Source organism: Suncus etruscus, chromosome X (genome assembly GCF_024139225.1).
Source record: "Suncus etruscus isolate mSunEtr1 chromosome X, mSunEtr1.pri.cur, whole genome shotgun sequence".
Taxonomy (NCBI): domain Eukaryota; kingdom Metazoa; phylum Chordata; class Mammalia; order Eulipotyphla; family Soricidae; genus Suncus; species Suncus etruscus.
Window position 1 is genome coordinate 108,623,247 of NC_064868.1, and position 72,089 is coordinate 108,695,335.

A 72,089-nucleotide genomic window follows, 5' to 3' on the forward strand; every position below is an offset into this window, starting at 1 on the left:
ATTTATATAGCTAAGCACAATTTATTTAAAAATTAACACGTTGGGGTTAGTAGATGTAGCGCTAGAGGTAAGGTATCTATGTGACTTGTAAGCACTAGTCTAGGACAGACCGCGGTTCGATCCCCCCGAGTCCCGTATGGTCCCACCCAAGCCAAGAGCAATTTCTGAGTGCATAACCAGGAGTAATCCCTGGGCATCAAACAAGTGTGCCCCCCAAAAAAAAACAAACAAAAATGAACATGAGCACTGAGGATTATTTAATAAAAAGTATCCTCAGTGTTGCAATATGTGCAATATTTATGCAATATTCTGCTTTATTAGAAACTGCATCAGATGGACATTGAGTGAATAGTTTCTCCCACTCAGCGGGGGGCTCTTGTATCCTGGGTGCTATTTCTTTTGAGGTTCAGAAGCTTCTCAGTTTAATATATTCCCATCTGTTAATCTCTGCTTTCACTTGCTTGGGGAGTGCAGTTTCCTCTTTGAAGATGCCTTTAGTCTCAATGTCCTGGAGTGTTTTACCTACGTGTTGTTCTAGGTATCTTATGGTATCAGGTCTGATATTAAGGCCTTTAATCCATTTGGTTTTTACCTTTGTACATGATGTTAGCTGGGGGTCTAAGTTCGCTTTTTTGCAAGTGGCTAGCCAGTTGTGCCAACACCACTTGTTGTAGTGGCTTTCTTTGCTCCACTTAGGTTTTCTTGCTCCTTTATCAAAAAATAGGTAACTGTATGTATGGGAAACATTCTCTGAGTACTCAAGCCTATTCCACTGATATGAGGGACTGTCTTTATTCCAATACCATGCTGTTTTGATAACTATTGATTTGTAGTACAGTTTAAAGTTGAGGAAAGTAATTCCTCCCATATTCTTTTTCCCGATGATTGCTTTAGCTATTCTAGGGTGTTTATTGTTCCAAATCAATTTCAATAGTGCCTGATCCAGTTCTTTAAAGAATGTCATGGGTATCTTTAGAGAAATCGGATTAAATCTGTACAATGCTTTGGGGAGTATTGCCATTTTAATGATGTTAATCCTTCCAATCCATGAGCAGGGTATGTGCTTCCATTTCCGTGTGCCCTCTCTTATTTCTTGGCCAGAGTTTTATAGTTTTCTTTGTATAGGTCCTTCACATTTTTAGTCAAGTTGATTCCAAGATATTTGAGTTTGTGTGACTCTATTGTGAATGGGGTTATTTTCTTAATGTCCATTTCTTTCTTATTACTATTGGTGTATAGAAAGGCCATTGATTTTTGTGTGTTAATTTTGTACCCTGCCACCTTGCTATATGGGGCTAATCTCCAAATATACAAAGCATTGACAGAAATTTTCAAGGAAAAAAACCCATCTAATCCCATCAAAAATGGGGAGAAGAAATGGACAGACACTTTGACAAAGAAGAAATACAAATCGCCAAAAGACACATGAAAAAATGCTCCACATCACTAATCATCAGGGAGATGAAAATCAAAACAACTATGAGGTACCACCTCACACCCCAGAGACTGGCATACATCACAAAGAATGAGAATAAGCAGTGTTAGCGGAAATGTGGAGTGAAAGGAACTCTTATCCACTGCTGGTGGGAATGCTGTCTAGTTCAACCTTTATAAAAAGCAATATGGAGATTCCTCCAAAAACTGGAAATCGAGCTCCCATACAACACAGCTATACCACTCCTAGGAATATACCCTAGGAACACAAAAATACAATACCAAAAATCCCTTTCTTACACCTATAAGCATTGCAGCACTATTTACCATAGCAAGACTCTGGAAACAGCCAAGATACCCTTCAACAGATGAATGGCTAAAGAAAGTGTGGTACATATACACAATGGAATATTATGCAGCTGTCAGGAGAGATGAAGTCATGAAATTTTCCTATACATGGATGTACATGGAATCTATTATGCTAAGTGAAATAAGTCAAAGAGAGAGAGAAAGACACAGAATGGTCTCACTCATCTATGTGTTTTAAGAAAAATGAAAGACATTCTTGCAATAACAACTTTCAGACACGAAAGGAAAAGAGCTGGAAGTAACAGCTCACCTCATGAAGCTCACCACAAACAAGGATGAGTTTAATTAGAGAAATAACTACGTTTTGAACTATCCTAATTATGAGAATGTACGAGGAAAATAGAAAGCCTGTCTAGCGTACAGGCGGGGGTTGGGTGGGGAGGAGGGAGATTTGGGACATTGGTGATGGGAATGTTGCACTGGTGATGGGTGGTGTTATTTACATGACTGAAACCCAAACACAATCATGTATGTAATAAAGTTGTTTAAATAAAAAAATAAAATATTATATTTATATAAAAAAGAAACCTCATCAAAGTGACCCAAGATTATTGTTTTCTTATATTAGTGATTAGAAATTAAGATAATTCAGGGACAATATTAGATTATCAAAAAGAAGATTTTATTGAACTTATAAGCTATGAAACAGAAATTAATCTATAATCAGTCATTAAAATTAATTAAAAGAATTAAAAATTAGTATTAGAATGTATGTAAGCAAGTTAACAACTTCACACTTAAAGATAACATGTATAAAGAGATCAATATTAATTTTTTAAATTATCTGACTGACACTAATATATAAGTTAGCTGGCAGCAAGATGAAATTTAAAACTAAGAAATTTTATGTTAAAGTGGTTAGAAAAATGGTTTGAATGTAACAGTGAAAACTAAACATTACATTTAGCTCAGTCTCCATGCTCAATAATATAAGTGATGCAGAAAAAGAAAATAACACCCCTTGAAAGAATTGAATGTAGGATATATGACATTTATCTTAAAAAGGAGAGTCACGATTAAATACAAGCAAATAAATATAAATTGTTCAAGTATTTTCAGTTTCAGAACTATTCCTGTTTTTGAATGGCCACATATTTTTTGTGACTCCTTTGTGCATCTTAGTAAATTTAGCCATGCTTTTGACTTTGGTAACCTAATGTTTTAGTTAATCTACATCCAGAAATGAGCTAGGTCATGGGGAAAAATGAGGATATTAGGAATATATTCCACTAGAATTTATGAATTTTGGGCCCAGAAAGAAAATACCATGGGTAGACTTGCACGCTGTCCACCCAGATTTTATTCCCAATGCTCTATATTTCCACTCAGCCCTGCTACTGAACACACAGAGTGGCAACTGAACACACAATCAGGATATTATCCAAGACACAATATTTTTACCTATTTGATATTTAGAGTAAAATCAATTTCATCTTAATTGCTTCTTCACTGAAAATAAATATATTTAGCAGAATGTAATCTTAATTACATCTATAGATTGTATCATTCTCAATGTGTAACTATATATTCCTTATGGAGAAGAGACACAGATAATTTGAACTGTATAGATACAGTACATTTTATGTGTTATGACATAAAATGGATTCAACTAAATATCCTCTATTGTATTTCATCTACTTTAACACATTTTCTTTTGCCTGATATAACTACAATGCTCTCACAACTAGCCTATCTCTATTCAGACTTCTCTCTCTCCTTTACAAACAAATTCCTGTATTGAAAACATTTTTAAATATAATTTTAATTTTGATCATAGTGGCTTACATATTGTTGACGGTAATATTTTAGGTACATATTTGCATAAAATCAGGGGGGATTCCCATCACCAATTTGTCCTCCCTACACCTCCGTTTTTGTCCTACGTCCCATATCCTCTTCCCTCACCCCCAGGGCTGCTAGAATATGTGGTCCCCTCTGTACCTAACCTACTTCTTAGTAGTCTTGCACCTGTTTGGTCTTGGTGCCTCCCTTATTTCCTCCTCTAACTGGGAGGCAGGACTAGCTAGCTCAAGTTATGTGGTTTTGCCGGAAAAAGAGAAAATAAATAAACTGGGGTAAGAGTCTAATACCCTGAAAATGGGCGGAATCCTTCTAGAGGCTCTCATCATCGATTTGAGAGATGAAGGAGAAAAAGAAGGTGAAACACTCCACCAGTACAAAAAGAAGTGTCAAATATCCAGTGAGGACTCCAACAATAACGATAAGCACCAGAAAAAAAAACAAACAAAAACAAAACAAAACAAAACAAAACAAAAAACGCCATGGTCTTGAGATAAGAAACATGGCATAGCACATAAAGAAAGAAAAGAAAAGAAGAGAAAAAAAAATAAGTATAACTGGGGACAACAACTTCAATAACCACACTCAAACAAAGTAATCGACCAAAAATAGATAGGTAAATAAAAATAATAATAATAATAAATTAAGATAAAAAATAATATATAAAAAATAAACAATGTTTTGTGCTTTTTGCTTTTTTTTTTCCCTCCTGCCCTGGCACAGTAAATATTGGGGTCATTCGAAAAGGAATTCACTTGGCCTAAGAGATATGGGGTTTCTCCGTCCTGGGAGTATATTGTCATGGGATTAACTATAGACTCTGTTCAGGATCATTTACTCTCCAGGTGGTGCTTTTGCGGTGTTTGGAAGACTTCTGCTCCGTCCTGGGTGATAAAATCAGACCTCTGTATCTAGAGATCTCAGTATCTGCACAGGTCCAGGGGTGGGACTTATGATGAAGTCAGTCTTTTTGGTTCTAGAAGTTCTGTTCCCTCAGTGTCGTTTTAATCCATCTTCTGTGGTTGGTGGTCTTGGTCTTTGCACTGAACCTAGGATGGCACCTAGGATAGCGTCTTTCTTTGTGTTCCCAGAAGCCCCATTCCGTTACAATGGTCTCTGCCAGACCTTTGGAACTGGGTATCATGGTTATTGTGCAGGCCATAGTTCAAACCCTAGACTAGGGCTTTATTATTGGTCCCAAGATATATACAGTCTGGTCATGGTTCTAGCAGCCAGTCATCTGTAAATCGCGATCATGGTTTTTGGACCTACCAACGGGTGACAAGTTTTCTGATTTTGTCTTATCGTTAGCTGGTAAGGTAGGATAACCTGCTCTTAGGTCAAGTTGTTCCCATTTTCCTCGTTGTCAGGATATCATATTAGAGCTGGCACTTGTTGGTGACCCTGCAGTATTAAGACTGTCTCGGATGGGATTTGTTTCCTGCAGCTGTTGTGAAGAACTGTGCCAGGAAACATTTTTTGTTTCCCCTTCACAGTGGTTTAACATAATCTCAGAACCAAGTAGCATAGTTATGATCATTCTCTAAAGAGAGGATTTTATACCATGAACCTTAGGAGTCTGTTTTTTGCCATTTTAATGCATTTTCCAATGGAGGTTAAACAATCTTTTCTCTTTGTACCAATTCTATTTATGGAGTGTCTGGGAAATGACAACATGAGAGGTTTATGCCCCTAAGTGAAATTTCTGAGTCTTCAATACTTGTACTTGTATGGTACTAGTTGATAAGTCCCTTTATACTAAAAATTCTTTTAAATAAAATCTTTGAATTAAAATCACCAAGATAAAGAACAGCATCTAATATCTTCTAATCAAAAGTGATTGAAAGGATTGAAAGACCTGACCATAGTTCTGAGCTTAATATGGGCCCCATTTTAAGTTATACCAGAATGAAGAACACTTGAAATGGTGTTCAGATTGTTTTTATTGGCAAGTCTAAGTTTCTTACCCCACGATTCAAAGTCAAACGCGAAAAATAAATCAAAACAAAATAAACAACAAACAAACAAAAAAACAAAATCAAACATTGAAATCCTGCTGTTTGTCATTGACACCACTGGATCTTTTGCTTATCCTCCTTATAAACCCACAATAAAAGTGCCATGTTTTATGTCACAATTATATTTTTATAACTGACTATTTCTTAGGCATTTCTTTGAAGTTTGTAATGGAAAATTAACAGAAGTTTGAGGGATAGTACAGAGGGCAAGATACATACCTTGATTTTGGCTGACCCAGCTTGAATCTCTGGCACAGCGTATGGTTTCCAACCACATCAAAAGTCACCAGAAGACTTAAGTTCAGAGCCAGGAATAAGCTCTGGGCACAGCTGAGTCAGTCCCAAATGCCCCTCCTCAATACTTTAGTACAAAACTACATATAATTTGAAGTTATACTTATTTATTTGGCAGTTAAAGAAGGTAGTAATAGATCCCTGGTGTCCTCATATATCATCATGATCAAGACCTCAAGCTGGTTCTTTACTAGTTTTTATCACTCAAATCCATACTGCTTACATCTATCTCAAAGGCTTTCCTGGTCTTTTGCTGATTAGGTCCCTTTGACCAATGGGCCTGCCCATGATGTTTGTGGCATGCTTTCTTTCCCTTTCTGGTGTTTCCTGACTTTCGTTCCACCAACTTCTTGGGCTCTGTCATCTGTCTGGGCATGAACGTAGGGTTCAAGAGAGGTTGCCGTCAATCCAGGTCAAAGATAAGTGTAAAGAGACAGTCAACTATATGTGTTCCCATTCTTAACTCTCCTTATTCCCATCCCTTAACCATGTACCTGTACTATGTGACTGACTATTGAAGATATTTATTCTGTTAACCAGCGTATTTTAACATATGGCTCATATTAGTTATTTGTAAATAGTTTTTGAATGAATTAAACAAACTTGAAAAGTGAGTCTTGCTCTAGTTTCACGTCTCATCTCTGTTTAATTCACTGTAATTTAATTTGGCATAAATTTTAAGCTTTAATCCCACTATTATTTTACAAGGAGAAATTCATTTTGGAGGGTAATTTCAAATGTAATAGAGTGATAAATCAAGAGAGAAAAGGATTCTACTTTTAATCCACTTTGAAGTCATTCTGTTTACTTGATGCCTAAGGAGGATCAAGGAAATTAAATTTGTTTTGAAAAAATTACAAAACTAATTACAAGTGATATGGAAATTCAATCTATTCTTTTATAATGACACTTATAAGTCTTCTATTAAACACAAATTTGGCTAATATGGCTATGTCTGGCACTGTTAGGATAACATGAAATTTGAGAATTGCTTTACTTAAGTAGTTTAAAATTTATTACTTAATCCGAAGGGATTGGAGTTGTTTTACTACGATGTTGAAAACAATTTCCTAATTTATACAGAACAGTTGTAGCACACACAACAATTACATTTAATATATTTTATACTCTCATCTTGTTAAATGATGTTCTTTGTTCCCCAGTCAAGCATTTATTGTTGCAGGAGATCAGAAAGGTAGAGATCAGGAAACTTTTTTCTTCCCTTCTGTCTCCAATACTCATAACACAGTTAGCAAGTTTTCTTTGTGTCAGAAATTTCCTCAGATCCATTTGAGTACAAATGTTATGCTAATATATATCATTTGGCCTGGTTATAATATTAATTTTGTAGTTGAAAACTTTACTGAAAAATAAGTTTCCTATGAGCACTTTTTTAGGTATTGAAAATATTAATATTATCTATGAATATCAGTATTAGTAGAAGTACTAATGGTAGTAGTATCAGTAAATGTCATCTTCATAATTGTTTTGTTTGATAAAGGGATTTAATATCTTATTACTTTGGTCTGTTTAATGGAACTGTGACAAAATATGATGATTTATCTATGGTAAATTAATCTGCATTTTGTAAATAGAAATCTATAGCTAGTTTCCAGGTAACTTTAATTAAATAACATTTAAAATCAAAACAGAGCCATGAATTGGAGTCCTTTAATACAGTACAAGTATATATTTTTATATTTGTTCCTAGATACCACTATGTACATTTAAATTTGATTCAGTACCTTTCGCATGAAGTGCCAGAGCAAAAATGATACAAGCATTTTAATATTTACTTGACATAATCCAATGAATGATAAGAAAGGAACAGATAGAATCCTAAAAGCCATGTCTCCATAAAATAAATATGCACGTACTGCCATATGGAAAAAATCATGCTCAGTAGTATGACTCAGTAAAAAAATAAAAAAGGCAGACTTGTATAATGTCCTCTTTTACAATCACTCATAAGAAAATGTCTATTTGTACCAGAGAGCTAGTACAAGGCATGTGACTAGTCCCAGTTTTATCACTGGCACCATATATGGCAACAGGAGTTATATTCTAGCAGAAAACCAGGAGTGAAAACCAAATAAGAAAAGAAATTATTTAAAGTAAAATAAAGTTGCAATTTATGTTCAATTCATTTTTATGTACATATGGTTTTTATAGAATAATAGATAAAAAGTGTTGAACAATGTATCCAAATAGACATTATTTCCAAAGAGGACATAAAAATATTCATCTTGCACATTAAAAAATATTCAACATTATTAACAATTGCAAAAATCAAAACCATAGTAATATATCACTTCATGCCTGCTAGAATGACTTATCTTTGTTTTATTTTTTGGCTACACTGGGTGGTGCTCAGAGATAACTCCTGGCTCTTCACTCAGAAGCTACTCCTGGTGGTCTCAGGGGACCGTGAGGGATTCCAGGGATTGAACATGGGTCGTCTGCTCTACTATTACTCCAGGTCCAGAGAATGACTAAGAAGAGAGGAAACAACAGATACTGATATGAATATTATGAAGAGTAATCTTCATACAATTTTGCCTGAGATGTAAATTAAACCTATCACTAAAGAAAACAATATGTATGCTCCTCAAATGATTAAAAATAAATCCTATCATGTTATCCATTAATACCACTTCTGTGTATATTTGCAAAGGAAGTGCATCATGATTGTGATAAGATACATACACTATTATGATTATCGCAGAATTGTTCATAATAGTTCATATCTAGAAACTATTCAAGGTATACAGTGTATTTGTGGGAAAATAGGTAAGGTATTAGCACATAATAAAACATTGATAATGGATAAACAGAGATTATTCCCTCCTTTGTGGTGGCATAGATGGGCCTTGAGTACTTCTACTAAGCTAGAAAAATCATTCATAGATGAATACTATACAGTATTTAGCACTTATATGTAGAGTTTAGAAAGTCAAACTTGTGTAAAATGATAAATTTTTGGATCCACTAAATTTTAACTTTCTTGGCCATCTACATTATATGCTCTGTGGGTGGAAAAATGTTCCCTTAAAAGTTTTTATTGGGAGATTGGTTAATAATGAAATCGACCGTATATAAATTAAAAGAATAAAAAAACTGAATTGTATTTATGAGTTACAAATATATAATACGCAAAATCATGTTGGGCAATTTATCTAAAAATGGTCTAGATCCTGGGGCTTCAAAAGATAATTCCCAGGAATGAGAACATCAGAAGTTTGGTACCTAAGTAATTGTCATGCCCTGCAAATAGTTTCTTTAGATATAAGTTTCAGCATTTTTGTTTTTGGTGCTCAGTTTATCCATCTACACTTAAGGGAGAGGTAAATGTTTTTCAGTTTTAGCTTGGGTCTTTATAGTCCTAGCTTAAAATAATCGATATGTCAGAATCTACACAGAGATTATCTTATTGTTATTTCTGTCTTTTGTATATTAATTTTATTAAATTACTGTTATTTGCAAAGTTATATAATTGATTTTTAGACATACAACATTCCAGTATAAATCCTCATATGAGTGTAAAGTTCCCTTCAATATTTCCAGGTTCCGTTCCATACATACCTCCTCCCCTTGACTGCCTGTCATGTGGCAGGCATCTTTTTTTTTCTTTTATTTTTTTAAATTTATTTAAACACCTTAATTACATACATGATTGTGTTTGGGTTTCAGTCATGTAAAGAATACCACCCATCACCAGTGCAACATTCCCATCACCAATGTCCCAAGTCTCCCTTCTCCCCACCCGACCCCCGCCTGTACTCTAGACAGGCTCTCCATTTTCCTCATATATTCTCGTTATTAGGACAGTTCAAAATGTAGTTATTTCCCTAACTAAACTCATCACTCTTTGTGGTGAGCTTCCTGAGGTGAGCTGGAACTTCCAGCTCTTTTCTCTTTTGTGTCTGAAAATTATTATTACAATGGTGTCTTTCATTTTTCTTAAAACCCATAGATGAGTGAGACCATTCTGCGTTTTTCTCTCTCTCTCTGACTTATTTCACTCAGCATAATAGATTCCGTGTACATCCATGTATAGGAAAATTTCATGACTTCATCTCTCCTGACAGCTGCATAATATTCCATTGTGTATATGTACCACAGTTTCTTTAGCCATTCGTCTGTTGAAGGGCATCAATGGCAGGCATCTTTTTAAGGTTTGCTGTTCAGACTGGGATATCATGATTTCAGAGTTGTTAACTTTGTGGTTTGGATATTTATTTCTCTTTTTTTTTATCATCACCTATGTACCTGAAACTTTTCGATTCTGTCCCCAATTATTTCACTTGTCTTTCTTCCCCTCCACATTGTTTATTTCCTTCTCCTCCCTATACTATGAGGCCAAGGGTGAGCTAGGCAGTTCCTTGTTAAACCATTGATATTATTCCAAATTCCACATGATAAGTCATATCATCCATCTTCTTTTGGCTTACTTCATTTAACACTATGTTTTCTAATTCCATCCATGCTACAATGAATTGCATTATTACATCACTCCTTATAGGTTTGTAGTATTCCATTATATAACTCTATTTTGATGGAGTTTTAGAAATTTTTTGTTAATTTTTGTGAGTACTTACATATCCTTTAACCCTTTTATCTTATGCAATGAGTGCAAATATTTTCTCCACTAAGCTGTCTTCAAGTTTTTAGCCTGTGTTTCTTTTGCCATACAAAATCTTTTTAGTTTTATGTAGTCACATTTGTTTAGTTTTTATTTTGTATCCTTTGACTTTGGCATTATATTTTTGAACACTCCTTGAGTTATTGAAGCATTTTTGTCTATATTTTCTCAATGTACTTTAGAGAGTCATATATGGTCTCAAAGTCTTTGATTCACTTTGAGTTGATTTTGTCTTAGATGTAAGATATAGAGAGATATTTCAATATATTACACATTATTTTTCAATTCCCTAAACTATTGGTTGAAGAATCTGTATATTTTCCTATCATGCTCTCAGCTCCTTTGTCAAAAATTTCTGAGAGTATATATATGGATTTGTTTTTGGATATTCTATTCTATCCCTTTAATCAGAGTGTGATTGTACCAATGCCATGCTTTTCTGATCACTCTGAGTTTGTAGAACAGCTTAAAGTTAGGCATCAAAATGACTCTTAGTTTCTTAGTTTTCAGTATGGCTTTACCTTTTAGAAGTATTTTAAAATTCTACTCAAAACTTATAATTCAAAGTTCTACATCCTTTGAAGAATGTTGTATGAAGTTGGCTAGTGATGTCATTGAATCTATATAGTATTTTAGGTAGGGTGATCGTTTTGAAAATATTGATTTTTCTAATCCACATATATAAAATAATTTTCCATTCCTTAAGGATTTTATTAAGTATTTTAAAATTTTCATGGCATTTTTATTTTATCTCTTTTGTTTGCTTAGTTCTAAATCTTTGATGCTTTTGAACACTATTTTAAATGTGTTGAACTCTGATATTTCTTTCTGATTTCTATAAAGAATTGCAATTTTTTAGCATTGACTGTGTAGTTGGTCACTATTTTGTATTTGTTTATTATTTCTATAAACTTCCTTGTGAACTCAGTGTCTTCGATCTATATCATCAGTTCATATACAAATGGAGATAATTTTACTTCCTCTTTTTCAATTTGGACCTCCTTCATTTCCTTTTATTCCTGATTTATTTTCCTGGAATTTCTAATATGTCACTGAATATGGGTAGAGACAAAGGATATCTTTGCCTTGTGTCTTATGTCATGGGAAATTATTTCTGTTATTCACCATTAAGAATCTTATTGGCTATCAATGTTTTATATATAGCTGCTACTATTTCAAGGAAGATTTCTTCCACCCATATTTTACTGAGGACTTTTTTGTATCCTGTATGGGTATTGCATAGTTTCAAAAACTTTCTTTGCATCTATTTATATGGTTACATTTATCTTTATTTTTATGATGTGATGTATAAATGTTAATTGATTTTCATATATTGAAGTATTCCTACATCTTTGGAATGAATCTTACTTGACCATGGTGTATTTTTTTATGTGCTGTTGAATTCTTTTTGCAAAGTTTTGTTGAAGTTTTTGCACAGATGAATGTTCAGCAAGAATATTAGTCTGAAATTTTGTTGTTTTTCTGTAGTAACTGTCAGTTTTGGGTATCTGTGTAATATTTGTTTCAAAGAAATTGTTTGAAAGCATTCCTATTTGTTTAGTATTTCTTTTAGAAATTTATGGATCAATTTCAATAAATCTTTGAAGGTCTGGTAACTATCACCTATAAACCTATCTGGGCCAGGGCTTTTATTCTTCCCGTGATTATTTGTTACTGCTTCAATTTCCTTGCTTAGATTGGTCTCTTCAGGCATTCTACTTTCTCCTCAGTCAGGCTTTGGATATTATATATTTCTAGGTATCTGTCAATTTTTCTAACTTAACAGCATAAAGTTGTTCATAGTAAGCTCTTACATGTCTTGAGTTTCTGGGGTTATTTTGTAATTTTTTGTGTTTTGTTTTGGTTGGTCCAATTAAATTGATCACTTTATCTTTATTTCTCATGATCCTTATCAAAACTTTGCCCATCATGTATATTATTTTAGATAACCAGTTTCTTGTTTTATTGTTTTTGTATTGCTTTCTTGGTTTCTATATCATTAATTTATGCTTTAATTTTTATTATTTTTTCTTTTACTAGTGTTTGAGTTCATATGTTGTTGATTCTCCAGATAATTAAGGTGTGAGTTTAAGTTTTTGATTTTATCTTTTTCTTCTCTCCTTATACAGGCCTGTACTATATGAGTTCCCCCCTAAATTCTGGTTTTGCTGAGCCTTGTAGATTTGTATCTTGTTTCTTCATATCATTAGTCTCTAGGAATATTTTTCTTTCTTGATTTCCTCTTTGTTCCAGCTGTTATTAGTCAACATGCTACTCATTTTTCAGGAGTTAGAATTTCTTCACATTACCTTATTATAATTATCTTCATGGCATTCTGGTCCAATAGGATGTTTGGTATGTGAATTTATGTAAATGGACTTATGTCTTAAAATGTTATCTATCCTGGAGAATGTTCCATATGTATTAGAGAAGAATGTGTATTAATCTTTTTTTATGAAAGGCACTACATAAATCAGTTATTTTGAGCTCTTTTAATTCTCATCTAGAGACTTATAGCTTTACTGGCATTCTTTCTAGTGGATCTATCCAGTGATGAGATTGGCATATTAAAATATTCCTATTATATATGAATCCCTTATTATATTTCCATTCATGTGCTTCTCTAGGTTTATGAACAAAAACCTTACAAACATTGTTTATTCGATATTTGTTGCTTATATTGATCATAGCTATTACTTATAATTTTACTGTTCACTTGAACAATGAGTAGTATCCATGCTTGCCTCTGTAAGCAACAAATGAATTTATTTTGTTTCCTGATCCACCCAGATATTCTGTTCATATTGATGGAGAATTCAGTCCATCAAGATCTAGTGATATCATTTATAGTAAGGGCTTTGTCATTTTACTATGTAGTGTTGTTAAACTTTTACAAGTGCCTTCTTGGTTTATGTGACCTTTCAGTACTTTATTCAGAGCTAATTTGGTTACTGCAAATGTGGTCAAGCTACATTTTTTCTGAGAACGATTTTTTTCTGCCCCTCCCATCTACTGAGAGCATTACAGGGTAGTGAAGTCTAGGTTGACAGCATCTTTCATTCAGTAATTTGGATATGTCATAACCATGTTTTTCTTACCTTAAACCTTATATAGATCTTAGATGGTATTATGATGTTTTTTCTTTATATTTGATGTATTTCTTTCCTTTACTTCTTTAAGAAGTTAACCTCTCTTTTACTATTGAATTTTGATTAATTTGTGTCTTGTTATTGTTCACTTTGAGTCTACTTTGTTTGGTATTCCTGGCTTCTTTAACTTATGCAGCTGCCTCCATACTATTGTATCTCCCACAACCATTCTTCCTCTTTCTGCTTTTCCTCATTTTCTGGTCTTCCTATTACTTGGAGTTTTTTCTCTTATTGTTTCTTTTAAAGTACCTTATGTTGTCTTCCATCCTTTTTTTCTCTTATTTTTGAATTTCCTTATCAATGCTGGGTTATATTTTATCTTCAAGCTTGTCTGTTGCTAGTATATTCTTTAACTCTTTCAATTTCATTTACATGAAATCTTTCTTCCACAGAAATAGTTCCTCTTTGAGCTGGTTGAAATTCTTTTTTACTGTTTGTTTAATTTCCTTTGCTAGTGCTCCCCTAAATTTGTTGCCAGAGTAATAAATGTTGATTTTTAGAACCTCATATTACCATACCCAAGCATTTTGAAGGGTTCATGTACTTGCCTTGATTTCTCTCTTAATTTGTGACTGCTTTGGAACTTCATAGTTTCCACCACTTTTCTTCAAGTTGTGCAGGTGTTAATGGTAGAGTTTTAGATATCCAGTTAATTGAAAAATGATGTGTTGAATTGTTTATACCAAAGGGCTACATGAGCTTCTAAGGTTATTTTCTTTACCATGTGGTATTATTAAAGTATACTGGAAAATGGGAAACTAGTTGCTAAACTGAGTTAACTAAGATTTAAATCTGTATACTGTATCAGAATTGGAACTGTCACTTTCTGCCTGCCCTTGAATTGGATACATATGTAAAAATTCTGGGGTGTGGATGTATTGCAAGGTTTTGGGTTCAGAGGGTACAAGGGCATCAGTTAAGTCCAATTCTTGTCAAGGTGTCATGGTGGAGAGGTGCAGAATATGGAACTGGGTTCTCCAGTTGTCTATGGGTGTAAATCCAGTCCCACATTGATAACCTGAGTTCATAGGGTAGAGGGTTATTCGATTTGGACAGTTCCTGCCTTTGTGGCAGGGTGGGGTGGTGAAGAAGATAGGGCAGGATTTCCTAGATTAGCAGGTGTGCCTCTACTGGTGGGCTTCAGGGATTATTTCTATGAATATTATGTAGCAGCAATTTTCAGAAAAGCTTGCTTTACATAAATTTTGAGTTGCAGACTTAATGTTGTAGTCTTTCTACAGAGAGATCCAATTCTTTGGAGAAGAAATGATTATTTTTGCTAACTTATTTGGAAGAATTTTTAATGTCTACCTATAACCCTCCTTAAATAGATTTATTAACTGCTGGCTGTTATTATAACTACAATATGCTCATTCATTATTCAGTTCAATGTATAAGATTCATCCACACTCACATTTTTTTCTCAGCATGATACTTCTTTCTCTACATCATGTTTCCATGTAGAACTCGTCTCTGATTTGTCTTTGTTTCTAAGTTATACAATACTACATAATATACTGATAAGAAACCTACGTAATAAATATTTCTAATGTATCTTTTGTTTTATAAAGCAAACGTAATTTATTTTTAGAAAAGAAAATGAATGGGCAGATGCACAGCTGTTGCAATGAAAACTGGAGGAAAAAATGTTCTCTGCATTTAGATTCACGGCAGAAATTCCTGTTTTAGCTAAAATATGCATCCTTAGCTAAATAAATGGTAATCTGTGTTTGGAATTATGAATATGCAAATAAATTTCTTAATGAATAAAAATAATAAAACACATAGAATTAGAGCCCTAAATTAACTGTCTTCTCCCTCAGTATTCCATTCTTTTGCAAATAAAAATATAACAAATTTTAAACTTCTACCATATATAATTTATAGAAGAACTGTATGAAATAAATAATGACTTGGCCAATATTCTTGTATTTTCTGCTACCCAATTCATCTGTTTACTCAAAAGATGAGTTATATTGCATGATGTCCCAGAGAGAGTCAATTCTTTTATGCAACTTACTATCCTGCATCCTGTAAGCATTTAATGTGTTAATAATAAAGAACAGGTTTTTTCTGTAAAGGGGAACCGCATTATTGTATTAAATAATAATACCCAACAATTATCCTATTATTGAAATTTTATTGAGAAACTTCAATTTTTATCTGGCTCCACTAAGTTTTAATAACATTCTAGAGTATCAAATAATATCAGTAATATATTATTTAGTGTCAGTGAGTTTCCAATAGATTACTTTCAATAATCAGGGATGAGATAAAAATAATATAAACATTTAAGAATATGAAAAATCATACTTCAGTATAAAGAACTAAGAATTTAAAATTTAAAGAGTTTTTTAAAATTTGAGGTGTGAGCTTCAATTAAATATTTTAGTTAAATTATTTTTAATGTTTTTATTTTGTATAATGTGTGGGACATACCTGGTAATACTCAGGGCCTACTGCTGACACTCTGCTCAGGAGTGAACTGTCATGGTGCTAGGAAGACCATAAACAATATTAAGGATCAAATTGGTGTGCTACATGCAAAAATACTACCTTACTCTTGCATTATTTCATCACCAGTCTAAATTTCAGGATCTTGTTGTAGCTTTATTTATTGGGCAGTGGCACATCTGATATTGTCCAGGAGTACTTACAATTTCTATGTTTACTGACTGCTCATAGTAGTGGTTGGGGATTGAACCATGGCCTCATTGAACTATCTATCACTCCTTCAGTTAAATATTTTGACGTTTTAGAACAGTACAGTGTTTCAATAAGGTCATTGCCTCAATAATGTAGATATCACATTTAAAAAAAAATAAAAAAAATGAAACTTTTAGAATATGTTTGCTCGGGAAGGACATGCCTCTACGTGCTCTTTGCTTGTCCAAATCACAGACCAGAGTGGTGTCTCAGGAACAACACCCTCCCTCTTGACTATTTCTAAAACATAAAAGGGACACGTGTACCTCCTTTGTATATCTCAGATGTATTCTCTTAACATCTATAACTCTTTTCGAACATCCTCGTATAGTGGCAATTCTTCCCACTGCTTTTGTTATTTGATTGTTGGATTTTCCCCCTTTGAGATCTGTTTTATAAGCAATACTGGTAGAAGAGTATCTCTGTATAGCTATCATGTTTGAACCAAGTTACGGGGAATGTTGGACTTTATTCGTCGGCTCCCAGATGCACCAACAATACCTTTTGGCATTGCTTCTCTTTTGCATAGGCACATTAAAATGGGAAAATAATACATATGCAAACAAGTTCTTATCTAATAGAAATGGGAACACAAATTTGGTAATGCAATTAGGCACTGCCAGGTATGACCCCAAAATTAAAAACAAATGAATGTCACTAAAAATTACAAAAAATAATGATAACATGAAATAAATTAATAAGTTCAAGACAAGTGAGGAAATAAATATATCAAACTTATTAGTATTTTGTAAAGCTATGTGGTTGATCCTATCATATTTGTAGGGTACAGAAATGATTTTAAGAAAAAAATTCAGATCATGGAGCTCTATTATAGTGGGTAGGGCATTTGTCTTGCACATGGTCAGCCAGATTTTAATTGCCAGTATTTAAAATAGTCCCCTGAGTTCCCCATAAATAATCATTTCTTTCTTTCTTTTATCTTTTTTTTTTGGTTTCTGGGCCACACTTGGTAATGCTCAAGGGTTACTCGTGGCTATGCACAGAGAAATTGCTCCTGGTTTAGGGGACCATATGGGATGGTCTGTCCTGGGTCAACCTCATACAAGGCAAATGCCCTACTGCTGTGCTATTGATCCAGCCCCCATAAATCATTTGAGTGTAGATCTAGGAGTAACCCCTCAGCATCACCATGCCCCAAAATAAAAAATACATACATATTATTTTGGGGGGGTTTGGGCCACACCCACTGACTCTCAGGGATTACTCTTGGCTATGCGCTCAGAAATCGCTCCTGGCTTGAGGGACCCTATGGGAGTCCGGAGGATCAAACCACCATCTGTCCTAGGGTACCGCAGACAAGGCAGTTGCCTTACCACTTGTGCCACACTCTGGCCCATAAATATTTTTAATTTAATTTACTTTATTTAAAGAGTATGTATCAAATACTTGACATAGCTGGCCATAATATGTTTCCATGTAACTGGAAGAGAATGTTGAGATAGATGATTATAACATATTTGTTTCTAGATTAAGTGGGAGAAAAATTATTAAAAAAGAAATGAAAAATAAGAGAAAAAGTTGTACAGACACAAGCTTATTTGTGAAAATCATTACATCTCCAATAGGTTAAGTCATTATCAGAACGTTTAGTTTTTTCTCCTTGCTTGTTGGCCATTCCAGTACTTCTTTTGTTTCTGAACATTAGGTGGCTTCAATTTAGGTGGCCTAAATTGATGTGTTCCTACAGTGATGACATTATTAAGCAAAAATAGAATTGTCATGTAGCCACATGGTCCAGGAATGCCAAGCACTATTTCTGACACTGCATCTTTTGTATAGTGCCTTTTTGGCTACCAGATTCCAGAAAGATGAAAAGGAGAAGGAAAGGTGCCCACACTCACTCCAAAAATGTACTGGTGATATCAAACCAAATACCAACATATCTGGAGCTTTGGCCAAATCGGTGACTCTGCAGAGAGTCTTAAAGGAGTGATTAACCAGAGACGTTGGCAAAGCGGTTGTTTTAGATAATGATGCAATAGGCATGGCTTCAGCAGGGTCAGGAATTCACCCACCCTCTCTCTAAGATTGTCAGCTTTCAGCTGAATGGCCAGTGTACTCATAAAATTTCCCAACTTCGTTTGCATGGCTTTTGAGAACTGAATGAGTCTATGGAGCTGGCTGAACATGAAAAGATTTTAAGTAAAGTGCCTAACATATATGTTAATGACAGCTTGTATGTTTTCCATAAGATTATTAATGATTATTCTTGTCCATCTCTATGCATATTGGTACTAGAATTGATCATATAAAACTCTCTATATGTAATTCTATATGTCAAAATTAATATATAATTGAAATTATGTATTTAAGTATGCTGTAGACAAAAATGATTGTGTAAACATAACCAAAATTTATTTATGCTACAAACATAATTTATAATACAAATAAAATATGCAAATTTATTCTAAAATTTTATGGCAAAATGTCAGATTTTTAGAATTTTTAGAATCACAATTACTAAGAGAGAGAGCAGCTGTATAAAAGAATATTTGCAATATTCATCGAAATGGCACTAAACAAAAACTATGGCAGTTTTTGGTATATTGAATGATGTAATCTATTGATGATTTTCCGTAACTTAGATGTGACTATTTTTAATAAACTGCTTTGTTCTTGATTTTTATTGTTTTTAGGAATGTATCAAATGGCAGTCATAGGATATCTGAGAAGTCTGAGGGTTTTTTTCCCCTTTATGCTTGTTTTTAAGAATTGCCTAACTATGGGAATATGCATAAGTGTGACAAAGTTGATAGACTTACAAAAGTAATTTCTGTGTAGTTTATTAAGGAAAGCAAGTTTATGATTAATGAATGCTTTTTATGATCCCATGCCACACAGGTTCTCAGACATTAAACATATATTCATTCAGTGAAGCTAGTAATTTACAAAAGGTAGATGTAAAGGATTTGGGAACAGATATAAGGAACATAAATAATTGGAGAATAACTGACATTGTCTCTGCTACCAAAATATAAATTGGAGTATGCTATGAATATTATACTGTAAACTGCATCCCAGTGAGAAAATATCTATAGAAGATTATATCCCCAGTATAGCTATAATAGAGACTTAACACCTTGATAACATGTGCTTTATTTTAAGGATATTTGTATGAAGACAAACAGAAAATTATACTGATAGTGGTAGGGTGGGGAAGAACTTCACAATTTATATAACTCACATAAAATGGCAATGATAATGATAGTGGAAGGCTGGAATAGATAGATTATGTATATTTAAAACATAGATATTGTGAATACACATTACATTGATATAATCAACTAAATTTTAGATCAATATTTTTATAAAATATTTAATTGGTAATGAAAGGTATTTTTCCTACTTATTAAAGTAAATATTCATACAGACAAAATTATTGACCAGTGCCTTATTTTATCTCTTAAAGCTTTGTACATTATCAAAAACATATTTATAGATATTATCATCTTAATCAACACTATATATCTGAAAAATAATTACTGTATTTGTTCCAATACAAATTTTTAAACAATTTTGTTTGTTTAGGAACAAAACACTCAATTACTTAAGGCTTAATGCTGGTTCAGTGCTCAAAAATCATTCCAGAACTGCTTGGGGCACCATATCTAGCACTTACAACTTTGATTTTGAAACAACCCAAATTTTCAAACAATGAAAAATAGATAAGGAAGTTATGGCACACTATTCAGTAATGAGGGATGAGGAAATCATGCATTTCACTACAACTTGGCTGGAACAACTTGGCTTGAATATCAAGTTAAGTAAATCAGGAAGAAAATAGCAAAATAATACTGTATGTTCTCACTTATCTGAGGCATATAACATAAGAAGACAAGGAAAAGAAAGATATCAAAGTTAACCAAACCCTTACTCCTACATTGCAGAAACAAAAATGTCAAGGAAGGTAAGGAATAGAAGGGGAAAACATGTTTGTATGTAGTTATTGAGAAGTCTTGTTCATGTTGATGGTGTTGTAGAAGAAAGATTTCTATGTACAACAAAACTACTAGAACTAACACTACTATAGCCATGGAACACAAAGCAAAATGTGTCGACGAGGCAAGTTAGAAGAGGGTACCAAATTGGAAGAGGAACATTGGTGTAGAAATATTGACAATGGTGGTGGGAGTGGAATTTGAAAACCATATGCCTGAAACTCAATTATTAACAGCTTGTAAATCAACGTGCCTAAATAAATAATAAATAAACAAACAAAAATAAAAATACCTCATCATGTTATTTCAGTAGTATGTTCAGTGATACAACTCTATTAGCATGAAAACAACAATAAACAAATGGGAATGCATGAGACTAAAGACTTTTTGCATTTTTTCACAAGATCATTAGCCTCCCCAAATCCTCTTAACAAACTTATTTTTCAATGTAATTATCACAGATTGGGTCATATGTTTACAATAGTTAACTCTACATGCACAGAGTTAACTTACAAAAACTCAAATATCCAAGACCCTTGACTAATATTATTATGTTATCTCTAGTCAGGTTTTTTTTCTTATGAATTTTGGCCATCTGTTTTCTTTTGCTGGAGAAGTTGTTTATCTCTTCTTCCAGACTTTAATGGTGATATTTGTCTTTCACTATGATGCCTGAATAAAAATTGAAGAATGAAATGCTCATGCCTCTTACTGTCATCATAATATATATCAAATCTACAATAAGATATCACCTCACAATAGAGAAACTGAATTATATCAAAGAGAAGAAATAACCACTTCTGATAGGTATGTGAGGATAAAACACACTTACCCATTGGCTAGAACATAAATTGACTCCATATGTAGAAAGGATATGGAGGTTCCTAAGAAAGTAAGAACAGAACTATAAAACAATTCAGTAATTCCACTTTAAGACATAGATTAGAAGAACACAAAAATGGTAGTTGATTATGTTTATACATACACACTAACACAGGCATTTCTATGTTGATGAATTGAGATTTATAGTAACCAAGATCTTAAAACAACTAGGACACTCAAGAAGACATGAGTATGCTAAAACTATACGGTATAGATCACAAAGAACTTTACTCAGCTATAATAAAGATGAAATCTTCATAGTTTTTTCCCAAAATAGGAATGGAGCTGGAAGGTATTAAGCTAAGTAGAATGAATCAGGAGGCAAATATAACTTTTAATTTTTTTTGAAAAAGGATGACATGCTTTATTAAAAGTGCTGATTTTATTTGCAGATAAGAGAACATCAGGTTTACAAGTTACACCTTGGACACAGCCTTGGTTAATCCTGAAGTAGTGCTAAATTCAATTCAACTGTGCCAGAGTGCTGATCTTAGTATACTTAAATGTGGTATATTTGTTCATGATATTCTTGTGCTCTGTAAGTTCACTGTTCACCATTATCAGATTCTTAGTCAGAAGCTGAATAACAACAAGGAATTTTTTTGGTATATGGCAGTGTTCGTGTCCATTATCGAGAATTTTCAGTGCTAAATAAAAAAGATCCAGCAGGAATTTGATATAGAGAAAAATATACCATTTCATAGTCCAATATAGTTGGTTTCATCATATATTTGGCTGTAGTATGTTGCTCAACATCAATCTATCAAATATTGGTGCTCTTTGAAGGACGCATAGAGGGAAGTGCAGAAGGAGGCCTAAACCAAAAATTAAATCTCTTAGAACCTTCATTTCCATATTCCTAATTTGGTGTTGGAGTAAGTACTGTCAGTCACAAAGTCAGTGTCGCCAATTACTGGAGGGTACATTTTCATATTGGCTTGCAGTAGACATGGCAGTAAGGTCAATCAGCTGAAGCATCTTCTTGGGCAATTATTTTATATGAAATGAGTGATATTGGAAAGAAACAGTCATAAGCATGTTTTATTGTATCAACCAAAATTTCATTTGTAATTGAGTAGCCAGCCCATTAATATGGCTCTCATTTTTCAGCAACTTCTCTATTCTAGAGATATTTGGTTCTTCCTCTAGTTGTCTCAGATAAGCAGAGTTGTCCTTCACATATCTACTACAAAGCTTTGGATCAGCTCCCTAGTCTGCACCCACAAAGCTCACTGCAAGAATCACGTCACAGATAAACACTTGTGCAAGGGCACATCCTGATGTTTCCATTGGAATTGGAGAGTGTCAACGAAAATAAGCTCAGGCAAAAGCTTTTCTTCCTTAACAGGCTCTGGCTCTATTGGAGCTTGGCCTCAGGCTTCAGCACCTGCTCCAGCATGGCTGCCTTTTTCAGAGGTTTGGAAAGCTTTTTTGAAATAACTTTTCCAGCAGTTAAAAACTTGGCTTCCTTCTTCAGATGCATATTGGCCTGTGGCTGTTCTCCAATTTTGTTACTTATGGCTGCAAGCACTGTTCTCAGTCCCATCCTGGGTATAAAGGCTATGGCCCAGACCATGGACACCCTCTTAGCACCTGCAATACTAATCTTTGTCTTTATTTTAAGCACTTGACAACCCAGAGTGCCATGATGTCATCTTCATCAGGTGCAGCTTTAAAAGGGAAATAGAAGAAAGAGAAATCTGGAGCACTAGGTGACCTCCAGATGCCAGCTTCAAGCCAGATCAACAGCCGTTGCCAGCTCATTCCCCAGAAACATGCCACATAACTAGATGTTTCTAAAGTGCTTGCTGTGTGCTATTAGTTGGAGGAAAGGAATAGACAATTTACAATGCAAAAATTCTGAGACTATGACAAAAGAAAAGGTTAAATGTCAGAAAGGGTCCTGTGGACATTGGTGGAGGAATATTGGCACAATGATACAGAGATGGTATAGTAAAATTTTATTAATAAGTCACAGAAAACATTGCAATCTTTTCACATAAGGTTTTTCTAATATATAGAAAACATTAAATTAATAATATGTAAATGATAAATATATAGAAATACATTAAAAGAGAAAAACAGAGACATACCTGCTCTTAAGAGTGTCAGAGAAAGTAGAAATATAGTTGAATTACTTTCCTTATACTCTAATGGGGCAAAATAGGGAACGAGTAGAAAATAAATGGTGATTTATTATTTCAAAGGTAATTCCTTTAAAATAAACTTGTTTTATTTTGCAAACTCTGCACCATTTTTGAGTATTTATTTCTTGGGACTATTTGCACTTGGAACTGGGAACTAAGGAATGGAAGTAGCAGAATCTTCTAATCTCTAGAGGACAGTAGTGCAGAAAACAGAAAGTAGAATATTCAAGAAAGACCCAGTAAATGGAGCAATATTAGTTGGAATTTTCTTTCTCCAAAACAGCCCAACATCAAATTACATAATAAATATTCCAATCATAATAAATATACAAAGAAAAATTCAAAGACAATAAAGCAAACTTCACAAGTATAGGACAAATTCAGTGAAAGTAGGAAAAAGGATTTCTTATTGCAGAGGCCCAACTTGAACAACAGAGACTGAGCAGAACCCTTAGATTCATAATACTTGGGCTTGGGGACTGAATGAAAACAGGGAGCATCTGTTACAGAAGACTGAACACAACAACAATGATGGAACAGAACCTTTAAAACCGTAAAGACTCTAACCTAGATCCTGTTCTAGGACCTGCACAAATGCCAAGACTGCTTGCTACAGTGGCCTCATTGTCTTACTCACAACTGAGAGGAAAGTTTCCTGGCACCACATACAAAGCCCTTGGGATGAGGTAATGAGTATCTATGAAGCCAGGGGTTGATTCCATGATGGTATTCTTCAAGGGTAGAGAAACCCTGAATCTCTTAGGCCACGGGAATTCCCATTCTCCCCCAATGCATACTGTACCTATGCAAAAAAAATAAATAAGTGGAGGGAACGCCAAACCCTGCCAATACAGCACCCTTCTTTTTCTTGTTTTGTTTTGATTTGTTAGTTTTTGACTTTATTTTCTTCTCTCTTTCCTCCATTTTTCTCTTCCCTTTTCACTCCTGTGGTTATTGTTTGGTGATTTTTTTTCTTATTAGCCGGGTGCATTTTTTCTTTTTCTCTTTCTTTTTTGGTAGCTGAGGCCAAATATTTTTCTTTTATCTTCTTCCTTTATTCTCTTATCCTTTTTTTTTAATTTTTATTGTGACCAAAGTGTATTACAAATCTTTCACTGCATCATTTATGGTACATAGTGACAATGAATGAGGGGCATTCCCACCACCAGTGCTGTCCTCCCTCCGCCCCTATTCCCAGTATGCATCCCATATCTCCCTCCTCTACCCCGCAGTATGCTAGTGCAACTGGTCTCCACTTTACAGCTTGTTGTAGATTGAGCATCCATTCCACCGTCATTGGAGATAAAAAAAAGGATAAGAAAAAGGGGAGAAAAAAAATTGGTGACAACTACCAAAAAAAAAGGAAGGAGAAAAGAAAAAAAAAGAAAAATGGGAAAAAAAATGGACCCGACAAATAAAAATAAAAATAAATCTCTAAATAATAACCACAAGCATGAAAAAGAAAGAGAAAAGTGGAAGAACAAAGAGAAGAAAAATAAAGCAAAAAACTAACAAATCAAAACAAAACAAGACAAAGTATGGGTGCTGGAGTGGTAGGGTTTGGCAAACGACAACAGAATAGATAATGTACAACAGCTGTAAAGTGGAGACCTGTTGCACTAGTATTCTGGGGGAAAAGGGAGGAAGATATGAGATGCATGCTGGAAACGGGGGTGGAGGGAGGACAGCACTGGGGGTGGGAGTGCCCCTCATTGTTGTCACTATGTACCATAAATAACTCTGTGAAAAAAATAACTGTAGTAGAATGCCTGTCTCGAATACATGCAGGGGATGGGAAGGGAGAGGGGAGAATGTTACACTGATAAAGGGGGGTGTTCTGTTTGAGACTGTAACCCAACTACGATCGTGTTACTTAAATGAAAAATATATTTAAAAAAAGAAAAAAGAAAGTAGGAAAAATATTTAAAGAAATGTTTTGATGACTCGATGACATGCCCTTTTTAATATTTTACAGTGTCCTTAAAATGCGTGATATTAAGCCAGATCTCTGTATGCCACTCAGTGACTCAGTGCCTGCTTACCTTGAAGGCACTGTTTCAGCAGAGAGTTCCATCTCTGGCATCACCCTATATTTCCAAGTGTGGCTTTCACCATGGCCACTATGATTCCTGGAGTCACAATATGTGAATGAAAACCTGTGAGCATCACAACCAAGCGTGTGAGGTTCAAATATATCAACAATAGCTGTGACAACCACTACAAATGTTCATGTAAAGGGAAAAATATATCAAGTCATAGCATACAGGAAAGAACTATGATCAAATAATCATTTAGAATTTTAATATCAGTGTTCTTTCTGGCCATGAGCTCTTGTAGTATTGTTTCTCTCAAAATATATATATTTTGTTGTTTGAGAAATTTATTTTTATTTTTAAAATTGTATATGATCAAGATATTAAGTCATTTCAGGTTTTGAATATACAAACACCAATTACACCAACAGTGTAATTTATTAGTGTCCCCAATTTTTCACATAGCCTGCCTTCTTGCAGACAAAACCAAATTTCCTTCACATTGTTTATTACCCCTCAAAGGAAAATAGAATTATTAAAATTTAGATCAACAAGGATCAATTGGAAATGATTATCATTACTCTACAGTGTCATGAAATTCAGTATCTAAGGTTTTACTGGGATGTGGTTTATGCTACTTGAGCCTTTTGTATGTTACTGTTTAGGCTCACTGAGTTTGGTAGATTATTATGCAACTGTTTTATTATATTTCTTGTGATACTACTGGACTGACATGGCTATACAATTCCAGCTTGGGCCACATGGTCCACTATTGATAGATATGGAACAAATTTGGCGTTTGGTAGATCGATAAGGTAAAGTCATGTAACTGGGCCATTTTTGTTGGAGGGTGTCGGGTGTAGTCCTGGGTTGGTGTGGTTCATGCACAAAGATGAATCTTACTCCCTCCCCCTTCTGAGAATACTATAGAGCTTTCAGCCTGAAGCAGACTACCTGGAAAGAGCTCGTGGCCATCACTTACTTTGTGGAACTTGATAAAGGAGTTAAGCCATTTCTCAGCTGAGAAGATGGTGAGTGTGATGAGAGGCTTCTGGATATTTCCATTGGTGAAGTGGATGTGTGGGGGCTTGATCCAATTTCCTTCTGAAAATAGCTCTAGAGTTTTCAGTCTTGTAATTTGGACCCACCTGAGAAGGTTCAGCTGTTCATATTATTTGAGTTCAGTTGTGGAGCTGGGCTATTTATGTCCTAAGTGTCTATTTAAATCAGGCATACTCAAAATCGCCTTGATTAACACCTTCAGTAAGAAATGTATTTTATACTATCAATTTTATAAAACTCAACATAATTTGAAAGCACTAGCTAATCCTAAAATTTATCTAGTACTGATCCTTGGACACAGGTTAATTAGAATGGTCTTGAAACTGCAGGCATCTGTAATTATCTGAATCCAATCTCTTCTGAAAACACTATGGAGTGTAAAATTATTTAAAGCAGAATGCCATATGTCATTGTTTTTAATAATAAAAGTAATGTGCTCCTGGTTTATCTAATAATAATAAAATCTTTCTGATATGTTCATAAACTGCTATTAAATACCTATGTAATAATTCATGAAGGATTTTTGCTTAATATAAAACATTTGTAAAGATCTGTTTTACAGTTAATTGACAATAAAATTATTAGTGTTTTAACTATGAGCAGTGGTGTACAGGAGCATTTTAAGATAGCTTGCCTCAGAAAAACCATCTTTCTGATGGCAGGAAATATATGCTATAGTTACTAAACAATGGCTTGATATAAATTATGTCAGAAATATGTATACTATAGGAATAACTAAAGCGTATGAAGGTTCCTGACAAAAACCTATTCCCAGTTATTAATCATTTATCACACTTTAATGTACAGTTATAGGGAGAGAAAGCCTCTTATCTGAATAGGATGGTGGTGTTTTCATCCTATATTATGTATTGCAGTTTTGGTCATGTTGTTTATTCCAAGAAAATCTATAATACTTGCTGTTAAATACCACTGTTAGTACATATATATGTGCCAAAAATTGCACTAAGTACTGTTTAAAAAGCTTTTCTTTTTTGTTTGTTTGTTTGTTTTTGGGTCACACCCGGCAGTGCTCAGGGATTACTCCTGGCTCTACACACAGAAATCGCTCCTGGCAGGCTCAGGAGGCCATATGGGATGCCAGGATTTGAACCACCATCCTTCTGCATGCAAGGCAAACATCCTACTTCTATGCTATCTCTCCAGCCCCTAAAAAGCTTTTCTAATCTTTGCAATACCCCTTCATTTTTTTTGTTTGTTTTTGGGCCACTCCCGGTGATGCTCAGGGGTTACTCCTGGATATGCACTCAGAAATCGCTCCTGGCGTGGGGGACCATATGGGATACTGGGGGATCGAACTGCAGTCTGTCCTAGGCTAGCACGGGCAAGGCAGATACTTTACCACTTGCGCCACAACTCTGGCCCCTACCCCTTCATTTTTGATAATTCTCAATTTTTCATTTTTACAAACCTGTACTTTTACACAATAAGAGATTAAATATGATATGGAATGAGGCATAGCTAGAAAATCTTCGAACTGGAATTTTGAATTCATAGCTACCATAGTTTAGAAAATTATTATTGCTATGTGGTGAAATTCTACCAATCTAAAAAATGTTTTTTTCTGGTCCCTGTTCAGGTACCAGTCACCAGAGACCACCTGCTAGATGCCAAGCAGGTTTAAAGCTGACAAGAAAGGGTTTTCTGGAGATTGAGTTTGATGGGGGAACAGGCAGGCTAGGGAAGACAGTGTTCTAACTGACAAAACCTGGGAAGAGAGAGGGAGAGAGGTTGGAACCAGGGCAATGAGTCAGTCAGAAAGAGGACTAGATGATAGGAAAAGGCAGAAGATACAAGGTAACAGAAACAAGGTTAGCCAACAGATTTTTTAGAGACAATCTGTAAGATACAACCAGTATCCAAGAGAAACTCAGGAGAAACTGACAGGAAAAATAGCCATATAGTCACATTCCAGTCAAGGGTTTATATAGACCCTGGGCAACTACCTCTAAATGAATTACCAGGGGTCTTTTCTAACTAATTTCTCTGCCCTTAAGGGCTGTCCAAGGGCCATGTGGGGCCCCATGTAACCCAATAATTTCTATAAATTATTCACTAATTAAATATATTAAAATTGGCTTATCATACTTTAAACATCATCATTGTTTTTCTTTTTATCTTTTTACTATTTAAACACTGGTTATAATGTTGTTCATAATATATTTTTTTCACAGATAAAGTTGTTCATGATTGAGTTAATGTCATACAATGTACAACAACCTTCAACAGTGCACATTTCAAACAACTAATGTCTCCAGATCCCCTCTAACCCTCCCTTATTGCCTCTTCCTTCCTCTATCTGAGGCATACAATTTTCTTCTCTTACTTTCTATCATCTCTCTTTCTCACTTTCTTGCTCTTCCTTTTTTTTTAGACATTTATATCACTGGTTTTCTTACAACATTTAGCTCAAGGTTACAACTCTCGTGAAAAAAATGCTTAGTATATTGTTATTTAGAATAAAATATTTAGGATGACCAACATCTCAAAGGTACATTTTAGTTGGAGAAGTGATCCAAGGTTTGATGTAGAAAACTCTTGAAGGTTGTAATACTCTCTCCTATGAATTGGGCGAGGAATAACTGTTGTCAAAAAAAGACTTCCTGATGAAGTGCTGTGAGTTTTATTGATGTCAGCATGAGCATCAAACCAGATCATATACAGGTCAGGGTTATGTAGAGAATAGCCACTGATGATACTGCTTGTGATGTTTTGCACAGGTCACACAATTGAAACCAAATGACACCTCTTTGTTAATTACTTCAGACAGTTCCGGTTGGTAAAGCCCAATGAGAAGGGAGTCAATATTCAATAATTGACATCATGTTTGGAAACTGGTGCAAAATTTAAATTTTCATTTTTTTAAAGTAGCAGCCTGAATTGCAGAGGTTTTTACCTAGCCAGGTTCTTTTATAGCAGCTCAACAAAATCCCCCCTTTCTTTTCTGTTTCCAGGAGAATCAGGTAGGATCACAACCAGGGATGTGGCATTCACTTGGAGACACAGAGGCAGCTCAGAGAATGATAAACAGAAAGTTGTGTCAAAGAGCCTGATATTGCTCCTTCCAGTTTGCTGCCTTGAATGGAAATTTCAAATCATACAAGACAATAACACATTGGTAAAGAAGAAGGTACTGTAGAAGCTACAAGACCTGCAAAACAAACTAAAAAACAGGACAACAGTGCACCTTAAAAATAGGACAAAGGTATGTCAATCCTTTGTTTCCCACCCCCTCGATATCTCTTATTTTGGATACAACTTCCTTTAAATGTCCTAGTCCAAGTTTGTACAGAAGAACAAAAGGCAAAGACCCAAGAATCTAGTTGTTTTAAATTATACTATAATATACAGTTGTTTTAAACAAGTACATGTCGACTGGCTGCCATGTAGTTACATATGCAAGCACTTTTTTGGAGGGTTCGGCTTGTGGGGAATGAGCCACAGTCAGTGATATTCAGGAAATACTCCTGGACTGACGCCATTGAATGAAAGTTAAGCATCTTAACCCTGTACTTCTCTTATGTTTCACATAAGCAGCTTAAAAATGTTCTTGCTTTATTTCCACTTAATGGTTTCTGTTCTACTTTGGAGAATGAGCACAATTTTTTTTAAATAAAATGGCATACACTAGAAACTTTATGTAAGTCTCTTGTGTACAGAATTTTTCCCAAACTCAAAATATATAATATTATAATCACAATCAAAAGTCTAATAAAATCCTTTACCATAAAATGTATCCCTTAAATTTGATTTACCAGTGTTTTTGACCCCTAAATTCAGGTAACCACTAATAAAGATCATTAGTCTAAATTTTTATTTTTATTTAATTTACCATATATATATATCAAGTGTGAAATCATTGTTATTTGCATTCTTCTGTGACACTTTGACTAATATTTAATGCAAAACTTCTGTGATTTGAATGACATGCAAATTTTTATGAAATTTTTTTCTGATATTTTATAAATATTAATTTAAAGGAAAAAGCAATATCTTTGTCAGAACTTATCTAAGTTCATCTTAGTTTATTATTTAAAAATCCATGATTTTGGATTATTGAATTTTAGGAAAGTAAGATTTCAACACCAACCCCCACCAGTATCAACTCCTATCACCAGTGCTCTCATACTGAGCTACCTTGGAAGGCACATTACAAACTTTGGTGGTTCCATCTTAAATCTTCTGTTTTCAGTGTTGTTGACTTATGTCTTCTTTGGTCATAAAGTTAGACCACTCTCCCACCACATCACTAACATAATAGAAACTCTGACTCCTGTACCCCATTACTTCCTTCCTCATCTTATTTTTTCTCACCTCGATTTTGTTTCTTTTCTATCCTCCTTCTTGGTGTCTACGGTTAAGGCTGATCAAGACACCACCTTTTACTACAGTACTTTTCCTCATCCAGTTATTAAATATACCACAATTTATTGAGCTCATCCTTGGTAGGTCTTTCTTCTCTTGCTTTGCTCATTAAACATAATATTTTTCTTTCAGTTCCAACAAGATTGCATGATTTCATCATTTCTTAAAGCTGCAGTTTTCCATTTTGTGTATGGTACCATATCTTCATAATCTATTCATCTCTTATTGGGCATGTAGGTTGATTCCATAACTTAGCTATTGTACTAAATGCAGAAATGAATAATAGTGTGCATGAGGTGTCATTTGATTTAATTTAACATAATTATGCTTTTGGACCACACCACTAGAATTCAGGGCTTATACTGGCTCTGCTCTTAGGGTTCACTCCTGGCAGCCCTGGATACCTTATGGAGCAATGTAAGGTCAAATTAGTGTCAACAGTATACAAACCAAACACTTTCCCCACTGTACTCTCTTTGCCAACCAGGAATTTTTAAAATCATCACATTATTTCAGCCAAAATGTTTACTTAAATATTCAAAATAGTAACTATTAAAATGTTGAACCTATTTTTGCATGCAAAATTATCAAAATTATTTATTTATGTATTTATTTATTGTTTCATGTTCACAGGCTCTGCTCAGGGTTTACTTTGTCTCTAGGTAGGATGTAAGGGACCATATTAGGTGCTAGATAAGGAATGAGGGTCAACTGCATGCAAGGCAAGACTCTTATCGTTCTATTCTTTGACCCCAGAAAACATTTGTCTGTTTATCTTTTATTTAATTGCTTGTTTATGGTCATTCATTGTTTTTGTTTGGGGCCCACATCCAGTGATGTCCAGGGCTTACTCCTGGCTCTTTCCTTCAGAATGACTCATGCCAGGCTCAGGGGAAATCTGTTATTGGGGATAAAATCTATGCAAGACAAGTACTCTAACTCACTGTATTGTTCATCCTGTCCCACCCTTCTTGTTATTCTTATGAACTAAAGCCACAGGCTTGTAAACATTTTGAAGACAATTGTTTTGTTTTTCTCTGTCTTCTATAACTTCAAGTGGTTTGGTAAACAGCGTCTGTACTGCTTTCTATAGACACCCTACTTGTTTTCTTTTGAAAACATTGTTAGGCAACAGAGCCCTGGAATGTAAAGTAGAAACGCTCATGTTCTCAATCTGTGTGAGTTCTTAGTGAAACTTTATGTTTCTTGCATACAAAATATTATCTTTACTAGTTATTTTTTCTTTTGTGGGAGAAAGCCAGCTGTGCTCTGGGCTGGCTTACTGGTTCTATGCTCAGGGATCACTTCTGTTGGTGATCAGGGATAATACATGGTGCCAGAGATTGAATCAACTTTGACTACATGCAAAAAAACTTCCTTACATCCAATACCATCACTCTGGGTTCATATTGGAATTCTGATGAAGTCTTTAGGCATTTATATTACTAACAGGTGCCTCGGAAGTCATATGGAGTGTTGGAAAATTGGATATGGATTGGTTTCATGCCAAGACAAATACCTTATTTGCTGTATTGTTTCTCAGACCTGTAGAATAGAGGATTTTTTCTAAGTGTTTAATTTGTTTTATATCTTTGAATCACAATTTAAGTTAAATAGTTTATCAATAAAATATTTGTTAATATTATAGTTTGAATGTCTGCATCTCCAGCTTCCATGTTATATGAAGAAATGTATGTATTTAAAAACATAATTATATTAAAACTTAGGTGTTTTTATTTAGATGTGTGTAGTTGTCACTAACTTTACAATATATATTTAAAATATTTTTCATATATCGGATATAATGAAACATATATATGAAACATATTATTACAAAAAAGTAGCCAAGGTCATCAGAACTGTATGTTTTATTTATAGAACTGAACTTACATGGAGATTTATGGCTAAGAGGGTCCCTGTTGTGAGGGCAGTGTGATTTTAGAAGATAATTTGCATGAAAAGTAAAATTATCGGTATTGTAAATCCTAGTATTTAATGTGGTGACAAGTTAAAATATATGCAGATTTTTGTTTCCTCTCTAGATATTACTAATTATTATCCTTAGTGAAAGTTTTTATGTGATCTAGTTAAAGCAGACATATTATTTGTCTTGATTACCAAAAGTCAATTAACAAAACCTTTCATGACATGCTTTGAAGTAAAACGAAGAATATTATAATGCTCAGCTGAATGCATTTATAGCTGGTTAAATGGACAGATACTCATTGAGGAAGGTCACTCCAAGTGGAATGCTTCAGGATTCTGCATTGAACCAATTCCAAATATGACCAGTTAGCAATTATTTTTATGAGACTCTTCAAAAACTGCATGCCATAACTTGGTACAAGGTTAAAAAAATACTACTCTTAAATTAAGGACTTTTGAAATAGCGAAGAGTTTACTATTGGGTTTAAAATAAAGATTTTTTTTACTTTTTTTAGCATCTTGAAATTAAATAAAATCCAGCTATTTCTGCACCAGGAAAGTCAAATGACAATTTGAAAAGCTGTTCATAGCAATCTAGAAAAGAATGGAAGGACTGATAAATGTTCTCTCTGGAATCTAATTAGGTTTGATTTGAATCCAGAGAGTCTCAATGAGTACTAGAATAGAGTCACAATATAGAAATGGGACAATATATTAGTAGTGTGCTGTTTTTGAGATAAAATTGCAGAAGTTATAAAATAAAAATTATTGTTAGTGATTATAGAGGAACAAAGAAACAATGATATATCAGAGAGGAATACATCTACTGATGTTACATTTCAAAAAAGTATAACTGAATATTTTCCACTCAGCCTTGAAGTATTATTTAAGTATAGGGGGCAGTGTCTAATGCAACACTACATTTTTTGTTTATAGAATGTGGAGATCAAGAAGGGAGTTGATACTATACACAACATCTCTGTGTATGAATGAAGTCTCACTCTTGTTTGGTTCTTGCATAGTCAAGGAATTCAGAGCTATAGGTCAGCTATACCATTATAATGGCACTTAAAATAAAACCCAGTCTTCATAGAATCACAAGTTGTAATCACAAGTGTGCACATGTAATGCCGCCATAATTTAAGACAAGTTAAAATCAGAAGGCCTGCTGGGCTCCCCCAGTGCAGATGGCTGAGAAAAGACTTCAAAAAGAGGTCGCTTCCTTGAAAAATGAGGGTGGTATTTCTCAAGCTTAGTTTCAAACAATAGTTGCAAACATATATTTGCCCTAATAAGAATCTCCCTGCTGCTGGGCCAAGTATGTATATATCTGAACATTTACTTCCAAATGACAAAATTAGTACATACAAATATGGCCTTGATTAAATATCACTTTACCTGGGTAAATCAGCATCAAGAGAAATATAAAAATAACTTTGTAATTCTCAAAGTCAAGGTAGTCTTTTAAAATACATTCTGCTCACTCAGAAGAAAGGAGCCCTTCATAGGAACACCTGGCTAACTTGATAATTTTTTTAATTTATATCAGAATTAACATTCAAGGTCCAGCCTAGGAGTAAAAACTTTGAGATGTTAAAGTTTGCCATTACATACCAGAGAAGCCTCTGGCTCAACTCCCCTCTGCCTTTTAATGGGAACTTATCATTCAGAAGATTTGTAACCCAACTTTAAAGACCTATGAATTATCTGTTGTGAAGAAACTTAATAGCTCAAATAGTATGTACTGATAAGCTTGTTGCTAACAAGAAAGTTCAATTTTTTAACCTTGCAGGAAAGCAGGTGTAGGCAGTCTCTCACACATAAAATCCATGTTTAAATATACCCCTGTAACATTCAATAAACAGACCTACAATTAGGATCCACCACCACAACAGAGTGTGTCTCCTTCCTTCTCCTTCAATCCACTTTCCTGGGCACCCAGAGAACTCCCTGAAGTGTCCAGAAAGGAGGCCGTGGCACACATGCTAACTTCCTCATATCTTTCATTGTGTTCTTCTTCCTCTATACACAACGTATTTTCAATGATCATCAAATATATCCAAGAGTACAAATGGATTTATGAAAGAACAAAATCACTCATGAGGGGGCCGGATTGATAACACAGCTGGTAGCGTATTTGCCTTGCAGACTGCCAACCTGGACGAACCCGAGTTCAATCCCTGGCATCTCATATGATCCCCCAAGCCTGCCAGGAGCGATTTCTGAGTGCACAGCCAGGAGTAACCCCTCAGCTCCTCCAGGTGTGGCCCCAAACCAAAAAAGAAATAACTCATATGTTAGCAAGTATATAGAAAATGTAAAGAAAGTAAACATTTTAGCTTTGTCTGGAAGTTTTTTAAATGTTTTATGACCACAACATTATTTATAATGTGACATCCTGTAGATGTAGTTATAGTAGTCTACAAATAGTGCCTACGTTAATCTATTTGAACAGATAAAGATTTTACCCATAAAATCCTTCCATTGAAAATTCAATAAATCATGGATAATTAGTTGTTGCTTGCTAAGCATTTATTTTGATTCTGATTTTAATAAGCTTGGACCAGAAAAAATGAACTTTCATTCATAAAATATTATTTTCAAAAATCCTTAGTGTTGTAAGTCTGTATGGGGTGAAAACAATGAAAGGAGAAAACATTTTTCAGGTACAGTATTGTGGCATGATTTTGATTAAGCTGAACATTTTCTGAGCTTTATAGTTACAGAATCTTGTATACGGAAATTACAGTTGCTCTTAATCTGCTTTCAGCAGGCTGATACAAATATTAAAATGTAATGAACTAACAAGATTGTTTGTTAATGCCACATAAAAGTGCTAATTATACATCATTTCCTGCCTACAGCTAAACCCAAGAGACGTCTTCTAAGAAATCATTAAGCTTCTTCACTAGAAATGTGAATACAGCTGAGCTGCAGAATGAATTTCCACTTAAGGACCTTGGTGCTATCTCACAGAAAAAATAAAGAAAAAAATAAGTACCACAAAAAGAAGTATTATTTATTAAATGTACTCCAGGAAGAAAATTATTTTGCTCATGGAAGATGACTTAATATATTTACACCTAATCTTCAAAATATGATTTCAATTTTAGATTTCCTTCTGAGTTTCATTTAATCTATATTTGAGGACTTATATTGGATGATTGTTGTAAACCTTAGTATTACATAATTTAATATTTATTCATGTGTATCACCAGTAACTTTTATTAATATGAGTCACCAGTAATTTTTCAAAATATATTCCCATATTTTCTAATATAAATACTCTAATTATAGATACAGAAGAGATGTTTCATGATATATTTTTCCTTTGAAAAAATAACATCAATGCTACAGACTTTTATCAACTTTTTATTAATTTATCTTTTTATCTGAATCTATTCACTATAGAGGTATTTATAGCAGATAATGTACTGTTGAATACCTGTTGGCCTTTGATCATTTTCTGGGTGTGCTGAATGGTAATTAATTGTTAATTTTATTAGTATTAGAAGTGTGATTTCTTTAAGCAAAGAACACAATTTGAATGATTTTCAGTTTTGTTAAATAAAAGATATTTGAACATTTGTATAGAATACAAACTGAATTTCAAGCCTGGTACATAGCTCACCTTTAAAGCCCTTACTTCCCTTGTATGAGATCTTGAATTCTATCCCGCCTCTTCACTAGAACAAACAAACGAAAGCCACCCAGAATTACACTCCTTAGTTGCTCTTTACCCCTCTGTGTAGACACCTTTGTGTAGGTTTAAATTGAGTGGAGGAGGAAAAAAACAAATATGAAAGGATGGGGGCCAGGGGCCAATTGGTCTCAGGTGCATTGGTGGTGTTAAAAACAAAAAGGACAGAACTACATATCCAAGCCAAAGGCAACAAACCATAAAATCAAGAGACCCAAACCGTATCAATCTAAAATTAATAGGGCCTGTTACACTGGCAGGATGGAGGGCAGGGTACGTGGTATAGAGTGCACCTGGGGAACATTATTGGGGAAAGGTCAACAATGGTGACTGGATTGGCTTTGATTCATTGCATGTTTGAAACCCTACTATGAAGAACTTTGTAAATCACAATGGTTTCACTAAATAATTTAAATATAAAAAGAGAAAAAATAAGTAACAATATTGTTGAGGTGTCATTTCTTGACAATCATTTTAAATTTTGGATGTCATATGATATAATATGATTTTATCTTCTGTCTGCTGTCTGGTAGACTGTTTTAAAATGTTGAAGCCACATAGGATTGTTTAAAATTATCGTTTAAATTGCCTTCTTTTTCTCAGAAAACTAAGAAAGGAGACAGTACTGAGACAAATATGATCGTCCTAGAACATTTCATCTATCTCTATGTTTAGGGATCACTCTTGGCAGGCTCAGGGGACATGAACTGAGGATGCAATTTTGGTTGGCTTCATGCAAAGCAAGTACCATAACCATAAGTTCCATAATTCATTGTGATTTTCTCTGGCCCCTGTTTCTGGTATTAGTTCTATTTATTGTACATTGAAAATCAGATCAGATCATATGCATATATATGGTATATATATGTTTATATACATGTATATATGTAATATATATAATATATATGGTGATACAAGAAATAATGCCCAAGACCTCTCTCATATAATGTAAGTGCTGTACCCCAGGTCATATCTTCAGTCCAAATTATATATAAATTATATTTTATATTATAAGTATATACATATAATTATATTATAGATAAGTACATATAAAATTATATAAAATATACATAAAATTCTCCTTTCCTCTTTATTTTTGTTGTAATCATTTGGTCTTTCTGAAACTGTGCCCACACACTTGATTTGACAGGTATTCGGGGCTATTGTGCTTAGTGGTTTTACGCAAACACACTTGGCTGTGATGCACCATAGATTTCACGCTTTGGCAAAATGCCAAGCGTTTTAAACACTAAAACTCCTAAGATGTTGCCTATAACTTTTGAGAACTACTAGGGATAGAACTAGAGACTTGTTCTTATAAGGCAGGTATTTTTCTTCTAAGTGACCATCCTTAGTATTACACAAAAAAAAACCCCATAAATTATAAATATATACTTACCATTGCATGAGAAATCAGTATACTCTTATGGAATGAAAACTGATTTTCTCCAATTTTGTTTTTTGTTTTGTCTTGTTTTTCGGCCACACCCGGTGAGACTCAGGGATTAATCCTGGCTATGCACTCAGAAATCACTTCTGGCTTGGCAGACCATATGGGATGCTGGGGGATCGAACCACCGTCCAACCTAGGCTAGAGTGCACAAGGTAGATGACTTATGCCCTGTGCCAGCGCACCGGCCCCATAATTTTCTCCAATTTTGCTATTTTTTCAACAAATCCTCAAATTAAGTCTGTTTATTTCACATTTTTATTTGTTATGTTTGATATGTTGTTTGTTTTAGGGTCACACCCAGCGGGGCTCAGGGGTTATCATGGCTCTTCACTCAGAAATCACCCCTGGTAGGCTGGAGGGATTATATGGGATGCCAGGGATCTAACCCGGCTTGAAAGCATACAAGGTGAACATCCTATCTGCTGTGATATAGCTCTAGCCCCTATGTTTGATTTTTATTGGAATATCTAGCATAAAACTCAAATTGAAGAAATTCTCCCAGTTTTTCAATCATTGTTGATTTCCCTCTAGTTGCATTAACTGATGGCTGTTAAAATAACAACTTCAAGTTAAATACAGTGATCTTTAACCACCTAATTGGCATATTCCTTTTCACCAATTCACATGATATTAAATAAATAAAATAGAAATGACCTTTCATAATGTTTTAAAGTGTTAGGGTCTTGTATTTATTTGGCTGGTGTGCTTAGCGGTATTAACCGATCATAAGCTTAGACAGTTAAGGATGCATATGCATAACAATTGACATGGGAAAATGCCTAGCACTGAATCTGTAAAGTTCGCATTAACACTGGAACATGTGTGTGTGTGAATGTGTTTTAGGAATACTGATTATATATAGCTAATGGCTCTGCACATAGATACTCAGCAGTATTCCTGATTGTACTCAGGAATGACCTTAGAAGACAATATATGGTATTGGGAATTAAACTAGGGTCAGTATATGCAAGCCAAGTACCTTATCCCCTACACTATCTTTGGGGGAAAACTTTCAGGGGTCTCAAACTCAATTTACCTGGGGGCTGCAGGAGGCAAAGCCAGGGTGATACTTGAGTGCAAAGTCAGTAGTAAGCCTGGAACATTGGGGGGTGTGGCCCAAACATCTAAAACAAAACAAAACAAAAAAAGATTCCTCTAGGGCAGGGCCACAAAATGTTGTATGGAGGGCCACAAACAGCCCGCAGGCCGCGAGTTTGAGACCCCTGCAAGTTTAGTTCCATCTAATTCTTTGAAAATTGGAATTATGCTTTATTTTACTGATAAATATTTATAACACTATCTCACATGTAATATTTTAACAATGTACCAATATCTAGATTGGACTTTCCACCATATTTGATTAATTTCTAATACAAGATTATTTTTAATTTCATCACATGGACAATAAACTCTTTACTAGGCTATTAAACATTGTCTTCACATTTAGTGAGAAAGTCTTCTTAGTGGGTATTAAGAACCAATGAGGATAGATTGATACTATGTAAAAAATTTTATATTTAAAAAAAGATATAATTATATTCCTTGGGGAAAATAATAGCTTTCTTAATTTCTGGATAAAATGTGACTAATTAAATGAACAACTGAACCTTGGAATATTATGATTCTGCAAGACAAGTGAGTAGAAAAAATTAAAAATCTGTCATCAAAATCTATGGCTAAGCTAGAAGGGAAAAATAAAGCTTAAATTGAAGAAAAGAAAAAAAATCCAGATCTGGTGTATAGGGAAATCTAATGAATAAAATGTTCTTTTGATAGCCTAATTCTTTGCATACCATCATTCACTAATCAATTTAACCTTGATGATGAAGTGCCTGCATGTCAAGGTCAGTTTGGGGGATTAAGAAGACCTAAACCACAAGTTTCACATAGGAAATATGATATTGCTATCTAAGGAGAGATGATATTTATAGGAAGGAATGAAGCAGTAGAGATAGATTCATGTTTAAGAATGTTGGATAGTGTTTCTCTAATCACCTCATCTCTGGCATCTCCTGTGTGACTCCAACATGGCCTTTTCTGTCATGAAACACTTACTTCATAGCCTTTCTTACCTAGCACACTGTCTCTTATTTGCTAAGGTATATTTTTCCATATACAAATTTATTACTCTGTCCCTCTATTTACAATCCTCTGTGTCTGTTCCCTTTTTCTCATATTAACACATAATATTTACTAATCCCCATATATATCCAAACTCCCAAACTTTTACTATTGTTATCTTCAGTGAGTCAGTTATATAGCTGTATCTTTCATAAAATAAATAATTAAGTACTATTAGATGAAATAAGCCCTTCATGTCAGAATAGATGCATTTTTTGAGGATGGAAAGTACTGGGCTATGCTCAGGCTTACTTCTGGTTTTGAAGTCAGAGATTGCTTCTCATGTGATCCAGGGACATATGGGTTTACAGGCCTCAAACTCAAGTCTATTACCTATGAAAAAGTGTCCTACTAGCTATACTATTGATCTAAATTTTGGAGTAGTAGATTTCCTAATTATTTAGTATGTTATTTTATGTGGGGTAAGAGATCTTCAGAGATGAGAGTAATACAATTTATCTACATAAAATGGTCCATTCTCAAAAGAGTGATGGAATAACATTTATAGTTTAGTTCTGGGAATTGTTAAATGTTTCAAACTTTGTAAAACTGTGAAAGAAATTCTAAATAGTAAATGCAAAAAAAGTGATTGAGAAGGTAGGCATTAATATGATCTTCATACTTCATAGAATATTTTATATTATATGTACATTATATAATACAAAATATAGTATTCCATATAGTATATACAATATATATTTCAACATAATTTGTATATTTTAATATTTTATATTTATAGTCAAGGTAAATGTCTAGTCTTTAGAAAAACTGCCATGTTTTTGAGTTTAAGATTGCACAATGACACATATTTTCTGACTCACAAATCTAAACTTGTTTTGATAAATGCCATATAAATGGTACTGGAATATGTGCGCTGATGAAGGGTGTTGTATATTGTAAGAGTAAAACTAAATCATGCACAACTTTGTAATTGTGAAATAAAATGTATTTTGAATAACCTTGTATACCATAGTGTTTGAATAAAGTAAATTTTTGGACCACACCCTGTGATGCTCAGGGGTTACTCCTGGCTAGGCTCTCAGAAATCACTCCTGGCTCAGTGGACCATATGGGATGTTGGGGATTATAGCAAGGTCCAACTTGGATCAGTCATGTGCAAGGCAAATGCCCTACCGCTGTGCTATCACTTGAGCCCTAAATAAAGTAATTTTTAAAAGTTAAAAAATATGAATATCACTGTAGAGAAAATAGATGGTTACTGTACTTAATGTTTTCTCATCATTTGCTCTTTCTGTGAGAGTATCATTCAATCTAGTTTATTAGAAAGAAAAATGTAGGATTTTGTGATAACCATGGAATTTACTTATTAAATGATACAGGGAATTTTGGCTCATTGATCTTAAATTAGTCATTTTGAATAGTTCTATATTTACGGTTTTTTAAATAGCACCTCTTAATAGCACTTGACAATGCAAAAGTTATAGCTGAGTTTTAATAGTTTGGAAGGATATCTCTATTATTATGGATATTTTATATACATATTATATATTATGTACACACATATGCTTATAAGACATGCATGGTACATTCAGTGATAGTAACACAAAAACATTCTGTTCTATTGTAAGCAAAGATAGCACTGTAATCTCTATGAAATTTGTAAAGCTAAATTATTTTATCTGATTTGGTGTTTTTGTTATAATTTCCAGATAAATGAGTTGCAGTTTCAACATTTTTCTTGTTATAAAATCTTACAAACTTGTAAAATTATATAACTTTGAACTTCATCCTTTTCACCATTCTAAAACTTGATTGGCTACAATTTTATCAAAATATATAAGTTGTAAACTATAGAAAATAGAAATTACTGATGATTCATATTTTGGGACATAGAAAATGTCAAAGTTGTACCGTCTATTATCATGCAATTATATGTAGTATATTAAATTTTGATGCTACATTCTTATGATAAAGAATATGAGAACTGCACAACATGAATCTTCTTGTGACAATGATTCTAAATGTAATTAAGAAATAGTTGAGGGGCCGGAGAGATAGCATGGTGGTAGAGCGTTTGCCTTTGATGAAGAAGGACAGTGGTTCGAATCCCGCATCCCATATGGTCCCCCGCACTTGCCAGGAGCAATATCTGAGCATAGAGCCAGGAGTAACCCCTGAGCGCTGCTGGGTGTGACCCCAAAACAAACTAACAAACAAAAAAGAAATAGTTGACCCATTAGCATTACATGAGGAAAAATAACAAGCTATTGATTATAGAATGAACAGAACAAAGAAGCGTATGCTTCAAGAGTGTTAAATAAGTCATGTGAAAATTATTTTTAAAAACATATGCTGTGGTATAGATTAATAGTGGATTATTATGTACAATAGTAATTCGAAAGAAGAGTAATTTTTTTAATTTTATTTTTTATTTAAGCACACCATGGTTACAAGGTTTTACATACTACAGGTTTTTCACAAAGTTATACATAATTGAGGTACAGTCATACAATGTACAACAACCTTCACCAGTGTACATTTCCAGCCATCAATGTTCTCAGTCTCCCTCTCACCCTCTCTGATCCTCTCTTCTCCTAGTCTCTGGGGTATGTCAGATATGAAGACATTTAAGAAATAAACAACTTTAGCTAGAGTGCTGATAACAGAGGGGAGGTACAGATAAAACTATGAGGACTCTTAATGTAAATACTGGAACTCCAGCCAGAGTTCTGTATTCATTCTTTTAACTCACTCCTCCCAGAGGAAGACAATCTTCAGAGATTTTACTTTACTGGTAGCTTCCTCTTTCTTCCCTTGAGAAATGTGAAACCCTCCTTAGATTTAGTGAAGCCTGACTTAGAAATTTGTTTGTTATCTGCCCTGCTTTTTATGATTCATTATTCCTGAACAATACATGTCCTACATGGAGTTTAATTTGAGCTCAGTCTACGAGACTGGGAGCCCCCTGACCACATGCTTTTCTCTATTATGTATGTCTTGCTTTCTGACTCCTTGCAGCACCACTTTTCAGGCCTGTTCACCCGGGGCTGGACTCCAGCAGGACATATTTTATCTTTTCCCTCTTATCTCTCATTTTCTCTCTTCTATTTTTTTATCTTTTTAGACACTGTAATAATTTGCAGTACAGTGCACAATTACTGCCATCAATGTCCCCAGTTTCCCTCCCTCCCACCCTCTGCATCTGGGGCAGGTATTTGACTTTTCTCTCTCTCTTGTTCTTCCTCTCTTTTTGATACTGTGTTTAACACTATTGCTAAGGGATATCATGTATATCATTTTATCCCCTTTCAGCACCCAGCACTTGTCCAGTGACCAGTTCCAACTGTCATTGTCACTGTGGACTGTACACTACCCTAAATCAATTAGTAATAATACCTAGAGAAAACAGAGATGAGGATCAGGAGGACCAGTCCATGGTAGAACTAAGAGTAATTTTAATTTGATTTCTGTCATTTAAAGGATATTTTTCTGTCTTTGAATTGTTGCCATTTGTATTAATAAAACTATGAATATAAACAGTAATATCTGGATTTCATTTTTATTTAACAGAATCTCATGCATATCTGATACCTGTATTCATTGAAACAAGAGGCACCACGGTCTATATAAAATAAAGAAATTGTATTTCTCTTATACCACATATGTATAAATATAATTTCAATGACTACATTTGATAACCTTTACTCTTTGTTGCTTACTATAGCTATTTGCCATTTATAAATGTCATAGAAAAGTAACAAACACAGGATAGTATGAAAGAGAAAAGTGTTAAAAAAAGAAGAGATTTTACTGGTAGCAAATTTTTTGTAATAATGAATTTTTTTATGGATTTTGTTTTGAAAATGTATCTTAACTACTTCCCCTGTAAAGGAAAATATACACTGTACTACTGTCATTTACCACCTTTTCTGGCAATTCTCAATACTGCATTGATATAACAATATTATTTCATGTCAAAAGATCTTTTAACATCCGGTTCAAAACATAATTTTGATGACTGGAAGTATGCCTGACTTTATCCATTCAGGCTGAAAATTCAGTAACTGTTTGGTAAGGTAAGCTACCTTACTGTAAATAGTTGTCAAAGGATTTGATGGAGATATTGATTTGAGCCATTCACAATGGTAAATCAATGGAACTATGAAAGTTTTAGGATACAAAGAGTGGTGAAAATTTTAGAAAGAACAATTCAAATTCTAAGCCTTAAATTGCAACCTGCAAGCCTAAAACATTAGATAATGAAGCAGAGGAAGAAAAAAAAGCCAAATGCCAGAGTAAGAAAGAACCCAGTATTGCTGCTCAAATTACATCAATATTTTAGTTATATGCTGGGTTCCCTTTTGATCTACAGATTATATTCGATTTAACTGGCTACTTGCATTACCTACATCACTGACACTGGGCAATAAGAATGCTTATTTGAATAATTGTCCTGTGAAGGCATTTCATGTTTAGCCTTTTTGTATCATAGCACTGTATTTTAGAGCATATTATTAAGTAGTGGATTTAGTTGTCTAGCAATATGCATGACTATTGGTCTACCCTGTACATTATTGTGCCCTTATGTTTGTTAATTGAATTTGAAATAAATTCTACCAGGACATTTTGATAATCTCTCAGAACCATTATTATAATGGAGTCTTATAGTATTTTATAATGAGCACAAACACAATAGTATTTGAGGAAATCAACATGGATAACATATTTTCATTTTATCTGCTGAAATTGATGAATACATATAAAAAGTCCTTGTTCAGAGATCAGTTTGCTCTTTTAACTATACTTGTATATAGTTCATGAACCTAGTAATGATATAATGCTGAGAGGAACTATCTCATCTCCTCGGTAGCTTTCATTTCCTGAACTTTCCTCCTGGTTCTAATTGGTCATGTGATTTTTGGCTTTAACATTCTCCCCTCATTCTCATTTGGTTACTTAGTGGGCTTCGATATATTACATGGACTTCGTTTTGATCTATGTGTAACTTATCTTCATCTATTCATTCTCTGAAAATTCATCAATCTTTCTCTGAAACACTCTTTATTCATAGGTATATTGGAATTTTCTTTCCTAGGTAGAACCTAGCAAGAATCTAAGCACCCTCTCTACAGTGAAAGAACTAGGTCACTACTACTTAGATTTGCATGCAGAGTATCGTTGTCAAATATGAATCACTATATATCACACTTTAGGATTTTTATTGGATCTCTACACACATCAAGGAAAATATAGCTGAACAGAGTAGAAGGTGGGGGGGTTCGAATGTAACAACCAACATGAATAAATTTCAGATTTCCCCCCTGCTCTATTTCCTTCTACTACCAATTACTTCTTCTCCTTCTTCTTAGATTTCTTTGGTCTTGCTGGGGGAGTAGTACTGGGAGTATAATACTGTGGGTCAGAAGTAAAATGCAAAGGAAAAAGTGGATTGTAAAGTGGATGCTGGGGATTAAGAATGCCAGTACGAGTAAAGCAAATAGACCCGCGTCGAGTACTGGAAGTTGAAGGTGCAGGAGCCTGAGGGACCCCAGCTGGGACAGAATCCTGAGCCAACCTATCTCTGTACTGCATGTTTGATCTTATCGGAGGCAGTTCTAACATAACCCCTGATGTATGGTAAGTAATATTTGAAGGGGCTCTCACTGGTGGGCCTCTGGGAGGAAGAGGCATTTGACGTGGTGTAAAGGGTATAAATTCATCTGCACTGCTGCCACCCATCTCACTTCCTCCCATGCTGGCATTGGTTCCCCCTGTCATCATGGCAGGAGGTCTGCCAGACACATTAGCAGAATCCTGTCCCCACTGCCACAAGCCTGCCTGTCCCCCGGAGCTATTTACTTTTGCGGTTGCTCGGGAAGCTTGAGCAACAGCAGGTGTTGGCCCAAAGGACCCTTCAATTCTCAAAATGTCAACAGGACTGGAGGATCCTGTTGCCTCCGAGGGACGCTCCAGTTGCTCTCTTGTCAGATCATTCAGCACATTGACAGGAGGATTCTGCAGACCTGGCACGCCAGCTTGGCCCTCGGACTCGGCAACATTAGTGAGCATGGAAGTTGGCTCGGCACTTGCACCCTGGAGAGACAGGTCTGGAAGAGTCTCCTGATTCCCATGTTCTTCTGCAGCTACTTCTTTGGGTTGAGTAGCATTCTCATCAGAGCTTGAAAAAAAAAAAGGAAGTAAATCTATTAATAAAACCAGAAATGTAGTAACTAGAAAATAGCTGAAATGTCTGTCCAAAGTCACCAGCTCCTCCTGACGAAATGTAAACATACTATTTTTCCCACATGTGGTCCGCAAATAATTCTTCATTCTTTTCTTCTCATCAAAGGCAAGCTATGTGTATTTCTTTTGGGCTGACCTATAACTCCAACCCATTCTCCATTTCCCACTTTCCAACCTTACAAGGAAGCAATTCTAGAAGACACATATATTTTCCTAAATGAGATCAGTGTGCAGATACATCAGAGAAAACACTAAAATATTCAGTTCCCAGAAGAATTTACGATCTTCTAACCCCAACATTCAGATTCGGGCAGAAGTTTTCTGTCATCTTCTGAAGAGAAAACATTAACCCTCTCATAAAGAGAAGAAGCTAAGTTTAACAGACCCCCCAGTCTCTCTTCATAGTGCTTTATTCAACATTTCCATGAACTTATAAAAATTTCCTTCTTTTATAACCCATACCACAGCCCAGAGTTGGAATTTCTTCACGCTTAAATTCCACTGTTAAGACATTAACATTAAATTGCCTACATCTGCCACTTTTATTTTATAACTACATTTGAAAATCTCCACCCTTAAGTTAAAAACTATCATATCTAAACTTTTCTTATCTTGCGAGTTTTGATTTGCGAGCCCTTCTTACACTGACTTCAAACCACTAGATGCTATCCTACTTACACAGGAAAATGATTCCAACTTGCCTTTTTTTCCTAACAAAATTAAGCAGTTGCAAGTTGTGTACATTTATTTACTTACACATTTTCCAGAGAAGCCATGGCAGAATTTGATCAGGATCGCTTTTGCGATGAGATGGAGAAAATCAGCTGAACACCCACACAGGTCAGCTCAGTCTGGAGAAATGACTGCTGCTGCTTGGAGCAACTTGACAAGTCCAGTGAAGCCAGAGACCAACTGCTTCTTTCTAGATTAGAAGTTCTCTTTCTGAGGTTACCAGTTGCTAGGGAAGAGAGGAAGATAAGAAGGGAGGGGATCAATCTGTGACATGTCTTTGAAGCCAAATGCGAGTCTGCTATTTGCACAGTAGTATACAGACTGTGAAGGCACTCATATATTAACCAAGTTACATGGCAGATGAAAAGACAAACGCTTTCAATGAGATTTGACAAGAGTCATGGCAGCAGGGAGCCTTATTAAGGGTTATTCCTCGAGGTTTCATTGCCAAAGGTAGTGGTCATGTTTTCTGATCCAGTTTTGAAATGCATTGAGCAGAGCACCATGCCTAATCTCACAATTTAAACTTCCAATTTGGAGTAAGAGCACTGTTAGCTTTGTGAAAAACAGAGGATTGGGAATTTAATTGCTTTTCAGTGTGAGTCTCTCTTGTGAATATGAAGCAAAAATAGCACTGTAAAAATTCAACTAAGAATCATATTGATTTCCTTCGGAGTGCCTCAATTTGCAATTTGCGGCTTATTTCTTTATCCTCCTTTCTAATTTCTTGGCTCTGTATGTTTGTGTGTATGTATCAATAAACAACCATATAGTTATTAAGACAGAGTTCTAGAAACCTCTCTACAAGAAAGAGGGACATTAAATGAACCATAACTGTCATTACACATTTACTACTATTAACTGAAATTTTGCCTTTTTTTTACTTTATTTTTGCATAAAATGCTTTCTGTTTTTCCAGGTGAAAATTTTCCCTTCTTATATTTAAGCATATTTGTTAATATTTTTATGTTATACTATTGACTTAGAGGTTTGTGGATTTGATACTAGAGTGACTATCCTCAATATGAGATTACTAATTTTGCTTTAAGATAAAGTCAAAAAATTCACCCACTTTTTAAATTTATTCAAGACTTGTGAAGATGATATTAACATATATTACTCATCTCAATATAAAATTGTGCTATGTTTCCATTATTTTAAGCATACATACATAATTCTTTTATATTAAGAAAATAACAGAAAGAAACAACATACATTTCTACATATATATGCGATGATTGCATGTATCAATATTATTCAAAACATTGTAATGCAGATAAATGGTCATTTCTGTGAAGCAACAAAACTCATAATAAAAATGACCTTTTGGGGATGGATTCTTGCCTTAATATGTTTGACCAGAGTTTTATCTCTTATATCTTATATAACCCCTTAAGTTTTCTAGGAGTCATCTTTGAGAGCAGAGTCAGGTGTAAGCCATGAGAACAGCTGGGTGTGGCTCAAAAGACAAAATTTAATATAATATAATAAATTTATCATTGGGGCCTCTAAAGCCACATTTTCTTCAGATACCTATGTCTATCTTATATTATTGAGCTTTTCTTTAAATCTCATATAGATGAAAGCGACCTGTTTACTACAATTTTACACCAGAATTCTGTTCTATTGCCTCGAAGAATTCCCTCTTCAGAAATATCTTAAAAGGACCACCCCAAGATATGAAGCTTACCACATAGAGCACTAACTGCACTGTCAACAACAATGACAATGATTGTGTGTGTGTGTGTGTGTGTGAGAGAGAGAGAGAGAGAGAGAGAGAGAGAGAAGGAGAATACCTGTACCAAAGACAACCAGGGAGAAGGGGGGAAGGGGGTCATTGGTGACAGGAAAGTTGCACTGGTCAAAGGTGATGTACATTCTATGACTAAAACCAAACTACAAACATTTTTATAGCCATCTACTTAGTAAAGACATTATTATAAAAATAAAATAAATATAAAGGCAAAAAAGTAGTCTAATTGAAACAAAAGAAAAGTATTAAAATTGTGTGGATGGCAAGTGGGTATGTAGTAAAACCCATACCTGAGAGGCTTGAGACAGTGTGTTCCATCCCTGCAGCCTTCCTCTATACCAAGTGTGATCCCAGAAGTGCTAACATTTGTGATTTCCCCCAAGTTACAACAAAGTGTGTGCTCCCCAGCTTGATGTAATCAATTCAATGTCAACAGCACAACTGAGGTATGTGATGTGTACCTCAACTTAGTGTGAAAGCACCCAGCACTGCATCCTAGAGTACATGAGCAATGCGCTAAAGTGTGTAACACAAAGTGTGTAACAACTAAATTACAACGTAATTCTACTATGTGCAGTGCACTGAAGTGCATGACACCCAGTCATCACAACAGTCACGAGGGAGATGAAAGAATGAATGCTTTTAAAAGTAAAAAAAAATCATTATTCTTGTTGCAACAGAAAGCAAGAATTCATCTTTTCTCACAACTGAGTAATATTTCTGTATGTATATCTATACATGCTTAGTATGACATCTGATTTAATATATATATATATACACACCTAGGTTCATTGCAGCAATACTTAAAATAACTAAGATCTGAAAACAGCCCATGTGTTCAATTACATAAATGGATAAGGAAGATGTGGTATAATGGTAACACATATACCATTAACTATGTGACATAATTGATATAACATACTAATCGGATCATAGGGGAAATTCTATGTATAGAAACAAGCTCTTATCTACTAGGGATAAGAACTCATATAATTTACATTACAGGGGCATCTCACACCCTGAATTTATGTCATGTGAACCCAACTTAGATTCCATGTGATTAGAGAGCGACCGTCCGACCGTCTAACCTCGAACCCTAGATCACAGACATAGAATCAACACAGTTCTCCACAACAGCTCTAAAAACAAAACTCCCTCTGGGACATTCTAAATACTGCTCTGACAACAAAATGCACCAGTTTTGATATGACATCCTTACAAAGAAGAAATGTCAACAACTTGATCTAAGAGCAGGTTGTCTTATTTCATCACCTAATGATAAGATGAAATCAGAAGACATGCCATCTTTGATCTGTGAAAAACTCAAGATATCTAACTACAGAAGACTGATTGTGACAACCATGACAGGGCAGAATTTATGCTGAGACCAATAAGAAAGGCCCTAGCCTAGGCTTTGGCCTATGGTCTTTACAACAACCAAGAGCTCTAATTCCACAGGTCTGACTGAGACAACTGCAACTGAGCAGAACTTCTGGAAACATAATGAAAGACTGATCGGTGCAAAAAACAAGGCCACCAATTACAGAAGACTGATTAAAACAACCATGATGGAACAGAACTTCTAGAACTGTAAAGAAAGACTCTATTCTAGGCTTCATTCTATGACCACTGGAAATACCAAGATCTTTAGTCACAGAAGCCTGATTTTATCAAACACGACTGAGCGGAAAGTTTCCTGGCACCATAAAAAGACCTAGGGGAGTAAAAAAAGAGCATGTACTGAGTCTGTAGTTCAAGGGTGGAGAAACCCTGTACCTCTTAGGCCAAGGGAATTCCCTTTCTAATTTCCCCAATATTTACTGTGCCTATTCAAAAAAAAACACCTTTTTTTTATTTTGGGATCATGGTTATTGTTTTGCTATTGTCTTTATTGCTGTGGTGCTTTTCGATTTTTTTGTTTGTTTGTTTAATTTTTTGTATTTTTTGTCTCTTTGTTATGTAGTTCTTCCTTTTTCTCTTCTCTTTTTTAAGTAAATTTTTATTGTGACCAAAATGCATTACAAATCTTTCACAGAATTATTTACAGTACATAGTGACAATGAATGAGGGGCATTCCCAACACCAGTGTTGTCCTCCCTCCACCCCTGTTCCCAACATGTATCCCATATCTCTCTCCTTTACCCCCCCAGAATACTAGTGTAACTGGTCTCTACTTTACAGCCTGTTATAGATTGGGTATCTATTATGTTGTCATTGACTTTGGGTTTGGTGATCAAGTCTGATCATTTTTTATTTTCACTACATGTTCATATGACTGGTCCTGGTTATCATCCTTTCCCTCCCTCAATTTTTGAGGCTGAATGATTCAAGTTATGTGATTCTGTTGGAGATAAAAAAAAGATAAGAAAAAGAGAGAGTAAATTGGTAGCAACTCTCCCCAAAAAAGAAAAAATGCACCCAGCAAAAAATTAAATAAATAAATTTTAAAAAAATCACCAAATAATAACCACAAGATTGAAAAAGAAAGAAAAAAGTGGTGGAAGAAAAAACAGAAGGAAAATAATATCAAAAACAAACAAACAAACAAACAAAAAAACAAGAAAAAGAAGGGGTGGTGGAGTAACAGGGTTTGGTGTCCCCCTCCCCAATTTTTTATTTTTTTACATAGGCACAGTATGTATTGGGGAAGAGAGGGAATTCCCGTGGCCTAAGAGATTCAGGGTTTCTCCACCCTTGAAGCATACTATCATGGGAACAACCACTGGCTCCATACATACTCATTATCACATCCCAAGAGATATTTTTTTGGTGCCAGAAAACTTTCCTCTCAGTTGTGGATGAGAAAATCAGGCCACTGTAGCTACTGATCTTGGTATTTGCGCAGGTCATAGGACAAGTGTCATGTGGATACAACTCAGTCTCCATGAGATTGGACAGTTTTAGTTCAATCCCACACCCCAGAGCCCAGACGTAGAACTGATTCAGCTCCCTGCAACAACACCAGGTACTAAGCTCCATTGGGAGATTTATAACACTGCTCTGGCACCAACTTGTGCCAGTTTTGATATGATAATGAGGACAACGAGGAAATGACAACTTGACCTAAGACTAGGTTTTCCTATCACATCACCTAACACTAAGTGGAAATCAGAAGATGTATCATCCTTTGAGCTGTGAAAAATAAGAGCACTAACTACAGAAAACTGACTTTGACAACCGTGACTGGGCAGAACTTACCTTGGGACCAATAAGAAAAGCCCTACCCTAGGCAATAGCCCAGGATTCTTACAAAAATCAAGATTTCTTATTACAGAGGCCCAGCTTTGACAATAGAGACTGAGTAATACCTCTCAAACCATAATATCCTAGTCTTCAGCTTAGGGGCTGAACAAAAACAGGGAGCACTTGTTACAGAAGACTGAATACAATAGCAATGATGGAACAGAACCTCTAGAACCGTAAAGACTCTATCCTAGACCTTGTCCTATGACTGCACAAATCCTTTTCTTCTCTTAAATTTATATTTATAACCTCTAGATGGTCTCCCCCTGGTATTATTGTTTGTTTTCTTTCTGCCTTTTTTCCCTTCAAACAGAACCACATAAATTGAATCATCTTGTTCTGCCTGATAAATTGAGGGGGAAAATGGATGGTACAAAGACCAAACAGTCATATGAACATTAAGTAGAAACAAAAAAATAACCAGACTTAAACACCAAATCCAAGTTGTTTTAGAGTTTAAAGTTATTAGGCATGGGCAGAAAAGGAAATAGTACATTATGTCAAAAATAGGATATATTTTAAAAGTTTAAATTTTATATTGTTATCCAGGTAAGGGCTGATAATTAGCAGATATAAATATATAAAGAGCTAAGTAGATAACTTAGAGATAGAAGATGAGTTAAATATTAAAATTACACCTACCACAGAATATTTTAAATTTCCCCAATTTTATAGTAATGGTAAAAGTATAATCTTCTCAGCCAATTGAAAGAAAGCTGTTAGCCTACCATGATTATATCTTTAAATTAAAATGTGAAGTAATAAAATTTACAATATTTAAAATTTATTTGAAGAACATAGGGAGAGAAAAATGATTAATGAAAGAATTAGATACAGCATAGCTTAGTGTTGAAAATATCTAAGGTATAAATGTATTTTGTTATTCTTGTTTTTATTAAAATTTCTATTTTATGGGCCCGGAGAGATAGTACAGTGGTGTTTGCCTTGCAAGCAGCCAATCCAGGACCAAAGGTGGTTGGTTCAAATCCCAGTGTCCCATGTGGTCCCCCGTGCCTGCCAGGAGCTATTTCTGAGCAGACAGCCAGGAGTAACCCCTGAGCACCGCCAGGTGTGGCCCAAAAACCAAAAAAAAATTTCTATTTTAGGCAAAATTTACAACATTGCATAAAACATTCCAGCACCTTCCATCAGAGTGTTAGCTGACCTTTACCATTATTCCAATGTCTTCCTTCCTTCCTAGATACATTCCCATTCATCCTACAATGATATCCTACAATGATATCCAGCTCCAAATATTGCTCATACCTCTCAAAATGCTTAGAGGAAATTATATAAATATAATTGAGGAGAATATAAGGATACATAGATCATTTTTCACAATGAATGTGAATTCATTAAAAACATGATTGTTGAGGCTGGTGACATAGTAGAGGGGGTAGGATATTTGTCTTATTTATAGCCAAACTGGGTTCAATTTCAGGTATCCTATATTGTATCTAGAATCCTCCTAAGAGTGATCCCTGAGATTATAATTATAACCACAAGTAAGCCCTGAGCACAACCAGCTGTGACCCCTATCAAAAAATATTAAAGAGGTTAAATAATTAGCTAAGGTATAGCTTAGGAAAGAGAGGAAGGGAGAGCAAAAGATAAGAGAGAGAAAAGAAAAATAAGTAAATATAGTAAAAATAAATGAAAAATTAAGTAAATCAAATAAAAGAGATTGTGATTATCATGTTTTACAATTTTTAGCAAAGAAATTTTAGATCTAGAAATATAAGTAAACCATAAATCAGGGGTCAGAAAGACTGTGCAGGATTTAAGGGGATTTCTACCATTCTGCTACCCTGGTTTGGTCCTCGGTATCATATATGTCCTCCCACACCTCAGTACCATCTCTGTACTATCTCAGTATACCAAGCATCAGCCCTGTGCTGACTATGAAGCACAGAGCCCAGAGTGAATTTTGAGTCAAGATGAAATCTGAGAACTATTAGTGTTTCCCAACACACACTCCTCACATCATAAATTTAAAATAAAATTAAGTTTTAAGAAATTAGGGCATAGGAGATAACCCTGAATTCAATCTCAAGCACCACAAGCAAACTCTCCTCCCCCACACACAACTTTCAGGCCACGCACATTTGTGTGCAACCCAGGTAGCTGCCTGAGAAGAACTGCCCTGCTTGGAAGAGTCACCAGGAGTTTCCTAGGGGGGTTCCAGTTTTGTTAAGGTACCCACACACACACATGCACAACATATAAATAAACCCAAATCAATAATTTTTCTTTTGCTAAGGAAAAATAATGCAGACGATTTGGACATGAGAATGAATCTCAGTAGAGACAGAAATTGAGTTTCTGGTTCCATCAGACTAATAGGGAAGTGATGAGATTGTCATGCTAATCTCTGAAGGAAAAGTTGCTAGATCCCACATATTAGTGCACCCTTTAAATATGCCTGTGGAAATATATTTTGTTTTCCACAAAACATTTGGAGTTACTAGAATCCATAACAGCAAACCAAATTTAGCCTTAATACGGCAGTGAATGACTATTATTGACAGACACATTTTAATTTGAATTTTGTATTACTAACATTAATATTAAATTGATGTCAGGACTCTTGAACTGCAGATATACAGTTGTTCATATTGTTTCCATGACAGTAAGATATAGCTGAAGTGAAGTTTATACTAACCTGTTTTTAGTATTAGAGCAACTAGAAAAATATAGAGGCTGTATATATGTGTGTGGAGGGAGAGAGGTAGCTTAAATGGAAAGGTTGAATAATTCAGGCAAACTATTATTGATTTTACAAATGGCTTCACCTGCATATTACTTCAAAAACTGTAAGACATTTAAAATTTATATTAGTCTATAATATAAACTAAGATATACATATGGGCAAGCACTTAATGGTAATAAAAATGCACAATAGACAATGGAATCTTAATTAAGTTGATAATAACATATGAATATAAATTTCAAATACATATGAAAGAAACATTACATATCTATTTGCCATGTCATATTTGTTGAGCAAAGAAAGGTGTACCTAATTTCTTGACTACTGGATTTCAAAAAGAAAAATTCATTTGGAATTCTTTCATTTATTTCATTATTAGGATATTTAAATTCATGTTGAAAATATTTTTAAAATTTTATATCAATCTAATCATAACTGCTGAGTTGTTACAATTTTGACTTGAAATAAATCTGAGAAACACACACCTGCATTCACATCCCATCTTTATATTTACTGGCTTTGTGACCTTGCATAGGTTACCTAATTTTTCTGAACCCCATTCTCTTTTGTAAAGTGAGATAATAGAATTATACTAAATGATGTGTGAAATATGACAATTGAACAGTAGGTGATTAAAATATAATCCAAATTTTATGTATTAGATTAAGTTTCCTTATATGTAAAATAGGGATACAGAGCTGTTCAGAAAATTAAATGTGATAATTATATGAAATTGCTTTTGCAAACTCTGGTGATATTTCAAGAGCAAGAAAAACTTTGGGACACATTTTAAAGAGCACAGTTATTTTGCTTACACTGAAAGCTGTTTTTTACTTCTTGAATCAGTACTGTATGAGGATTAATCACGCTATTTAATAAAAGGCACCATATAAAATACTTAAAACTTTTCACTTGGTGTTACATAAATTTTACCCATTGTATTTAATGTCATAAATACTTTTGAAAAGTCTGAATTTTTGTATTTGACTATACCTAATAGGGCTTCAGAATCTTTTATTACACAGCAGGAATCACTGATTAGAATAAAATACATGGGAAAAAATTTTCCTTGATAGCAACGATTTGGTTGATTGTCTGAATGATTTACTACTTTATTGAAAAACATAGTTTTTTATCACTCTAGTTAAACATCCCACATACACTTCTCAAGTGATCAACTTTCTTGTTTCAGAAAATGCATAATATTCACAGAGCGTAATTTAATGTTCAGGAAAATTTGCTGATGAAACTAAAAATAATTTATTCTTTTTAATCAGCATGGAATACAAAGTTAAAAGTAATTTACGACTGAATTTCAGGTGCACAATATTCCAACAATTGTCCCTTTTTCAATATTCCTAGTTTTCCTTCTGACTCTCATAATGCCTTCCTCTATCGTAGGCATTATTTTCTTTTCTTTTTCCTTTTATGCACTGTACTTTGAAATAGTATTACTGTTATTTATTTTTCTTTACCTCCTTTCAGGCCCCTGTTTCCTTTCAGGATGACCACTTCACTCCACCATTGTATATCTTTGCATAGATTTTCTCCTATCTTTAGTTGACTCTGAGGTACTTGATTTTCTGAGGCACAATTGTAAATGGAATTGTTTTTTTGTTTGTTTGTTTGTTTGTTTTCTTTTTGTTTGGTTGTTTTGGGGTCACACACAGCAGCGCTCAGGGGTTACTCCTGACTCTATGCTCAGAAATCGTTCCTGGCAGGTTCGGGGGATGCCGGGATTCGAACCACTGTCCTTCTGCATGCAAAGCAAAGGACCCTTCCTCCTCTATCTCTCAGGTCCCGGGATTCTTTTTTAATGGCTCTTTCTTCTCTTTCATTATTTGTATACATGAAATCCATGTACATGTGTCCAACACCACTCGCATTACCAAACAATGTACCCCCATTCACTTTACAAAAGCCACAGCACCTCTCCTTTTCAACCCATGAACTGAATTTTGATCAATTCTCATGACAAATTGCCTTTGTTACTACCATGTTGTGTACAGTTAGGTACCACATACAAAAGAGTTTATTCTGAACTATCCCTTTCCTTTTACCTCACTACACACAATATGATTTCCTCTATTTAATTCCATGTTGTTGTCCATTTCATGTTATTTTTCTTTCTTAGAACAGCTTAATATCCCACTGCTCATATGTACTATAACTTCTTAATGCCTGTATCTGTAATTGGTTAGTTAGATTGTTTTTATATCTTGGTGATTGTACTAAGTGTAGCTATAATATAGATATGCATTTTAAATTAATTAATTAATTTTAAATTAATGTTTTTGTATTTTGTAAATGCCAAGAAGTGATATTCCTAGATTATATAGGAGTTCTACTATTTTGGGGGGAGGAAGCTGCATATTGCTTCCCATGGAGATTGAACTAAATGACATGCCCATCAACAGTGGATAAGATTATTTTCTCACCACAATCCTACCAACATAGTTTCAAAACATGTGGATTCCCCAACTCCTTGATAAGTGCCATTTTCCTAGGTGTTAAATGATATATCTTTGCTTTTTTGATTTGCCTTTCCCTAGCCAAAAGTAGAGTTGAGCACATTTGCATATGCCTGTAGGCTATCTGTATGTCTTCTGGGGGGAAGTGTTTGTTCATATTCTCATCCCATTTGGGGATGGATGAGGTAAACTAAAATAAAAATGTATATTTGTTTCTTTATTTTTAAAGTAAAATACATTATTTAATTTAATCATCATAAGATACAGTTAGAAAATTGTTCACAATTATGCTTCAATCAATGTACAAAATCCATCACTTTACCAATGAATATTTCCTGCCACCAATGTGAGCTGTCCTCACTCGTACCCTTTACCATGACAACCTCTCTCTGTCGCAGGTATTTTTCATATCTTTCTCTGTCTTCCTTGTTTTCCTTTTTAGACACTGTTGTTTGAAATGATGTTATTGAAAGGGTATCATGCATTTCAATTTACCTCTTTTTAGAACTCAGTTTTTGTCCAGAGCGATTATTTCCATCTCTCAGTATCATAGTGAACTCTTCTTTGTATTAACTGCATTACCCCACTATATTTGACAATCTTCCTACTATGGACTGGTCCTCCTGGCCCTTGTCCCAGATAGTCTTTGGAAATTATTACCATATATTTTCTTTGTTTTTATATCCCACAAATAAGTGTGAACATTCTATGCCTGTCACCCTCTGACTCATTTTGCTCAGTGTAATATTCTCCATATCCACATATATAAGACAATTTTGTGACTTCATTTTTCCTAACAAGTGCTTAGTATTCCATTATGTGTCATGTACTGTAGTTTATCCACTGACTTTTTTCTCAGGGTCTTGGTTTGTTTCCAGATTCTGTCTATTGTGAATAGTGCTGCAAACGATATAGGAGGGCAGAGAGATTTTTAAAGTGTATTTTGGAGCCTCGTACATATCTCAAGAAGCAGTACTGCTGGATTATATGAAGTTTTCAGGAAAGTTTATATTATTTTCCCAAAAAGACTGGACCAGTTGACATAGCAAGCAGCAGTGAATGAGAGTACCTTTCTCTCTGCATCCATGTTAGCCAGTCTCTGGTGTGAGATGATATCTCATTCTTCTTTTAATTTTAACTTAGTAATCTTCCTAGTGATTAATGATGTGGAGCTTTTTTAATGTGTCTTTTGTTCATCTGTATTATTTCTTTGAGGAATTTTCTGTTAATCCGGTCTCTCATTTATGATGGGGTTGAATTTTTTTCTTTTTAAGCTTTGTTAAGTATTCATATGAAACATAAAGGAAGAATGTAGGTACAAACATAAATAACTCATAAGACAAGTAGAGAAAATTAGCTGTTTATTCTTTTTGCAATCAAGCTAAACTTTACATGGCAGTATTTAGTAACAGAGATTCATTAGTGATTGGGCATTTTAAATTTGCATATGTGTTTATAATTGCATTGTTTTGTTGATATCACATCAAGTATGTTTCTAGAACTTCACATGAATTTCTGATAGCTGAAGCTCTTGAAAGATTCTAATCTAAAAGTAATACATATATATGAATCTGATTTCCTGTAGGTACTAATTGAATTATTTTACTGTTCCCATGAAAAAAATTTTATTCTGTTATTCTAGAAAAGTCTTTGCCTCCCACAATCAAAAAATAAAAGACAGGAGACTTCCAGTCAAGCTCAAGGAAAAAAAGTTATGAGAAATGAAAGTAGAAAAGAGCAAAACAAAAACTAATAAACAATCAACGCTAAGTTATATGGGAAAAGAAATCCTTATCCACTATTGTTAAATATGTTGACTAGTTCAGCCCCTGTGGAAAACAATTTGGAAACTACTGAGAAAATAAGAATTGAGCTTCCATATGACCAGAAATTAAACTGCTTGGCATTTTACACACACACATATATGTACATATATATAAATATATAAGTATATATTGGAGTAATTATTGCCTATTTCATACTTTTTAATTGAGGCTACAATTAAATAATTATCATAATAATTCTTATTAAGTTTTTTAAAAGTTGCTTTATTTTCAGTATTACTCTGACCTTGATATCTGATGTTAAAAAAGACAATATGGTTGTTAAGTCCTATCTACTAAGAGTGAGCTCTCAGGGTCCTTTTGTCCCATCTCTTATCTTAACTATTTCTTCTTGTTCCTCAATATTCCCTACAGCAATATTACACTATTAGAGAGTGGAAAGAAAATTGCATTATTCAATAGTACCGCATTTTCTGGCGTATAAGACGACTTTTGAAACAAAACAAAAAAAAGTCAACCGAAAATCTGGGTCGTCTTATATACCGAGTATATCCCGGAAAATGTTTCAATATGCCGCTAAACGAAAATCGTCTAAATATTGCCAAAAAACGCATTTTCCAACTCAATCCTGCACCAATCACTTCAAGGCTGCTCGGACCGCCTCTCTAACTCAGCCAATCCAAGCAGGCTTCTTATGCATGCAAATTAGACAACGTTCTGGACTCAAATCTACACTGTCAAAAGCCTGCTCAGATTGGCCAGAGTCAGAGAGGAAGTCTATGATAGTAGAACCTTTGAACCTTTGCTTGTCGTGATTGGCTCACTGTGGTACATGAGCACAGGAACACATGCAGCACATGCAGCACAGGAACGTTCTGTCTGATACAGCGAATATAGTCCTAAATCTATGTTTTAACTGCAAAATTAAGGGGTCATCTTATACACCCGGTCGTCTTTTATGCCGGCAAATACGGCAATTTATATTTTCTGCTTTGGAAAGTAAACTCTTGAATACAATCAGTTTTGTTCAATACTTTTAAGGAACTCTTTTTAGAGTATTTATTAGACTTAGACTATCTTTGACGCTTTTCATCATTTTAAGACGAATCAGATGTTAACTTCCAAAGAATGTTAAGAAATATAATACAGTGGCCAGAGTGGTAGCACAGTGGTAGGGCATCTGCCTTTCATGCAGCTAGCACAAGATTGATGTGGGTTCGATCCTTGGCATCCCATATGGTCCCCCAAGCCAGGAGTGATTCCTGAGTGCAGAGCCAGGAGTAACTCCTGAGCAATGCTGGATGTGGCCCCCCCAAAATAAATAAATAAGAGGAAACTTAATAGATATATTCCTAGTAAAGTGGACACAGAAAATCAAGAAATATAGTAACAAAATGAGCTGTTAAATAATAGAAATAATAAAGACTTTAAACTATGTATATGTGAGAAAAATAATTAGAAAAAGGAAAAAACAGGGATAAAATTAAAAGAAAGGGACAGCAGAAAAATAAAGTTCATATATTTCATTTTTACTGAGTTCAGAGACTTGTAATTTAACTTCCTGGGAATCAAGTTTTCATATATCCTTATGTATATAAATATGTATGTGTGTGTTTTGGGGACCAAATCTCATGGTGTTCTGGGTTTACTACTGTGTTCAGTAATTATTCATTGCAGTGCTCAGGAGACTGTGGTATCACTGATGGTACCTGGATATAATGTGTGCAAGGCAAGATCCTTAACTCCTGTACAATTTTTTCTTCCCTATTTTAAATTTATAAATAATCTCAATCAATATTATCTCTTAGATATTTGGAAGTGCTCATATATCTCGACCTTTTATTACTGCACTTTAATTTTATCTCATTAGTCTTTTCCTGTTTTTAGTGCCAAATTTTCAATTAGATGCTAACCCAAATACCCTGGCTGATTTCAAAATGCATTATACTTCTTGTGATAAAGAGTTTCAAGAGATTTTGTTTATTGAATCACATAACAAATAGGATAACAGCTATATGTGATTTTGGCATAAATTGGCCATCTGCCTTGAGAAGATATTAAAATGTTAAATATTCTATCATGCAAAATTTTAATAAAAGCAGATATTTTAATTTTTGAAGATTTTAATAGATACAGAAAATTTCTTGTATTTTTGAGGGGGCAAACATGGCGGTGCCCATAGACTTTTCGTTCTGAGCTCAGGAATTACTCATTGCAGTGCCCAAGGAACCATATGGGATGCAGGAGATAGAACTCAGGTCTGACGTGTGCAAGGCAAATGTCTTACCTGCTGTACTATTGCTTTGAATTCTGATCCAACAATTTTGTTCCTGGTAAAGAAAGGTTTCATTTATGCAGCATTAAAAACTCTTGTACTTATTAACATATTCAATATATGTAAAAAACTTTCAAATGTAATACTTTCCATATTTCAATCAGATATTAATACATTTTTGAAAATAGATAAAATCCCTTAACAAACTAAGAGTTAGCATATTTTTAATCTAATAGAGGACAACAATATGTACCAGTAGTAATGACACCTACTGCTACATTTGTCCTGTCTTTTTCAAAATGACTCTTAATGCTTCTTTCAAAAATCATTTCAAGATGTTTCCTTTTCATCGAGTTCTGTAAAGTTCATCCAAATCTAAATGAATATCAATGAAGGATTTTCTTGTTGAGGTCTTCATTTCAATGACTTTTAGTTGAGTTTTGTACCTTCATTCTCTTCTGCCTTGTAGAATCTCATTTCATAGATTTGATGTACAACTTATGAGATTTCCTTTGTATGTATATTCTTTTCTCATTGATTACTACCTGTATTCTTTAATCTGGGAAACTCATAGTAGTGATTGCTTTCACTATTGTTTTTATTATCATTTTTTTTCCTTCTCTTCAAAACACCAATAATTCTTCTAGTGTTCCTCGTGAACACATCCCATAGTTGTCTGGTATGCTGTAAATTACTTTTCAGACTATTTTGTACCTTCTGATGCTTCCTAGCAAGTTCCTTCACATCATCTATCTTGGAGCATCTTGATCTTTTGCTCAGCTTCCATTGTTATTCTGCTATTCAAAACTTCTACTCACTTTTTCACATCACCTCTTCATTTCTGTCATTTTTGATTGTAGTAGTTTCTTCATTATGACTCCTATTCCCTGTGCTTTGCTGACTACATGCACTGTTGTTTCTTTGAGTTCATTAAATATCCACGTTGTGGTATCATTAAAGTCATTGAGGATTTAAGGAGCTGGTTGGTGTTCTCTGAGTCATCAGTGATATTGTTTTCATTCATTAAACTTTGTGGTCTTTTACATGTTTCCCCATTGATTTTCTAGTTTCCTTACTTTGCTGGGGTTGAGGTTCTGTAATTAGTTGCCATGGAAGATACTGAGTGATTAGGTTGGGTGTTGCCCTCTTCCTTTCCTCCCTGTCATCACCAAGTGACAGGAAGAATGACTGTGATTAGTGTTTAATTTGCTGAGAATCTCTATTGTGCAGCCACCTACATATTCAAATAATTCAAGAGCTGTGGTGTGGGCCTCTTAATATAGTGTCTGTTGGGTGTGGAAGATTCTAGGACCAATCTGAAAAAGGACACTGCCTCCCAAGTTAAAGTAGGCACAATGATGTGAGCCAGAGACTAGCTTCACCTGGAATAGCAGTGCAGTGTGTAGAAATCAGGGGTTATGGCATGGTCCATAAATATGGCACAGAACAGGAATGAAAGCTCAATTTTATAAAAGTGGAAATCAGCTCAGATGTTAGCAGAAGGCTATAAAATTAATAAATTAAATAATCAGGATTTAACTCCAGTTCTAATGAGAAACCCACTATATAATTCCTTTCCCAGGCTGACTCTCCCTCAGACTATTTTCTTTGTAAAAAGGGAAATGAGATTTCTTCAAAGGGTGAGAGAGTTCCATACATGTTCCAGGGTTAAAGCATGAAAGTACTTTACCTCAAGAGGGGCAATCTAAGTGACATGTGCGAGGGAATGATATATGCAGGCATCAGTGGAAAATTAACTCATATATTCACAGTCCTGTCTCAATAATTATCAATATTTTTGCTTTATATTGTTTATTCTGATTTTATTGTCCTACTGCTTTTTATATAGATTATTTTTAGTGAATACAATTTTTATTGTCTCTTAAATTTATTGCTCTATTATTTTTACAGGCATAGTCCATAATTACATAGTTGACTATACAACCATTCTTATACAGATCAGCAATGTCTTTATACCTAATTACTATGTGATCCATTCTGTCAGCCTAATGGCTTAATTAATTTGGGAGTTGTATCATTCCTTAAACTGTTATTTCTTTGCAATTTTAACTATTTATTTGAAGTTTGGTTTTCTTTTTTGAAAATTTTATTCCTTATCAAAATTTTACTATAAATTGTTTTATTTCATAGAATTTTAAAAATAATTATAAAAGAACTGCAAGAACTAGGAAATTATGATTTTTAGCAAACCATGATAAGATATATAGATATAGGGTTCTTATAACTTATAGGTTTGAGAATAGGAGTTTTCTTCCTTTTTTTTCTTTCAAAAACTTGGCCAAGTGTATGTGTTTCCTTTGGGTTTTATATAAATCAACTCATCAGAGAATAAATAGCATATACTCAGGGTTTATTCTTGGCTTTCTATTCAAGTGCCACTCTTGGTGGTGCTCAAGGGATCATATGTGGTTTAAATGATCAAACAAGGGTAAGCCATATCCAAGGCTATCACTTTACTTTTTGTACTATCTTTCCTGTCCTTGTATGGAATGTTATTCTTAAGAGTAATGTGGAAGATTTCTATCAAACATAGATAATGGATGTAGTGCTTGAATATATTGTCTCTATTTTCTAGTAGACCATTAAAGGAATGTTGTTGAAATGAAATGAAGTTGACCATCATATAAAACTTGTACCATAAACTGCCACAATGCTTAATGAGTAAAAAATCCAGAAAGATGGGGGAAGGGATCAAATGTATAATTTGTAAAATGCATAGACGTTCTTTAATAAATAAAGTTAATGCTGTCATTAGTGGCAGCTCTAAGCAAAACTTTGTCTTTTTTTTCCTTTGGAAAAGCACTCTGGGGAGATGAATATTGCTGCAGTCATATTGTGTTTTCAGTTAATGAGATGTGGGTTCTATTTGTTAGAGTTTTATGGTAATGAAGCTTATAATTTACTGACAAACTGGCTTGCTTTCAAAACATTCTTATTGCACTGACATTTTTTTCATCAGTAACATTGATGGGCTAATTTGTGTGTTTATGGCAGCAGATGTGCACCTTCGCTAAAAGGCTGCGGGAGTGAGGTGAAAGGACAGGAGCAAAAAGGAAGAGAGGTTCTCAGAGATTTCCCTTGGTTAAAAAAAATCCATGCAGGAATGAAAATTAATGACAAAGTGTATTTGAAACATCCATAGCTCATTCATCACATTACCTAAAATGTCCAATATTTATCTTTGATATTTGGTTTAGTTACAAGTATGCTAAATGCCAGGTTTCTTTATTCAGTGTGAAAACTGAAGGGAACATTTGTCATTTAAATTTCAATAAGTGTAACCAAAAACAGTTTAATTTAAAGTAGGTGAAAACACACTTACCTCCCCTAGAACCTCAGAACTATCGTCTCTGAGTGAGGTGAATCACAATGGTTAATGAGGCTTAGCTTGATATTCTGAATTGTTTTTTTAGTTTGAAATTTGTGGCTCCAACCATGGAGTTCAATTTTTCCCTCTATTTTGAAATTTTATGCTCATTGCAATAAAAATAGTGCTTCTGAAATTCAACCCCACACCTGTGAGTCTACACCTAAGTGGATGTGTAACAGAAATAATATTATCTTGAGGTTATTTATTGGAGATATTAAAATTTTGTTATTATAAATTTATAATTTGCAATAGTTGGCATAAAAATTCATGATGAATGCAAAAACACATATAATAAATCATTAATCTTAACGTAATTCACAGTAGAAAATGAAGGAAAAGTAAGCTATTTACAGTACTTTGCATGTTAGTTACATTAGGAGAAGGGGAAGAGACAGAAGCAAAAAAAAAAAAATACCAGATTCTCTGATGGCTAATTAGAAACAGTTTTTTTGTGGTCGCAGAAAATAGCTACAAAATATCTTACAGGAGTTTGTGGAACAAAAAGATGAGGAAATCTATCACAGGACTCAAGAAAAGTATGTTCATCTTTACACGAAGCTGTTTTGTGGTACATGTCCAACAAAACACCAGACTCTTATCTTCTGTGTATTCCTGAACATTTCTAAAATAAAAGTCATTTAAAGATTCTATAGTACATACAAAAAAGTCCCTCCCTTTTAAAAGTTGCCATCTAATTGGAGACCCAAAATAATTGCATCAGTTATATAACACAGAATTTAAAGAAATAATTGCACCAGTACGAATAGAGTTAGACATATGCAGTTGTCATTTGCACCCTGCCAGCTCCATAGACTCAATGTGTTCTTGAAGGAGATGTAAAGCAAGTTATGAAAAGTGATGGGTACACCAGCCACTCAGCTGAAAGCTAGCAATCTTGAGGGTCCCTGTCCTGCTGAAGCCATGCCCACGGCATCCATCAACCACATCACTGCTTTTGCCAATGGCCTGCTTCACCAGTCCTCTATGGCTCTCCTCAGAGACACCAATCTGACAGACACTCTTGGTATGCAAGTATTTGTACTGATAATACCAGAGCATTTTTGGACTGAATGTAGGCACATCAACCCCATTTTTTTATACTTCTGGAAGACCTGACCGCTGAAAACATGCCCCCACAAATTCTGCAGTAATAGCAATAGTGTTTGGAAGTCTATTTTTGTTTATACTGTCATCCTTGCAGGACCATGACAATTTAGATGCCAATATTTCATAAAGCTACCCAATTTTCAGAAACAAATGAAGTAATAGAATGATTAACTAGCAACAAAAGCTTATTAAACCTTTCGACAATGACTTAAAGACTCATTAGAGATACAATATTTTTACAAAGTTGCTTGTTGCTGTACTATTTCTCTATTCCTTTCTTTTTTTAATACTTTTTCACCTACTTAACTGGAAATAAGTTTATTATGATAAGCTATGTCAACTATGTGGTATATGCTCTTTAAATAAAAATAAATTTAATTGTAAAAATATAGAGGTTTCTGAAGTCGGCCACTTCATGACAAAGACCTACTCTAGAACTTGGGTGTTCATGAAGGCACCATGGCCACATTTAACATCCTTAGCTGTACATAAAGGTTGAAGAAGTTTCAAACACGCTGCAGGTGAAACTTGGCAAATATGATGCTATTTAGCAAATGTGTTGTGGAAACATTCACATTTCTCTCATGTCTTTCTCCCTTTTACTTCTTTTGTTTTTGTTTTGTTTTTTGATTTTTTGTTTTTGGGTCACACTGGCAGCGCTCCGGGGTCACTCCTGGCTCGATGCTCAGAAATCGCTCCTGGCAGGCTTGGGGGACCATATGGGGTGCCGGGATTCAAACCGCTGACCTTCTGCTTGCAAGGCAAATGCCTTACCTCCATGCTATCTCTCTGGCCCCTTTTAGTTTTGGTTTTTTTTTTCTAAAAAAATTCTTACCCACTTGCACAAGATAGATTGTCTATAGCCCCATTCCTCCACTTAAGACTACTGATTGAAAAAAGATTAAAATCACATAGAAATAGATTTTATGCTATTTATAATGTATTGTTCAATTCTGAATTAAGGATATGAAATTTTAAAATTAATCACCAAAGCCTGAACATGAATATGTGAACTATAACTGAGATTACCCCTATCCTCTTTTTATTAATCTTAAGTTAATGTTTCCTAGGAATAGTAGTAAAAATTTAAAAAATCATCACATCATAATAGTATGACAATAACATCAGTGATCATGATGGCAAAATGAAATAACAAGTTGAAAATGCGTTGGATGCTATGTACTGTTTCATGAGGCTTATAATTAACCTCCATTGTGTGTGTGTGTTACTTCGGATTAAAATCAGGGCCTTATATACAAACAAGCATATGTCTAACTGTTCAACTGCAGTTTTAATCCATGATCTTCTTATCAATCTACTGATTAGAAGTTATGAAAGTGCAAGAAAGTTTACTAAAATTAATTAATTTTTGTGGAAAGTAATGTAGGGGAGATCACTCAGGCTCAAGAGTATTACTATTGGTTTTTAACTCAGAGATTCATAGTGCTACAATCTGAATTATTGTACTTGTTGAAAACATAAGAACACTTATTACCAGGGAAATGTGAATACAAGCTAGAATGTGCTATCATTTCACAATAGTGAGAACGACAAAGAGAATGAAAACACTCAGTGTTGGCAGATATGTGACATAAAAGATATCTTCATTCACTGCTTTTCAGATTGTTGTCTGATTCAGTCTATATTGAAAACAATATTAAGAAATTTGGATGAGTACCATCCCCTGGATGTGACTGGAAATGCACTGGACTATAAGGTGCTCAAGTAATAGAAAAGAGAAGGGCAAATTGTGTGCTTGCCTTGCATATGGCTAACCTGGATCCATCCCTGCAACATATATGGGTCCCCACCCCCACACACACAGTTGGCAGAAGTTATCCCTGTGTGTAGGGCCAGGAGTAAGCACTAACCATCACAGATTGTTGAACACACAAAAGAACACAGGAATACACACAATTGGGGAAAATATTATTCATGCATAGTTGGCTTTTTTCTTAAAAGGGTTCTGTAGGACATGTAAGTTGAAGAAACTCTGTCATGACACATTTATCTGAATGGTAAATTCAGTATTAGAAGAAAAAAATAAGTAACTGAATTGATGACAAACATTTTTAATTACTAATAGAAAAAATATATAAAGGGGAAAGAGAAACAAAAATTGGGAGATATACATAGTTGTATCTAGACCCATATATTAAGCCTGATGTCCTCATGCCTGATTTTCAGCCTATGAACAATCAAAAAGTACATGCAGTAATTGTGTTTTATTCCTTTGACTATATTGTATTTTATCATATACAATGTGTTTTATGTTATGAAATTTAACTGAAAATTTCTTTGATTCTGTATTCCCTAGATATGACTGTTTTAAGAATGGATTAAAATGTTCTACCCTAACAGAAAGTAGTGTTGAAAAAAGAAATTATCAATTTCTCCTTTCCAGTTACCAGGAGAAATTATATCTTAACCCACACCATTTTACAGTCCATATTTTTTCTTTGCGTTTTTTGGGTCACACTCTGCAGGACTCAGGGCTTACTGCTAGCTCTGCTCAAACAAACATCACTCCTGGTGTCCTGGCCAGGTCTTTCATGAGCAGGGCAACTTACTTAACTTCTGTTGGACCCCTTACCTCAGACTCCTAAAATTTTATTCTTATCTGCAGCTCACAATCTTCAGATTTCCAATTTGCCTACAAAGACCCTAAAAAAATGAAATACTTCCCTGAGCCACTGTAAGCTGTCAGGATGTCAGCATTCATCTCTAAGTGCACACGTAAAAAAAAGTCATATTATGATACGAGAGCCCTATTAGCCTCACTGTAGAAAAAAAATCAGCTGTTTCAGCCCTGTATGGTCCCTAGACACCAACCATCCACATGCCTAAATCTTTCTGATGTCCCTCCCTTTCAGGAAAGGCTTATGCCTTTCTTCTCAAAAATGTATACCATTTGCTACTATAAAGTTATTGTTCTTTGTACTTGAATTGGACACCACTGAACAGGAATCCAGGAATGCAAATGCAAAACCGTCACTCCTAAACCAATGTTTTCATGTGCAGCAGAATATTATATCTTAAGGAAGCAACAGAGTAAATACAAAGCTTGCAAGTTTTATCTATAAAAGGTTTTGAGAGGACTTCCGGGGAAACTCCTATCTCTGTCTGCCTGAAACTCTGCTTCTGAATCCCCGAAGGTTTCCTCAGGGTCCTAGGGAGCGCACCCCCAAAAAACTGCATTTTGAAGCTGGTGAGTGTCTACATTCTGGGGCTGCGGGATCACTCTGCCCTGCCGTGCCTTTGTTCACTCTGAGGACTTCGGGAGAAGCTCCTATCTCTGTCTGCCTGAAACTCTGCTTTTGAATCCCTAAAGGTTTCCTCAGGGGCCTAGGGAGCACCCCCAAAAAACTGCATTCTGAAGCTGGTGAGTGCCTACATTCTGGGGCTGTGGGGATTGCTCTGCCCTGCCGTGCCTTTGTTCACTCTGAGGACTTCGGGGGAAACTCCTATCTCTGTCTGCCTGAAACTCTGCTTCTGAATCCCCAAAGGTTTCCTCAGGGGCCTAGGGAGCGCACCCCCAAAAAAACTGCATTTTGAAGCTGGTGAGTGCCTACATTCTGGGGCTGCGGGATCACTCTGCCCTACTGTGCCTTTGTTCACTCTGAGGACTGTCAACTAGAGGAAGCAGAAGAGCTCAGCTGCTTTGCTTCCCTTGGCAGCCGCGAACTCTTCCTAATCAATGAACCCCACCACAACACGCAGGAAAAACCACACTACAAGTGTGACAATGGGAAAAACTCGCAGGCAAACACCATCCATAGACATTGAAGACGAAAGCTCGGTTGACCTAATAAATTCCAACCACCTGATTAACCTTTCAGATAAGGAGTTTAGAATAGAAATATGGAATATGTTTGTAGAACTCAAAAAGAGCATAGATCGATCTGAAGAGAACACAAAGACAGAAATCAGTAAACTCCAAACTGAAATAACAAATCTGAAAAATACGGTTGCTCAACTGAAAACCATAATGGATAGCCTCGCCAACAGGATATCAGCAGCTGAGGAGAGAATCGGAGTACTGGAAGATGAGATGCAGAAAAGCTCAACACAACAGAAGAAATTGGAAAAGAATTTTAAGACAAATGAACAGGCAATGGAAAGAGTACTCAAGGCATGCGAAAAGATGAAAATAGAAGTCTTTGATAAACTCAACAGAAACAACATAAGAATCATTGGAGTCCCAGAAACCCAGGAAGGATATCTCCATGAAGAATCAACTGTCAAAGACATCATCAAAGAGATACTCCCAGAGTTAAAGACTACATGCAACCAAATCCTGCATGCCCGAAGAATACCAGCTAAAAGAGACCCAAAGAAAAACACCCCAAGACATATCCTCGTTACAATGACAAATCCCATAGATAGGGATAGAATACTGAAAGCAGCAGGATCAAAAAGGGAAATTACATTTAAAGGAGCATCCCTAAGACTTACAGCAGACATGTCACAAGAAACTCTCAAGGCCAGAAGACAGTGGTTGGATATTGTGACAAGACTGAATGAAATGAATGCCTCCCCAAGAATACTACACCCAGCCCAACTCACGTTCAGGTTTGGAGGAAGAATACACAGATTCACGGATAAACAACAGCTCAGAAACTTCACAGATGACAAACCAACCTTAAAGGAAAAATTGACAGGTCTACTCTAAGACAAGAGAGACCAACAAACACAGCAAACTTATCTACAAAGATGACATTAAATCCTATGACAATCATCTCCCTCAATGTCAATGGACTAAATTCACCAATTAAAAGACACAGAGTGGCAAAATGGGTCAAAAAGATGAATCCAACCTTCTGCTGCCTACAAGAAACACATCTGAATAGTCAGAACAAACATAGACTCAAAATCAAAGGTTGGAAAAAATTATCCAAGCAAACAACACCCTCAAAAAAGCTGGGGTGGCTATATTAATATCAGATGACACCAACTTTATACTCAGAAAAGTGGTAAGGGACAGAGATGGACAGTATGTACTAATCAAGGGATATGTGCAACAGGAAGAAATCAGACTATTAAACATATATGCACCCAATGAGAGACCAGAAAATTATCTAATACAATTACTGACAAATCTGAAAGAAGAAATCAATAATAACACAATCATTGTGGGAGACTTCAACACAGCCCTATCAACACTTGATAGGTCAACCAGACTGAAACCCAACAAAAACATACTAGCCCTGAAAAGAGTTATGGAAGAAAGAGGACTAGTAGATATATACAGGACACTCCATACCAAAAAAACTTGATACACATTCTTTTCCAATGTACATGGGTCATTCTCCAGAATAGACTACATGCTGACACATAAAACATACCTCCATAAAATCAAGAGGATAGAAATCTTGCAGGCTATCTTTGCTGACCACGAGGCTCTGAAATTAGATGTGAACTACAAAGCCACACAGAAGAAAAACTTTAACAATTGGAAATTAAACACCCTGCTACTGAACAACCAGTGGGTCCGAGATGAAATCAAAAAGGAAATCAAAACGTTCCTAGAAACAAATGATAATGAAGACGCAAACTGCCAGAATCTATGGGACACAGCAAAAGCGGTCCTGAGAGGAAAATTTATAGCTCTACAAGCACACATCAGGAAGGAAGAAGGAGCATACCTGAATAACTTAATGGCGCAGCTTAAAAACATTAGAAAATGACCAACAAAAGGAACCAAAAATAGGGAGACAGAAGGAAATAACAAAGCTGAAAGCAGAACTCAATGAAGTGGAAAACCAAAAAGCAATCTGAACGATCAACGAAAGCAGAAGCTGGTTTTTTGAAAAAAATAAACAAGATTGATAGACCATTGGCAAAACTCACAAAGAAAGAGAGATAGAGAGAGAAATATGATAACCCGTATTAGAAATGAAAAGGGGGAGATCACAACAGAAATTGCAGAGATCCAAAGGATAATCAGAGACTACTTTGAGAAACTTTATGCTACAAAACATGAGAACCTAGAAGAAATGGAAAAATTCTTGGACATTTAAAACCTTCCACATGTAAGTAAGGAGGATGTAGCATATCTAAACACCCCCATCACTACTGAGGAAATTGAAACTGTAATCAAACATCTACCCAAAAAGAATAGCCCAGGCCCAGATGGTTTTCCTAATAAATTTTTTCAAATCTTTCAAGAGGAGCTACTACCAATCCTAGCCAGACTCACTCCATGAAATTGAAAAAATGGGAACACTCCCAAACAGCTTTTATGAAACCAACATCACCTTGATACCGAAACCAGACAGAGATGTTGCCAAAAAAGAAAATTACAGACCAATATACCTGATGAATGCTGATGCAAAGATCTT

At 34.8% G+C, this 72,089-nt stretch overlaps 1 protein-coding gene and 1 pseudogene across 1 annotated transcript; both read right to left on the reverse strand.

Annotated features, from left to right (window-relative positions):
- Positions 1–21,715: 21,715 nt before the first annotated feature.
- LOC125999000 (G2/mitotic-specific cyclin-B1-like) lies at positions 21,716–22,799 on the reverse strand (annotated as a pseudogene).
- Positions 22,800–45,385: 22,586 nt separating this feature from the next.
- PRR32 (proline rich 32) lies at positions 45,386–47,261 on the reverse strand. Its single transcript, XM_049767009.1, has 2 exons — positions 47,039–47,261; positions 45,386–46,217 (listed from the first exon to the last, which is right to left on the reverse strand). Exons 1-2 carry the CDS (start codon positions 47,056–47,058, stop codon positions 45,386–45,388), a joined length of 852 nt encoding a protein of 283 aa, XP_049622966.1. The 5' UTR covers positions 47,059–47,261.
- Between the last annotated feature and the right edge of the window lie 24,828 nt (positions 47,262–72,089).

Bases quoted from the DNA above. Each gene is read 5' to 3' on its own strand.
- PRR32 (XM_049767009.1), bottom strand. From the start codon at position 47,058: ATGGCTTCTCTGGAAAATGT. The intron at 46,218-47,038 runs GTAAGTAAATAA...TTTTTTTTCAAG, and splicing joins ATGGCTTCTCTGGAAAATGT to CTCTGATGAGAATGCTACTC.